The following is a 72,089-nucleotide window of genomic DNA, read 5'->3' on the forward strand; positions in this document are numbered from 1 at the left end:
TACTTTTTTCTTTTTCTTTTATGGTACTTTTGTTTTAAAAATAATAAAAGTAATTATGAAAATAAAAATAAGTAATTTAAAAATACGACAATTCAGAATATTTTTATTTATTAAAAATATTTTTTTTATTCTATATTTATTTTATTCTTTAAGTTTTATTTAAGTTGTTTTTTATTTATATTTTTAAAATTTTTTTTTGTTTTAATTAATCTTGTAACATATTTTTTTATAGTTATTTTTAGATTTTTATTATTTCTGTTTCTTTTTTTTGTTTTTTTTTGTTTTTAAACAAAAGTTTTCTTCGTAAGTTGCGAGTATTTTTTTGCTACTCTGAAAGAAAAAATTACGGCTAATATTATGTTTAAAGCGTTTAGTTTATTTCTGAATCTTAACACAAATCTAAACGAATATATTTAAATTGAACATTTTTAAAAAATGAATTTTATTAAATTTATTGATGTAGTAGTTATTATTACAACGTAAACGCATTAGTGCTTTTCATATCCGTATTCACGTTGCTTGAGGTTCTCTCGATATCTAGGAAACCTGCCAAGGTATATTATTTTTGGACATTTTAATGGTGCCAAAGTGCGTTAAGAACGCTCTTATAGGTATCCTATATGCAAATAATAGCGTATAAAATAACTAAATATTTTTGTAGAAAAAAAAATATCTCATAAATAAATTTTGAATAAAACCTCGTTCGTTCCTCATTCCTCGTTCCTCTCTAGGTTTCGCATATATTTGACGTCGTATTATATGTGAAATTTGCAACTGTTCAAATATTTATTATTTATGCAATCGCAAAAGGCTAATTTGTTACAGTGGAAGCTAATTTTTTTTGAATATGCAAAATATTAACTGAGGCGTAAGGAACGTGTGTGTGCAGACTCAACAAGGACATGCTCCCGCACGACCCGAATATCCTTTATTTCTGCTTTTCAATTGAGGAACTTTTAATTTTATGCTAATTTATTTATATTTTTTTTGGACTTTTTGACTCGAGTTTTAATTTTCCTTTTTGTTATTATAAACTTCACGTTATTTTTTGTTTTCCTTACTAAATTTTGTGGGTTGCTTAACAAAAAATTTAAAAAAAAATCATCGAAAACGTGCTAAAAAGTATTTGCATTGAAGTGGTCGTCAGGTTTTTTGTAAAAAATTATTATATAATATTTTTAGTATTTTTTTAATTTAATTTTTTATTAGCCTTTCGACTTCAGTAAATTGTCAGCAATTCTTTTTTTTTTAATTTGAATATTTAATTTTATTAAATGCTCCACATATTTTTTCCAACACTTTGTTTTATATTTTGCGCTCTTAACAACATTTTAATTACATTTTATACAATTTTTTTTATTTTTAGGTTTTAATTTATGCATAAACTTTTTATTTCAACTTTTAAAGTTATTTTTTCAATAAATTTTTTTATATTCGTACAAGTCGAAATAATTAAGTTATGTCAGTCAGCCCTGCCAGAAGAAAGGTTACGCAAAACCTCTTGAAAGTAAAAGTTTTCTAATTTAAATTGTTTAATTATTTACATTTTCATTTTTTTTACACAGTTAAATGGTCAATTTAAGTATGGGCAAAATTATATTAGAAATATAATAAAAACACTTAGATGAAAAACGTGTTCGCCACAGTTATGAATTAACACAAAAAAAAAAAAATTAAATAAATAATAAATAATAATAAGAACAGTGTATTTTGCTTTGGTTGCTTTAAAAGCATAGAAGTTTATTTTCATAAATAAGTTTATATAAAAGATAATTGTCTAATTATGTTTAAATTGAACTTATTCTGCTTCTGAGACCACGAAGCAGATGAATCTGTATTAATTATTGCGCGGTGGCTGATAAAAGCAGAACGAGAGGTCATGAGAGAGGTCTATGTATATTTTTTTTTATGAGGAATTAAAGCAAGTCGCTTTAAACCGCTTTGTTCAAATGGATATATGCTCCTAGTATACACGAAATATCAAATACTTCGTCGGTGGGACCGTCGTGAGCATTCGGTATTATAATGCTTCGAGTAAACCTATTGGCTGTATTCCATATACTTAGTTGCATTTGATTTGATAAACTTCATTATATTTATCCATTGTGTTTATATTAGATTTGTTATTTGTGTATAGTGTGTTCGTTGTATTATGTTTTATAAATATATATAAAACATATATATTTATATATATATATATATATATATATTTTTTTTTTTTTCTCCTATATAGTATGGGCGTTTTATTTAATCCTGTCAAGGATGGTTTTATATTTGCTAAGTGTCTCTGTTTTGTCTATCCTTATTTTCAAAATGTGATCTCGCCAAAGAGACCAGGTATACCTCCAATTTTTGAGTACTGCACTTAGTTACCCTTCTGGTTAAGCCTGTCCTGTCAGAGAATCATTTTCTTTTCTTCCTTCTTCATTTGTTTGTTCAATGTTTGTGTTCCTTTTTGTTTTGTAAGTCCCCACTTAGAACCGTTATCTCAGAGTGTGGTACAGTCACATTTAAATTATTATATGTGAAAATAATATTAATATTATTTTATTTTTTACTTTTAAAATTTTTTATATATTTTTTATTTTTTTCTTTTTTATATTATCTCTTATTTTTGATCATTTTCATATTTTCTTTTTTCATTTTCTTGAAATTTTTATTTCATATATTTTTAAAAATTTATTGTATTTTTTTTATTTTTTTTTTTTTCTTATAACATTTTTTTTATTACCTTTTTGTGTAATATTTTTTTTTATAATACTTTTTTCTTTTTTTAACTTCATTTATATTTTTTTAATATTTTTTATTTAGTTTTTATTTTATTAATTATTTTATTTTTGTGTTTTTGTTTAATATTTATTTTTTTTAATATATTTTATTTTATCTATTTTGTTTTTACTTGTTTTATTTAAATTTTTTTGTTTTTAATGGGTACATGTTATTTAGTTTTTATTTTACATATATATATATTTTTTTTTTTGAATCTTTTAGTTAAATTGCTTACACCTGTCAATTAGCAGTAAATTAGTATTAATTGTTATTAGGTTTTAACATAATCAACATCCAATACGTAATGTACGTACAGTGAAGATGTCATCCATAAGCAGTTTGAAGTTTATGGAACTAGTTGTCTTGTCTAAATGCTTCATTAAATTAGTTTTATTGATTTAGCCATTTTAGGACATTAACATTTGCCACCGTTTCTTCGAATACTTAGTTATCTTCTCGTTACGCTTTGTTAGGTCTATTTCGGGTAAGTCATTAGTCATAAGTCATTATAGTAGGTGATATGACTTTGCCCATGGACATACCAAACTTTTGTTGATACAATTGATTGTCATAATAAAGCAATTATTATCTTTTAGCCAAAGTTCAATCATTTTACTTACTCTATTTTTAGATATCTTTATGAGGACTACATAGAGATAAAATTTCAATTTTTTTTTTGATAATCTAACTCCCTATATTGATAGGTACATAGGTATATTTCCTTTTTATCAAAATCATTGATTATATTATAAGTTTATTTGTAATGATTTGTATGTGGTCATGTCATTTAGTAATAATGGTATTCTCTATTTTTCTTCTGACTTGTACATTATCACTGTTTTGTTTCCTTTAAATAAATTTTATATATTTATAGTATAATAATTTCTACATTGTAGACTTTAATATTGAATCGTTTCTATAATAAATCCAGATTAATTATTCCAATTTGTGTCATATATTGTATTTGCATACTCCGCATTTTCGTGTTTTTAATTCTCCCAAAAATTGATCCAAAAATGATCCAAAAATTTTGAGCTTTGCCAAAACTGTCCTAAAAACAATAAATAACTCATGTCTCTTTAGTTGCACAGTTCCCCTGAATATATTAGAAATTGACAAAACTTGTACTATTGGTTTAAATGTAGGTAATTTTATATTATGTAGTTGATATTCACTTAGATAGTAGTTATTAAAATTGCCTGATGTAGTGTTTACTGCTCTGATGAGCAACACAATAACAATCTTAATAAATAAAAAGAATGTTTTGTATAAATAATACAAAAAAGATATTTTTTGATAAACATAATTAGAAGTTTACCTTTTTACATGAAACTTTAAAAATTGGCCATCTTCCTATTATTTATTGTGTAATGTTTCTTATCATGGATTACGCCTACTGGGGAGACCATGTAAAAAAAAAACGCTCCCTGCATTCTACCTCAATGGTGGTGTGGAATTGAATGCACAACCACACTTCGGTTCGATTACGTTATTACGATGGTTGCAGGAACCCATTTAAATCTGATAACATTATGCTACCATATAAAAGTCGAAGGGTTTAGAATAATTACAAGCCTTTCATAAAATGTAGAATGTTCTTTATGATGGAAAATATAAAGCTAAGTAAGAATGTTTAGAAATTACTGCTATTACATGTTCCATCTACATTGTCTAACTTGATAATAACAAAGTAGGTACGAACTGAACTGCAGTTGAACTGTAGTAGCAATTCAACTGATATTCTTCTAGATATATACTTTATTATATATCCCACGCAAGAAACCATCCCATTGAATTAAGGTAATTTAACAATATCTAACCAATGAACAGTCCGACAAACTGCAAAAGAAGTACTTTCTGACAATCTACTTTTTTTTTGAAGCCAAATCTGAAAACCAACTCTTTTTTGTAAAGCTCATTTTTGTAAATGGTTTTTCAATGTCTTGCTATAAGGCGGCCTGGTCAACCGGGGAGTTACATATGACTTAAGTACCTTTTTCTTATTAAAATTTCAGAAAAAAGTAGAGGTAAGTACTTCTATTAATGATCATATTTGTATATATTAACAACTTGTTTTTAAATAATTAATTAATTAATTTGATTTAATTTCTATTTACGGTTCAAAATCGTTTTTGTTAAATTTCTAGTTCCATGAGTAAAAAGATTTTATTTATATCTTTTATCTTCGTTTCTATCTATTGAATATTTTAGTTTTGTTTTTTTTAAGAACTCTTACCTTATTTATTTTTTAAATTTATTTTATTTTATATTTTTTTTATTTTTTACTTTATTTTTTACTATATTTTTTATTTTATTTTTATTTAATTTTAGTTTTTTAATATTTTTATTTATTTATATTTAAATTTTATTTCATCTTATTAATTTTTTGATCCTATTTACTTTGTTTATTTTTTTTTTTTGATTTTTTTAATTCTATGTAATATTTTTTTATTTATTTATTATTTTGATTTAATATAACTTTTTATTATTTTTATTTTATATTTTATTTTTTTCTTAATATTTTCTAGCTTATTATGTTATTTCTTACCTACCTTTTTCATTTCTTTTATCTCATTTCATTGTATTTATATAATTTTTGTTTTAAATTTTTTTAAATTTTTATTATTTTTAAATTTTTATTTCATTTTTTATTTTATTCAATTTTTTTGATTTATTTATTTTTATATTTATGTAAGCTTTTTTTATTTAAATTTTAAATTTCATTGCATTAATTGCTTTTATTTATTTTCAATTTTTTATTTGATTTTTTTAATATTTTATTTTATTGTTTTAACTTATTTTGGTTATATTTTTATTGCATTTTATTTATCTTTATTTATTACATTTTGTTTAATTTTTTATTCATCGTTTTCATTTGATTTATTTTTTTTCAGTGTATTGTTTTCCTTTTTTAAATTTTTTTTTTTATTTTTAATTTTTTCTAATTTTTATTTTTTTCCTTAATTTTTATTTTACTTGCTCGTTCTTTTTTTATTCTTATTTTATTATTTTTTTAAATGTTTTTTTTAAATTAATTTTTTTTACCACGAATTTTTTAATTTTTATATATAGATTTTTTTTATTTTTAGTCTTTTCTTTTAGTCTTTTATCTTTTTTAGTCTTTTAATTTTTTAATTCTAATTTTACTTGTTAATTCTATTTTTGTTTATTTTATTGTGTACATTTTATATATTTATTCTAATCTTTTTATTCAATTTTTTTAGGGAATTAATATTTTTTTAATATTAATTTTTTAATTTAATTTTTTATATATCTTTTTTTTCACATTTTTTTTTTATACAATTTTTTTTCAACACAATTTTAAAAAAATTATTTTTATGTTATTATTTTATTATGTGTTAATATTAACGGCAATAATTTCAAAAATGATCTGTGTTTTAATAATATAAATTACAATATTTAGAATTAAATTTAATTTTATATATCGAATTTTTCCTTTTTATTTACTTACGATATATTGTTAATAAATTTTTTTTCTGCAGACTTTTTTATTGAGGGTGTTTCGTACTAACATGCCTTAATTTAAACAGATGATTCGGGGTCCAAGAAACGAAAATATAGAAATGACTCAGAGGAAGGGTGATTGTTCAATACTTACCGAAAAGCAGGTTATCACATAGTCGTTCATCCGAAAAATATCGTATATCTCAAAAACGTTTCGTTAAAAATGCTTGAAGTGTGTTAATAATAATAATTAAATTAATTTTTGTTAACAAATGTACTTAAAGTTAATTAAATAATATAATACTGTTGTTAATAAATAATAGCTAATATTTTTTATTTTTGTTTATTTGCTGATACAAATGTACGATCATTACTTTGATCACTTGGAATGCCGTCTGTACGTACGGAAGGTTGGTTAATTAATTATTTCTAATAAACTTAGTAATTTGAAGGAAAGTTATATATATTATATATATTATATTATTGGTTTTAAAAACAAATTTCAAATTTTATATTTTACGATATTTAAAAGAATATTGCAAAAATTATTTTAGTTTCCACACTTGTAAGTATTCTAGTTCTCCTATTTATTGTGTAATTACGTTTTAATAAGACCTCTAATTTTTCAGTAATTAAATTTACTAAACTTGTTTATAGCTTAAGGCAATAATTTCATCTAGTTCCAATACTCCATTTTATGAAGCTTTATCATTCCTAATCTGTGATGAATTCCTAATTTTCCTTTATTATCTATATGTGATTCGAAAAACAGTTCTATTAATTATAATATAATGTAGGAGAACCATTTTTTAAATCGTAATATTAAATTAGATATTATTTAAATAATTAAAAATTTCTATATATGTTTACAAAGCCTTACAAATGTTTTCAAAGTATAAAAATGTTTTTGTTTTATTGTAATTTTAACTAAATCACCCATATCTGATTGCGATAAAAAAAAATCTAAAAGATATGTATTCTATATATTTTTAATAGTCTAAGCTTATACACTACTAATTAAAGAATGTGCCCTTATAAATTACACGTAAATGAAACATACCTATGATTGAGATTTAAATTTATTGTTTGGAACTTGCGAATATAGCATTCCATATAGTATGTGAAATATAGCATTTAAATATCCTACACGAAACTTTTTATAGCACTGAATCCATTCGAAGTAATTTTTTAAAATATCTCAGCCATATCTTGACAGATGTTAATTTTTATAGCGTCATAATTATTGAGATTGTCCATATAAAAACGATACTTTGAGTAACCGCACTAAAAAGTCATCGTGACAAATCGAATAATCTTGGTGGTTAATTCATAACACCAAACTGTAAACGTAGACTTATAGACTTTTGATAGTTACTTGTGGATTTTAACTGCTCCCGATGAAACAATATTGTTTAATGACATATCCATGAAATGAAAATTGGACCTTATCTGTGATGAAAAATCGTATGACTTAAATGACATTTAAACGCTACTGTTTGAACATCTTATCAGCATATGTTCAAAACGTTACAAGGTTAGCTACCTTTCGTTCTTATATTACCTCAATTTTATAAGGATTGAGATCCAAATCCAAATGTAAAATATCCAGCATCTTAAGATAAGACCAAATCCTGTGTGCGTCATATGATGGAATAATTTGAATCTTTTCGACACTTTTAAATAGTGTCGTTACCTAAACAATCAATTGTGCTAGGGTCTTCTTTACTTCAAGTGTGGCAATTTTTTATGTTATAAAGCTACTAAGATAATTTCACCACAGACTGCACCAATTCTGAATAATATATAATTTTTAGTAAATATACTTAACCTAAATTAAATAACTTCTATAAAATTTATTTAACATAAATCCAATGGACAGTCAAGTTTTAGTGTTTTTCTGCATTATTTAATTAAGTTCTTTTATAATTGTTTATATAATTTAACATCTACATATGCTTTTTGTTGTTGTAGAGAAAAGGAGGAAAAAAACCTCAGTTTTCATTATTTTATTTTTTTTCTATACCTACATTTATATCTAGTTCACGTCTCCCTAGAACTAAAGCCAGTATATATATGTTATATTATTTTTCAATATTTCTTATCTATATGTTAGACACCAAGTCTAATCAAAATTATATTATTGATCTGTTTATATTTTTCTTACCTAATTCTAAAATATTTTATTAATTTATTGTTTTAATGGCCAACAAATTTTTTAATAATTTTTTGAAAAATTTTCTTTTGTTTTTAAAAGATTTTATTTTTACTGATATTTCGACTATAATCTATAGTCCTCATTTTATTAAAAATGTTAGGTGGTGTTGAAGTTATTGCTTTGTAAATAATTTTTTTTTACAGAAAAAAATATATGCTACCTCTTCTCACTCGATAATACATAAATGTCTATTATTATATAGCATTTGCTTTATATAAGATATATTTATGATATATTCTCTATCTCATACAATGCTCTAAACACCAAGGGAGTTTGAGATGCTTTGGGAATTATGTGTCTAGTTCTGATAACATTATTGCAAATATTTGGGAATTGAAAGTAGAGTTCCTTTAATTTTCTTCTATATTTACGCAATATATAAAGTGATTTATTATTTTTATTATAAACTTATCTATTCTACATAGTATGAATGAGCGTCTTTATAAATATGTTATAGGTACGTGCTCTTAAGCATTATCATTTTAATATATTTTTTTTTCCTTATATGATGGGCAAATATTGTACCATATCGGACGTGCATAAGTAACTATTATTATTAGTCTTTTAAAAACTATCATATTATTTTGACGTCTCCTTTTAAAGGGGGAACGGATTATTCTTCTAATTTTTGCATATTATATTACAAATAATATATTATATTTTTTTTATAAATATTTTACATTGATGTATAAATAATTTATATGTATTAGAATTCAACACTTAGAAGTCAAGGCAAGGCTTACATCTGAATCGAAAGAGAATTTTGGATTATATATAATAAAATTAATAAATGAACGTCATCAGTATAAGAATATACAACAGGATGCTCCTCCAGGAGTTAAAGGATTCAATATATATATATATATATTTATATTGGCAATTGAATAGAGACATCAGAAAAAAGATCCGTATAGCAAAAACCAGTTACGGTAAATAGTAAATGTATACACAAAGGGATTTGTCATAAAATTCCCCCTTCATTGCTTATCAATGATGACAACGAAATCGTTTTTGACATAAATGAGAAGAAACGCAATTGAAAAATATATATTGACAATGTTTTTTCGGATAACAGTAGCTTAAATAATGGTATTTATCTTACAAGTAATTGAATGTACATAGTACAACTAAAGACTAAGTTAAGAAAGATATACAATCGATAAAAAACAACAAGGCAACTAGACAAGACGAGGTTACATCTGAAATTTGTAAATTAATTGATGAAGAAAATACTACTCTCATATTAAAATTATTTTATCATGTAATTCGATCTTGGATAACATCACGATCACTGGGTGAGATGTACCTTCAGTGTCTAAGAAAAAAAATGCAAAGAGCTGTAGTGAGTACAGACTTATCAGCATTATATCATATGCATGAAATATATTTCTTGAAATCATGCACGACAGAATATACAAAAAATGAGAGGAAGTACATAATGGAAAAATCACAACTTGGGTTTAATATATATATTATATTTATATGGTATATATTAGTTATTTATTTATACTTGCATAATTTTAATTTTAAAATATATATAATTCCTAATAAATAAAATTATTGATATATAATTTATATGATATATTAATTTAAATTCGATTATGTCTCAACAGAAATTTCTTACTAATAAAAATGTATTAGTTCATTAACAATACTCTAGGTCTTACTTCAGTGAGGAAACCGGTCGCATACTATTGTAGGATTGACCTAACACATTATAGCCGTTCTACTGAATTAAATATTTTTTTTCTTTTTTAAAAACATCGTTTTTAATCCAATCTTAACTATGTGTTAATTTATTATTATTGTTAAAGAATACTTAATAGATATTAAGTGAGAAGTGTGTTAGTTTACTGAACCAGTGATCAGTTCCCATTAAAATAATTTATAATATAATATTATCTATATTAATTCATAAGGCTTTGTTCGCTTTAGTCTTCTCAGGTCATTGGTAAAATCCAGTAGTTAAAAAGCTTCTACGTTGATGTGATTGAGTAGTCATTTTTCATGCCTAACAGCTACTTCTTGCATGGTTTATTTGAGACCTATAACTTTCAAGTCTTTATGTATTTCTTGATTTAATACATATCAATATGCATTTGTTATAATCCGTAAACATTTGTTTCGACTTCGCTGTATGATGTCTCGGTTCGTTTGTTTCTTACACCCCATAGGCATTAAATGCCATACATCCAAATCGGTTTCATGACAGATAGATAAATGAGCCTTTTACAATATAGGATAACTTGAGAATGGTGTGTAGAGGATTTAGACTATATCTATGGAACTTCAGCTCTGATAGTATGTATGTTCGAATAATCTTCTTTATATATAATGCTGAATGTTCTTTTTAATAAGTATGACTCAAGTAGTTGACAAAAATGAGCCGGCAAAATATTACTGATCCTATATATAAGGGCTTGAAATCATACATTGTCAAATGCTTGGGATACGTCTATAAACACTGCAGGACAGTATTTCTTTCCTTCAATTGCTTTTGCAATCATCTTAGTTACTTGATGAACTTAATTAACAGTCGATTGCTTAATCCTAAATCCAAACTGAAAATCAGTTATGTTAATAATAAGCTTGAGGCGTCTAAATAATAGCTTCTCGAATGGTTTTGAAATTCTTGGTAGCAATGATATCGGTCGACATGAGTTAACTTATTTGTTTTTTTTATTATGATAATTTTTGTTTTTTTTAACATATCGGTATGTATTTTAAGTGAGGACAGATATTGAATACATAAGTCATCGCAATAAATGATTTGCGTGGTAGTTCCTTAAATAGATCAAGTGATATTTCATCTATTTCTGTTGCTTTTTTTGGATTGCGGTTATAATCCATTTCTTGTGCTATTTCTATAAGTGTTATCAACATGATTCGTATAGTTTATATATTTTAAATAATTGGATTTATTTAAATGCCGTATAAAGTTGGTTTTATTTTATGGCAGCAAAACCTAACCTTCAAACATTTGTTAATAGACTTTTGTTATAATTCTGATTGTAATCGCCTGAAGGGAAACTTATAAAGTTTCGACAGTAAATTACTGAAGGATCTACCAAGGCGATGCATATATAATATAATTGCTAATAGATTATCTTGCTATAAATACTTTGTTTTAAAAATTCTTGTTTACATTGGAATCCACTTTATGGATTCGACTTCATGATATTACGTATGTCATACGTAATATCATTTCTGGAGAATTGATTTTTCTCTTATTTAAATTTATTGAAAATATTAGTTTATTAGTTTGTTAATAGCTAGTTGAGATCATTAAAATTATGAGTGGCTGGTAATATTTCCTTATTATTGAAGTATTAAAATAGATAGTATATATGTATAACATATCGATATATTGGTTAGTATAATTACTTGTAGACAGTTCGAGTTAAAATAGATACTATATATGTATAACATATCGATATGTTGGTTAGTATAATTATTCGTAGCAGACAGTTGGAGAGTAAATTTTCTTGAAGTCATATTTTGAAGAAAGTAGTATTCAAACAATATATTGATTTGCCGTTAATGAACTATTATCTGAATTATTTACATGTGATGTAATATAGTAGTCTAGATACAATATAGTATCACTGACACAATAATATCATTTGTAGAAATGTGTGAAATAATATGCGGAAAACATTTCACAAAATTAAACTTAAGTTTTGTACAAACGAAATGTTGGTGAAATATCCACAGAAGTGCTCATGACTCTAAGACAGTTGGATAGACAAACTATACCAGCCGTATCATAATAAAATAATAACTACGGTCGGTCGAATACAAGAGTGAATAGACAAATTTTAATAATCGGAATCAATTAAAAAATGCTCAAAATACATAAGAAATTATACAAAAAATATGAAAGATTGTTTGCGATAAAAAATTTTTAACGCGTGCTCGTATAAAATTGCAGCGGAGTTGCAATCAAAACGTTTATGAGATAAGTAAGCCAACAGAAAAATTTAATGACAACATTTAAGCACTCAAATAACTTGACTTAAGTAAAGAAAAATCCAAATAACCCACAATCAAACCAAATGGAGAAAAGTTGAGGAGCATTACCTGGTCTGCCAAGGAAAATACGAAGAGAAAATAATAATAAAAGACATCGCAAAATATTTATGCAACACAAAATAACTAAGATAAGAAAGGCGAGGAAAGAGAAAACAACAACAGTGACAACAACTTTAACAGTGACGATTGGAGCAAGTCGGTCTAGCCAAGAGCTAGTGCTAACCATAATGGAGCTAACTTCAACAGTCAACCCAAAGTGCTTCTTGCGAGAATCATATATGAAAATTCAACTATTTTGTTTTAAGTCGGTCTAGTCAAGAGCTAGTGCTAACATTAATGGAGCTAACTTCAGCAGTCAACCTAAAGTGCTTCTTGCGAGAATCATATATGAAAATTCAACTATTTTGTTTTAAGTCGGTCTAGCCAAGAGCTAATGCTAACATTAGTGGAGCTAACTTCAGCAGTCAACCCAAAGTGCTTCTTGCGAGAATCATATATGAAAATTCAACTATTTTGTGTTAAGTCGGTCTAGCCAAGAGCTAGTGCTAACATAAATGGAGATAACTTCAACAGTCAACGCAAAGTGCTTCTTGCGAGGATCATATATGAAAATTCAACTATTTTGTTTTAAGTTGGTCTAGTCAAGAGCTAGTGCTAACATTAATGCAATATATTCAACCTTAGTTACTAATTTTACCGCTCAAAATAAAGTACCAGTAATTGCATAGAGTATTAGCCGCATGCGTTATAGTGAAAAAATATCTAAATGATTTAAATAGATATTGTAACACTTTAATTATACTTCATCTGAACATATTTATATTTACCTTAAAAAGATTCGCTGTTTATCAAAAGAGCATAGGGTTGAAATAAAGTTTATCCATTCTAATCTATCAAGAACCTTACGGTTAAACTTCCATCTCCACTTCAAAATTCCCATATTTTTTGTTAATGCAGTGCTAAGCGCTTGAAGTGTTACTTATTCAAGCGACCATATCTTTTTTGTGTGAAATTTTTTTTATTGATTCAAATTCTTCTAATTTGTGGAAATAATCAAAATTTCAAAATCCATTTACACTAGCTCGATATGGCCACCTTTTGTCTTGACTATGACCTTCAAACGGTTAATAAATTTCATACATGTTTTACGAATGTGATCTTACGGTATTATGGCCCAATTCTATTGGCTTGAACAATGACTTTCTTCAATGTATCTATACTGGCATATTTTTTAGTCCTCACCTTGCTCTTTAAAATGACTCAGATAAAATAGTCCAATAGGTCGATAGGTGATCGATAGGTGAACTGTGGTATATCGGTCGAAATATACAAAATTGGAAAACTTTTATAGAAACTATAGAACTAACTTTTCTTATAGAACTAACTAACTATTATACAGAACATGCCATTATAATAATGTAGCTTAAAAAAGATTATTACCCACAAATAATAAAAATAATCCTTGGATTAAATCAACTTACTTGAGCAGTGGATATGTTTTGTTTTGGGTCTGGATTTTCGTTAAATGTAGTCTTAAAAAATTTTTCATTTTTTTTCCCAAATAACATATAAACCTTGAAATTTTGCACAAAGACATTAGTGAAAACATAAAAAGACTGGTAATGATGGAGTGATATATTTTAATCTTTTGTAAAACTACAAATCTTTTGATTTGTACTAGAAGTATCATGGAAAGATTACAAAAGTACCATTGGTATGCTGACTGTTATACGCACATAAAATACAAGATACCGATTATATAGAATGCTGAAAGTGTAGAGAGTAGTGAATAAATGAGAAGAAAGAATATATTTTCTATTGATGTCATGCGTTGTTTTGGAGGTTCTGCAATTTGGGAACTTTAGAGCTACTTCAGGAGTGCAGCTCAAGACCTATATAAATTTGCAAAAAGTGTCGGTATCTCACGTTATATGTACTACAAATCTACATACTATAGAGATGTAGTTTTCTTTGATATTGCTAGGGATCAATAAGTAAATAAATGGTCTGGTCAGCTATATCAACCTTACCTAATATAGCATTTTATTTTTGAAATTGTCTGTTGCTAGTTACTTATATATAATGGTTTCTTTTCTTATTATTTAACACTTTTTAACGTTTCGAAGAGTTATTTACCTTCTCATATATTTGGTATATATAACGTTGATCATGCGTTATTCTATTCTGGTGAAGTTTTTGACTCATGACTTCTTTTTATTGAATACTTTAGTTTTATTGAGCTAAATTATCTTGAAATAAAATATTTTTATTTTATTTCGTTTTCTGTTACATATTCTGTTATAAAATTATTAAAAAAAAATTATACAAATAAATCTAGTAGCGGATTTCAGAATATGTTCTTCAGTACTTATATAGAATATCTTTATTATGTGTTAGAATATTTCATATTAATTTCCGTAATATAATTAATTCCTCTGACCAGTACTTCTAAATTTTTATAAATAATTTAATTTTTAAATAGAACCTTACGATGCCATATCACTTTTAATATTAAATCATTCTTATTTTGGACGCAGAAATATTCATAGTTTGTGTTTTTGAAGAAACTATGTAAACTATGTGTTGAATACATAATAAGATAATAAATTTAACGATAAAATTTTTCAACACTGCTACTCTTGTGAATTTTATATAATTTGGTAAATACGTCTTTGCCTGATAATTATTCAAATATGAATATAAAAAAATGAAAACATCGAACCTAAAACAATAAAATACTAAAATTTATCGTTAAATTCAGTAGTCCATTAAATATAGTTACCCATATCACAAAAAAATACATATATACGTAGGGTACGGTAGCAGTAAAAATGGAACAGATGTATTTATTAAGGAAATGAGTTTCCCATCAACTCATTCAGTAAAGCCATTAGATCTTGAGTACAACTAAAACGATATCAATATCTATCTTTATCTATATATCTATATATATATCTATATATATATACCTATATATCTATATATCTATATATCTATATATCTATACATCTATATATCTATATATCTATATATCTATATATCTATATATCTATTTATCTATATATCTATATATCTATATATCTATATATCTATATATCTATATATCTATATATCTATATATCTATATATCTATATATCTATATATCTATATCTATATATCTATATCATATCTATATATCTATATATCTAATATCTATATATCTATATATCTATATATCTATATATCTATATATCTATATATCTATATATCTATATATCTATATATCTATATATCTATATATCTATATATCTATATATCTATATCTATATCTATATCTATATCCATATCTATATCTATATCTATATCTATCTATATGTTGGACTCCATTTTTATTTCCTATGAAAGAGATTTGACAACGCTTTTGACAAATTCATACTAGCTAGATGGGCATCTAGTGAGAATAATGGGCTGAATCTGCCGGATTTGGTCTGTCTAGCATACCTAAACATATACAAAGCCTGTTTAGTTAGTTCTATGTGGCTATATAATATACCAACTACAGATCTTCTAAAGAAATAACCATCAAAATGACTGAGAATAATTTCATAAGCTCCACACCGATTTAGTTAACGATATACTTAGCAGTTACACGGGTATTATGTTTTGCATTTCTACTCCTAAAATAATTTAAAAAATAAATATATTTTTTTTAAACCCTTCTAAGAGTGTGTAATAAAGTAATTGGGTGAGCATTCTCCAGAGAAATAGTCTATACAACATTCTTTTTAATAACATAATATAACATTGACAGCCAATCAAAATTATTGAGATTGATTTCATTAAACTAATAAACAAATATATTTTATGAACCCTACTTGGAATGTTTAATAAAGTAATTTGGTGAAAGGAGGTGGATTGCTTTATACATTGCTCGATGTGGAAAAAAATGGCCACATCGAGCTAGAGTAAATGGATTTTGAAATTTTGATTATTTCTAAAAATTTTTGTAATATAAATTAATAAAAAATAATTTTACACAAAAAAGACATGGTCATTTGAATATTATTATTATTATTATTAAATAATAGGTTATGAATACATCCCGACTTAAAATATGTATTGTGCGTCTAAAGGCCCAACTAAAACAATTCTAGACTATTTATAAATCTCGTAATTGTAGTGGGCTTAATTTCACGTATTTGATTTGAGACTAAGATCCCGCTTCCAAGATAATCAAGTCTACGTGTTGCCACCGCTTGGCAGTTGCGTAGAATATGTTCTGATGTTTTCTTCTCCCCATGATAAAGTCGACAGGAATCACTTTCTACCGTATCTAAATTCTTGATGTGGTAACTGAGTCTACAGTGTTCTGTAAGAAGTTCAGTGTAGAGTTTAATATCGTTTCTGCTAAGGTTAAGGATAGCATCTACTTTGTTGTGTTTAGGATCAACGAATCTTCCTTGATCTTCGTCATTTGAATAAGTAGCACTTCAAGCGCCTAACCTGTATATTCATATTCAGTAGTCTTGCGTTGGTTGAGTTATAGGAGATTTTGCTCTATGTTTTTCCGGCTAAAAGTGCCAGACTTCAATTAAAGAAAATTGTTTCAATAAAGATAATTCAAATAAATTGTGAATAATAAAAATGAATAAGAAATTGGCATTTCGTAGATGTCAAAGCCCAGATTCAGAAATGTGTGACGTGATTGCGAACAACTTCATCACGAAGCTGAGTGCAAAGCAAAACGAAGCGCACATGCCTCACGCATTTGAAGATAAAAACAAAATAGTAGAAATACCAAAAGTGAAAAACAAAAAAAATAAATAAAATTGGAAAATAAAAATAATAATTATAAAAAAAAATTGCAAAAGAAAATAATGTGAAATGCACAAACGTAACGTGTGAGTGAGCAGAAAAACGTTTGGCCACATTACCGCATTCATGAATCACGACACGAACCTGCGGCAAGACTCGAAATATTAAAAAAAAAAAATATTATGAAAAAAAAAAAATAGCCAAGAGGAATAACAAATAGAGGAAAAATAAACGCTGGAAAATATAAAGATGAAAAAAAAAAATGGCTATGCATAAAAGGAAAACGTATGCCCAGAAGCACTAAAAAGCCATAAACGAAAATATGTAACAAACGGCGGAAAAATAAAATATGAAAATAAAGAGTAAAAGCAAGACAAGTGCAAATATCACATGACAAAAAAAAAAAAAAAAAATCAGCTGAAAAAGACAGAAAAAGGCAAACCAGAAAAATCGCAGAGTGGCTCCTGCTTAATAGACTTGTCTCTTCCAGTTCCCAGTTGCAAGTGGCGTGGATGGAAAAGCAAGTCAGCAGTAAGACGAAACAATTCAATGTGGTGGCCTCAGCTTGCTCAAGCGGTAGCAAGGCAAGTGCCAGCGCCACATTTTAGCACGAGCCAAATCACGTTCCCGCCAATTCGAGTGAAATATAAAAATCTATTAAAAATGCATAAATTCCGAAAGCAAATGAAAAATGAAAAATGAAAAACTGAAAACTTAAAAGTAAAAACACTTTTATTCGTGCGCTTACAAACCACTTTTGTATTCTGTGGTTTTAGGTTTGCTGAATGCTGAATACTGAATGCTGACTGCTGAATACTGAGTGCTGAATACTGCAAGCTGCATTTGTTCAGGCGCATTTGCTGCAATAATGTTAATTGCGCCTGCGCATTGCCGATTGCCGATTGCCGACTGTCAACTGGTATTGCTTGAGCGCTTCGAGTTGGCTAAATTACGTCTAAGCGATGCCTAGTCACTGGGTCAGACGTGTTTCTCTACTGTTGTTATTGTTTGTTGACTGGTGACTTGTGACTGGTGACTGTGTGGTTTGATAGTCAAGCCATGCTATAGTTAGTACTGACTCAAGAAATATGCCGATTTTCATGGCAGCGCCAATAGTTCCGGCATTTGAATTTTTATTTCGTTTTAAAAAATTGTTCCCGGTCGGATATCGCATATTATTCGATTAGCTTAAGTACAAAGAATTATTCAATTCATGGATTACAAAATTGTATAATAGTTACTAATTTTTATAAATTGGTCTCCTTAAAAATTTTTCATCGTCAATAAATTTTTTAATTGTAGATAAACTTTCTCATCATAGCTAAAATTATTCATCGTCGATAAATTTTCTCATCGTAGATAAAATTTTTCATTGTCGATAAATTTGCTCACCATAGATAAAATTTTTATCGTAGATAAAATTTTTTATCGAAGTGGTCAGCTTTAATCAACTAAAGTGAATAATATATAATATCTAAATAAATTTCATAATACTGTAATAACAACTTTTTTGTTGGAGATATATTACATAGTTGTAATTATATTACTAATGTTATTACTATAACATCCACTAGGGATCGCCGGTATAACCAATCGCTATTACAATATCACTATTGTATTACTATTGCTACTGTAATGTACATCTGCATATGCTAGGAAGATTGAAAGATGCATTTCTTTTTGAATGTATATCTTATGCTTTAATATAGTTCCCTTTTAGCTCAACACACCAAGTCTAATAATCTTTCAATATTTGGATTTGATATATCAAGTCCTCCAAAATATATCTCACTTTTCCATTCCACTTCATTATTTAATGCAAATCAAATGGAAAAGAAAAAAGGAAAAGTCCTGGAGCCACTTTTCAAGTATGGAAACAGATAATAGTAACTTGGAGCCAAATCTGGAGAGTACAGTGGGTGAGAAAGCAATTCATACCGTAATTCATTTAATTTTGGCATGGTTTTCATTAAAGTGTGAGCAGCTGCGTTATCTTGCAAAAACAAAACTTTTTTCTTTTTACAAATTTGGTCACTTTTTCTTGATTTCCTCATTCGATCGATCTAATAATATGCTATATCATGTTTGATACCTTATGCTCCACAAGGAGATAAAGAAATTAAGAAAAAGAAGTCTGATGTTATTGTATTTCCAGAAGAATCAAGAGTCCCAAAATACGGAAGCCATAACTTTTCCAGCCAATTGTTGAGTTCATGGTTGTTTGTTAGCACTATCACTAGGCTCCACCCATGCACTGGCTTTTGTTTTTCCTTCAGGTGTGAAGTAATGGATCTATATTTCACCAAATGCCACTATTCACTTCTGATTTTAATCTAATATATTGCAGTATACACATAGAAATATATATATATATATATTATATATATATATATATTAATAATATAATATATAATATATATATATTTCTATGTATAACTGTTTACTCGATCTATATAAAATATTGCCAATATATTAGATTAAAATCAAAAGTGAATAGTGGCATTTGATGAAATAATAGATCCATGACTTCATTATATATATATATATATATATATAAAGAATGTGTAGATAATTGATGGTATGTAGGCATAGATGCATCTTTACTCCTGATCTTAAACTAATATATTGCAATATTTTATAAATAGATCTAGTAAACAGTATATGCATAGAATATATATATATATATAAAGAATATGCAGATAATTGATGGTATGTAGGCATTAGATGCATCTTTATTCCTGACCTTAAACTAATATATTGAATATTTTATAAATAGATCTAGTAAACAGTATATACATAGAATGTACATATATATATATATATATATTATATATTATATACATACACATAGTAGAAAAAGTCTACGGATATTCACATAATTTTTCTAAAATTACGCATAACTTTTTTAATTTTTACTCAAATTCATTTTTATTTCCTGATTTATTTTAACCAAGGAAACAACAATAAAGTTCCAATATAAAAACTAAACAGTTATTCTTTAAAAAAAAATTAAACACAATTATATGCAAAAGTAGCAATTTTGGAAGCAGAAAAAGTCTACGGATATTTCTTAATATTTACATTAAAACAATAAAATTCACAAAAATCTTAAATTTAATAGCCTGTGGTGTAACCCCTGCATTTAATAACCTCTGTTAAGCGTCTTTGCATGGACTCAACTAGCTTTGCAGTATCCTGTGCGTTTATTTCTAGCCATTCTTCTTTGATGACGTTTCTTGCTATATCCTTGCTGGAAAACATATGCTGGTGAATCTTATTTTCCAAATAAACCCACAGATGTTCTATAGGACTAAGGTTTGGTGATTCTGGTAGTGTTTGAAGTTGCCTGAGAGCATAGTACAGCATCCAAATCCGTACTATGACTGCTGTATGCTTAGAGTCATTGCCCTGCTGAAACAAAAAGGTTGCCTCAAGTCCTAACATTCTGACATTTTCTTTCAAATTTGTTTTTAGAATATTTAGATAGCCATATTTCTCCATTGTATCTTGTATAAATTCAAGTCTGACAGCACCATTACTTGCTATACACCCTTAAATCATTACGCCTTCACCAACACGTTTTACTGTTTACTGTTTATCACAGGTTGTGCATAATTTTCTCCTTACAAGTTATCTAGCTTTGATTCAAAATATGTAAAATTAACTCTCATCGGAGAAAATAACTCATTTTCAGAACTTTATGGGTTTATTTATATGTTTTCTTGCAAAGCTTAATCATTTTATTCTATTATATCTGGATATGTATGGCTTCTTTCCTGCAATCAGGGTATAATACATGCATTTCTTCAAAATTTTCCGCAGAGTTTTAGGACATATTTTGTTTTCAAGTATTTCGGCAATATGTTCAGCTAGTTTGAAGGCTGTTACCCTTGCATTTACTTTCACCTGGTTGATTATGCTACGTCTTTCTCTATTTGACAGAATTTAGGGGCGGCGAGTGCGAGGTTTAGAAACGTAAGTACTGGTCTCTTTGAAGTTATTTGTAATTCTCTGCACAGATGAATATTGACGACCAATATCTTCAGCAATTTTTCTTTGGCTTACGTCATCTTTCTAAAATTTAACAGTTATTTGCCGCTCACTAAAACTAATTTCACGTCTTTTATTTTATATTGTAAAAATTTATTGCTTATATAAAAAAATATTATTAAATGATTAATTTTTAGACTCTTTAGGAAGTCAACTAATAATTAAATATCATTTAATGACACTTTTATGCGTGCAAGCGAATTTAAATTAGCGGTAAATGTAAATATTAAGAAATATCCGTAGACTTTTTCTACTTCAAAAATTGCTACTTTTGCACATAATTGTGTTTAATTTTTTTTTAAAGAATAACTGTTTAGTTTTTATATTGGAACTTTATTGTTGTTTCTTTGGTTAAAATAAATCAGGAAATAAAAATGAATTTGAGTAAAAATTAAAAAAGTTATGCATAATTTAAGAAAAATTCTGTGAATATCCGTAGAGTTTTTCTACTATGTGTATATATATATAAGGAATATATAGATAATTTATGGTATGTAGGTATTTGATGAATCTTTGTTCCTAATCTTGATCTAAAATGTTGCAGTATTTTATAAATAGATCTAATAAAGAGTTGTATATTAAACTTTTAATACATATTATAAATGACATTGAATCTTTGACAAAATCAAAGCTAATGGGTTTTTCTGCTTTAGCGATGTTGTTAAGAAAAATAATTTCAATGCAAATAATCTTGCTATTGTCAGCATTTACTGTGCTTATCAATTACCATATATACCATATATACGTATAGCACTTAAAGTAATTGCATAGATACGCCTAACTGCCGTTTGGGTAACCCATTTTCATACCAGTAATGCTACTACTATTAAATAATTGTAATATTAATTTCAATTTTTCATGCTATCGAACTGAGGCATTTATCTAATAATTTATCTGGATTTGATTGAGTTGCGCTATGCACACACACAGACACTGAGGATCATCTCGAACATATACGTTGCAACATGTTCGTTTGGTTTCGCTTGATGGCTGGGTGTTTGATGATGCAAGCGTAATCGTTGTTGTGAACAGCCGGCACTGTTTAGGTAGGTTAGTAAGATACGCGGTTGAAGCTCGCTTGAAGCCATTGAGCACAGTCGGTTGGAAACGTTCACGTTAAGCGGTGCTTGAATCTCGATCTCGATCTCATATCATGAAATACTCGTGAATACGAAACGGAATCTTCAAAATCGCAAACTTACACAAAACGATCACGTAAAAGTACGTAACAATCGTAGAAATAATTTCTCAGTTAGAAATTTTCTTGCTTCTATTTTTGTTGTCATTTGTTGTTTTTCGTTGTGTTTTGTTGTGTTTTGTTGTGATTTGTTGTGATTTTTGTTGTGTTTTGTTGTGATTTTTGTGTTGTTTTGAAGAATCACAAACACAAAACAAACAAAAGAAATTAAACAGTAAAAACTGAAACGGATCGCGATGCAGTGCTGATTTGATGAGCTGAGGTGCGTACATGGATCTGGAATCAGTACGTTCACGGCGTTCGTTTGGAGCATAGCATGAAAAGCGGAAGCGGGTGTGCAAGTGCATCGTTTGAAATAATTTAAGGAAATCCATTCAATTCATTTAATAATTGTTTAAAATTAATTGTTTTAATTAAAAATTAATTAAAGAAAAAATTTTTCATGCTTGTGGTTAAAAATTTACTTACACATAAAATTTTGTTTGAAAATTTAAATGGAAACATAATTAGTTTGAAACCTAAACATATTTGATTTAAACAAAATATTTGAAATTGAATCACCCAAAACGGATTTTTTCTAGTTTTCTAATTTTTTTTTGTGTTTAACGCGAAAAACCGTTAAGTTCCGTAGATTTGCGGTCTCGATCGGTGACATTACTTTTTAAAAAATATAAAAATCGATCATTGCATTTAAATAAGTGATATTGAATTCGTTTTTTGTTTATAAGTTTAAGTATAATTACAATTAATTTAAGAACTCAGTACAAAACACCATTTCTTGCAAATATGTACCACAGTGATAACGTCTATAGAATATCACGCACCTGGCCGATTGCTGCGTACCTCATATTTTTAGTTCTAATACAGTTACAGGGCCAGACAACGGCTTTCACGATTTTATCGCCCTTTAGTTATACATCATTAAGTTTTAAGAATTTACTCAATAGCGTTCTATTGTCAAGTAATGCTAATTTGGCGGGAGGTGGTCGGAATCTTAAGTCCGATGTATTGGAAGATGCTTCACTTATAACGGTAAGTGAAAGATAAAAAAGTATTGAACTTCTTTTTATTATTCATTTTAAAGTTCTTTTTTTCTATAAATGATCGTGTTTAAAAGATTTTATGCACTTTTCTATTCAACTAATGTGAAATGGCCTTTGTTTAATAGATTTTTTCTTCTTCTTCACAATTCCCATTAACAGTAAAAGCCATTTTACAATATTTATTGCTGCATTCAAGAATTAGAACGTAACTAATGTATGGAGCTTGGAAAACATTTCTTTAAGAGAACGTGATTTTCAGTTATTACAGATATTATCTTTTTATTGCTTATTTGTACAATAATAGAAAAGTGAAAACTCATCGTAAATTAAGATCTCAAAAAGTTTTCAAGTCTCTATGGGCTGTTGGCTTCTATTGACTTCATATAATGACAGTCACCGCTGACAATAGCGGTGACTGTCAACTTCCTAATTTTCTTCTTACTTCTACTTTCGAAAGATAATTGATGATGATGATGAAGAAGAAAAAACCATATTTCAAATTAACACTTTTCACAATCTATACAGTTGGAAGATAACAGAAATAACAATGAAAACAAAGATATATAACACAAAAAAAAGGTACAAAAAAAAACAAAAAAAATCATATTAGATATATAATACTAAAAGGTTTACGTGAAAAACAAAAAAAAAACCTAAAAAAATTAATAGATGTTTTAATAGAATTTTAAATAATGCTCTGTAATCGTGTGTAGACTGAAGAAACAGCTGAAAATCTGTTAATCTGTGATTAACAGTGAAATAGATATTATTTTTAGTATTTAGCTTTTTCATCGTTGTGTTGTTCATTATTTAAAATTAATTCATTAATTTTAAATTAATATGTTGATAAAATACTGAAAATACTGATTCGTTTAAAAACAAATAATGCCACTACAAACAGAATAGTATTGAAATTTAATAATTAAAAATTAAAATATAATTAATTAATACAATTACTCCAATTACAATTACAATTAAAGCAAGTAGATTTGTTAATAAAACTTTCACAGCAAATTAACAAAACTCCAGGAAAAAGATACAAACATACAAGTCAAGTACGGCTTTGGGTCAGCTGGCTAATGAACACTGACTCTGAGCTTCAAATTTGGCAGGGCACGAATTTAATCACTTGTACTTGCAGTCACAAAAAATTATTTACGAATAATTAAATAGAAGAATTATTTCCTAGACCACAGATGATGGGTATTTGGCAATACTCGAAACAGCTGTGTGGTCAGCCAAAAATGCAATTAATTAAATTAATAAAAAATGAATATTTATTCTTGTAGTTCACTACTGTACGAAAAACTGCTTTAAAAACCAATTCAAATTGATATTGGACTATAATTATAACTACAAGAAATCATAACCATTAGTTTAAAAGTGTGATCTTCGCGATCAAATTTATTCTATTGTTTTAACAACATATGATAATTATAATAATAAAAAAAAAGAAACAAACTTCCACACATTCTTAATAAGTAATTACTATTATCTTAACTCTGTCTAAATTTAACTGAGAATTTTGTATTTAGTATTTATTATACTCTTTATTGTTTTTCCCATAGCATGAAAAGCATGAAACTATCGAATAAGAGATATACATATATCGAGTATATATCATATATCGTGTATATAAGTTCAGGTTTTATGTAGTGTATATTAATTGGATTTCTCATATATATATTTATTTTCATATTTTGTTTTTTTTATTCGAAAAATATACTTCTAAGTTGAAACCTAAGTAAAATCACAACATATATATAAATATATGTTTATTCAGCAGAACTCAACTGCCGAAACATTACCACCAAAACTGTTACCTTGCAGTTTATTCTATGAGAATAAAAACTTCCAGTTTATATTGGGCGATGATGACTACATCGTCAGTTTAAACTGCAGTTTATTCTATGAGAATAAACTGTGGTGCTTTGAGTTATGCTATGAGCTGTGTTATATGGTTTTGCACGGTGCTACTTATGGAAGACGTGTAATACCTGCTCTACACTAGAAATCTTATAGTTTATTTATGATATTTTGATTTATTATTGATTTAACATTATGATGATTTCTGTTTTTGCCGATTGCATTAATAATATCACGAATAGATTGTACCATACTATTTATGTGGATAGTACTGTGGTAGGAACTATGTAATAAGGACATCTCAGACACTGCAGGGCTCTTCTGCCTGACATTTACTTTTCAGATATTTACTTTACTGTTCCATTTGCTACAGTTAAACTATAAATTAAACAAAAATACCTGAACATAGCCAATCCATACTGGGCGATGATGACTACATCGTCAGTTTAATCGCATATCTGCACTTATCTTACACTTAACATATTTCAAGCAAGGATTGCTTAGGAGCTTAACACGCCTCTTAGAGAAACACCCATATTATTTCTACTTCACAAAATAAAGGTCTTGAATTCTTGAACAGTATGAAGCTACTAGAATAGTTATATTTATTCTATTTAAAAGGTATCACTGTGTCGAATTTTTTTAAATTTCAACATTAATTTAATGTTCTAAATACCTCATTTATCCATTTTAAATCTTACTTATTCGCCTAATATATTAAGTTCATTGAGTCGTAATGTCGTAACAGATACTGTTTGAAAAGGATCGATAATTATTCAATGGTATGGTCTAATTTGGCCCATAGAATAACTTTCGACTCAGTTTCTGAATTTTCTGTAGTCTTTTAATTACTAATTTTGCACTTATAAACAGATAAGGAACGAAGTATTATTGTTTGGGTGCTACTCCATATATGGCTTTTGCGGTGAAAATATATTAATAAATTACTAATGAGGCAATTAAAAATGGCAACCATTATCTTTTTGGTAATTTTCTTTTCTAGTTCTGATTTAGGGACTATTTTAAGAGTCTCTATAAATCAGCAAGCTATAGAACTTTTCAGTGGTATGAAGATGCTTTACTTTTAAGATCAAGATTTCGATTAATGTTTTTAATGGAGTTTATTTTCCATTTTCGTTTCTCAGACCATGAAATCAAAACCCAAAAAATAATAATATTTGTTAAGAAATACTCTCTATATGCTATATTGAAAACTGTATTTTACCACCATATCATAAACTGTAAGTAAAACTAACTTCTTTTGTTAAAAATTATTACAAAAAAACGATAATTACAAAAAAAATCACTGTTATTCACGTCAGTAAATGATATACGAAAATAGATGTAAGCTATTGTTCCTTTTTCCTCTACAGCACTACAACTCATTGCAACCTTTGTTGCCTTTCACTATTTTGCCTTAGTGCACTTAGTTATTAGTGAATTATCTATAGTTCTTTATTGCCACACTTTTCAATTTATTTAATAGTATTTAAACAACTGCCACTTATAATGATAAATTAAATCCTACTCGCCTTTAAGTAGCTTATCTAATTCAGTATTAGAGCACATCCTATAAATTTGTATTCTATTATTACTCTATTTTTCTTGAAATCTTTTTTGTTCTCAAAGCACTTAGTCGCACTTGTAAGTCTGTATTTGGTACTAATATACCTCATCTGATTTTACTACTCTCATTCAGATTGTATGAGTACCTTCGAGTACCACTATAACCATGCATTCGCAACACAATGGGTCATTATTTGTGCCCATGTTGGGTTTTAGCGTGTAATGCCTTACTTTAATCTAACCTAACCCATAGATTGGTGGCATATTTTTGTTTAGCAGTAATTCTCTCCAAAGCAATTTAATTTTTGCTAAATAAAACTTATTTATATTATTTTACACTATTTAATTATAATCATACACATACATCTTTCCAGATTCTATGAAAAAGGTCACCTTTGTGTTAACCTAAACTTTCCAGTCTTTTAGATCTTTCGTCAAAATATGTAGTACAAAGCATGTGCAGACCTTTCATTTTTAATAATCTTTGGTACTCCAGCGCCCTCCGTGTTGAACCTTTTTTTCATATAAAATCCATACGAATATATCCTAAAGGGATTCATCAGGTCTAAGTGAATATATAGCATAAAATAATATATAATATTCGATAAATCTTTCATATTATTTTTTCGACCATACTCAAAGTGACATTTTATAAAAGTTAAGATATAGTTAATTAAGATATCGTAAATGTGGCGGGGCGCTAATAATGTTTTTGGATGTGTATAGACTTTATTAGCCGTACTGATGGATAATATTTTGTTATAATATATTTTGTTAGGAGTATAAGTATTTTGTTAGAATATTTTATTATAAATTTGTGGGAACGTTAATGCACGATTTATTTACAAACCTGATATCAACAAACTGAGGAAGAGACGGTAGTAAATATTGACAAAAAAAAACTCCTCAACAATGCTTCAATTTATGAAATATATCAATCTATTTAAAAGAGAATTCTAAATACTTTTTGTTCTGATATACAGTGTTGTTTTAATCTTGTGATTTAAGTAAGTGCGATTAAGTATCTGACTCTTTTATTTATAAATAGTTGTTTCGAGTAAATTTAATTAATGGTATTTATTAAATTTGTAATTTGAAGTATGGGTTTGTTTCAGTTGGTTAATGAACGCTGACTCTGTGCTTCAAATTTGGAAGGGCACGAGTTCAATCCATGGTACTTGCAGTCTCAAAAAACTATGTACTTATAAATAAAACAAAGAAATAGTTCCAAGACCACTGATGATGGATATTTGGCAATACTCGAAACAGCTGTAGGATCAGCCAAAAATTCAGTTAATTAAAAATAATTAAAAAATTCTGTTGTTGCAATTCGCTACTGTTCGTTAAAGTTTATATATATCAAGAATTTAATTTCTTTTGTCAAAAAGGAAGTTTGGTAATCAATTTAAAAGAATTTTCGAAAAGTAGTGGACTACAATAACAAAATTTCTTTTATAATATTTTAATTAATTGAAATTTACTATTGAAATTTAGAAACTTTTTGTTGAGGTATGGCTATATTAAAAGCAGAATGCTTTGAAAGCTTCTCAATTTAAGTGAGGAGATCGAAAACATAATTGTATTCATAAAGTTGAAAACACATTCCTAAAGACTCTTCATGATCTTTTTCACTATCTTCGTCGCCCATTTCTTTAAGTCAGTCAGACCTCAACCATTGCAAATCCAGATTGGTTAGGCTTAAAGACGCAATTACTTCGTTAAACTCAAACTCTTTCAGGTATCGAATCGTACGCGAAAACTGCATTTCAGTTATTAAAAGATCGCAGTTGGCATGAGTTTTGCAAAGGTTCACTTTACCGTAAGTATGCGGAATTAATGCTTTGTTATTCCAAATTGCAAATTACAAATTCCAAAAAAATTGTGCCAAACCAGAAAGAAGAGGACAAAATATACACAAATAAAAAAATATTATTGTAATAAAATAAAAAAAATTATTATAATAAATGTAGAAAACAAGAAAAATAAATAAAATTAAAACAGATATTTTCTTTTTGCTATTTTATCTATGAACGACCGTTTATTTCCGTGTTCGGTCTTCCAAACACCTTTAATTCAGATGCAATTTATTAAATTAGTAGGCAATAAACTCCGCAATAAATATTCATAAAGTTTTAAACTTGTAACCCATATATTTTAGCAAAAAAAAAAAAAAAATTAATTAGTATCTTTTATAATTTATTTGCGAGTATACATTTTTGCACGATATTGACATAAAAGTTTTAACTGCTTCAATGCAATTAAATAAAGAAATTATGAGCATTGAATAAGTCCACTAAAATTAGAGATGACCAATTCACCTGCTGACCATCAAGACAAGACAATCAAATAATGCTCATGGAAGAGAAACCTACATCAGTCATAAAACGAGTAATTTTGTAAGCTAGACTAATAAGTCAAAGCAGTGACTAACTTGAATGGGATGGATCGTCTAATAACAGTCTAACATAAAGTAGTGTATAAGTTATAAAAAACATCCATTACTGCATCTCCAAGTCATTTCCTCCAATTTCAATGCACAACCAATTTATTGACTATTTTAATGGTTTCCAAAATAGCAGCTTTATTGGAGGAGACCTAACTGTTTGGTTCTTGTACGTTAACACAATGGCGCTCTTTTATCAAATATATCCTGTACTACTTGAAAGTTTGACTATTTATTTGATTTATTTATTTAATAAGTTTTAATGTTGTAAGGAGTTGTACTTACATTGCTATCGGACTTACACTTAATTTGCGTTATTCAGTTACACTTGCCGTGCTATTGTACGAACTAGCGCATAAACAACAGCTATATAAATATACAACCATTAAATATTGCTGTATTCCACGATTGACACACTGTTATTTGGTCTGTTGATTCTGTTAATTATTAATATCTGTTAATTGCTATATTATTGTTTTAGCTCATTTTAAACAAACCTGCAGAATATGAGTTATTTAAAGCAGGTCTCCATTGTTTATTATTCTGCTTTGTAAAAGGATAAACTTAAATTATTTCTAAATAGTTTATATTCCACATCGTGGTCATTCAAGGTAGGTAGATAAGTAGGTTATAACGGCGATCCACTTAAGCCTATTAGCCCACTGTGTTACCATATATATAGGAAAACTCAGGGCTTAAAACCACCTGAAACCTTTGGCGTAGCCTTAAATGCTATTTAGTGTCAGGTCTTGTAATTGAACAAGATTCTCAAGAAAGAGGAAAGAGGGCTCTTGCATGAGCTGGGCAAAAACATAATAGATGAGAGGCACTCTCATCGTCTTACCCACAGCTGCCATAGATTTGATTAAGTGAGAGATCTAATCTTCTAGCATGGTTTTCTAGTTTACAGTAACCTATTAGTAAACCTATATAATAATATATTGTCTGTTAAGTCCTTAGGATTAAACACAATAGTGACTAAGGAATATTGTAAAGACAGAAATTTGAATTATTTTAACCAATTTTATACAATTTCATATCGTGATCAAACAAGGTAAGTCAATATTAAATATATAATATGTTGACTGACAAATCCGTTGCATGAAACACAATAGTGATATGAGAACTTTGTAAAAACGGAAACTTAAATTACTTCTTGTTATTTTGCATATAACATACATATTGTGGACCAATATGTATATACTTCTCTATATGTATTGTATTTTGTGTGAAGTTATATCCACGGATTAACTTATACCAACAGGTGTCGAGACTGTATTTTCTTATATGTAAGTCTTAAACTTGTCTATACTAAATTTGTACTTCAATTTTAGTATCTTACTATTTATATATCCTTGAAAATATTGGACTTTAAGACATATACTCGTATATATATAGATATAGATATATTTAATGTGCTTGATTTGTTGATGTCAATGTAACTTGATTACTTGATTACAACATGGTAAATATTTCCAAGTTTTTACAAGTAAATATTAGAACCGATATGGAGTGTCGAATTGTCGAATGGATCCCTCAAAGCTTAATATTAAAATTTTATGGATTACGTGAATTATTTTACGAATATGAATCTTCAGGTTACGAATGCGTTAAAATTTCAAACATGTCCAAATAAATGTTTGCAATGCAAATAATCGCTTCGTTAATATTTTTCTATGCTTTGTTTGCTTAGTTTTTGGTTATTTTGTTCGAAAACTTCTTGTAATTCATAGATAGCCCCGTATCTGTTTGTGTATCTTTCGCTGTACGATTATTTACTTTTGTTACCATGCGTTTGAGGTTGTTTGCTTGATTGACAGTTTGTCCATTTGCCCATTTGTCCAATGAGCTACTTACTAGCTTCGCTTATTTAATGTGGCTGTCAAGTACACACAGCAATTCAGTTTTATTAGTTTTATCAATTACAATTTATATTATTTATTTGAATATGTAAGTTACCGCGCCCTAGCACAATAGTTGCCCCTCCCGGCTCGGCTCGGCCCGTCCCGTCCCGCCTGGTCCCTTACCGGAGTTGATAGCAGCCATAAAAATGTATCTTTTGCCAAGCAAGTGTTATAAATGTTAATATTTGGTAATTTTACGTAAAACTTTTTTATCTGCGATTTGGCAATAAACGCGAATTAACTTTACCTCTGCACTATGTACTGTGTAGTGTGTGTAATGTGTGTAATTTGTGTGATGTGTGTAATCATAACGCGTTACGAGTATTGAGTTATATGCAATGCAATATGTACTTGTACTTGTACTTGTACTTCAAAGACTCGTATTTTTCGGGGTTTTGAGGGTTAATGTGTTTTTCAGTGAAATTTTGTGCAACATTTATAGAAAACGAGAAATTATTTAAAAAAATAAAATAAATTAAATAAAAACACAAATTGTCAATTTTGTTTTTTATACTTTTGTTTGGTAATGGTTTCATGTTATGCATCATAATTAAATTGTTTTATTATTTTGGCATTTTTACTTTACATAATTTTTGTGTGCCTCGACGATAAAAAAACTAAAAATTCATTTAAGCGACATGTACACTTCCGACTTGAAGCATTTTCACTATTTCGAATTACATAATTTGTTTTAATTTTATTATTTAAATCCGTACGTGCCTATGTATGACCTGGCCGCCCCATTGCCTGGCACTACGGTTTCTTGACAACTCTGCAACGCAGTCTGTCATTATCAAGTCAACGCTTCATGGCTGTAAATAAGGCGATCCGGAGCAGGTAGGCTTGCACATCTCGAACGTGGGTTGTGCAATCGTACCATTTAATAGGTTTCGCTATATAAACTTAGTATTGCTTTCTATTAGGATGATATTCTGCAAATTGCCCAATGACGAGATAGTTGAGCAGTTCAACTTTTCAAATAAACAATGAAGTAAACTAATTACGTAAAACATATATGCCAGAGAAAAATTTACTTTATAGTTAATAACCCTTTTATAATACAAGTTAACTATTTGAAATGTTCCGCCAGTAAAACATAAGATCTATAATTTTATAAAGATAAATCATGACCAATAACTTAACATAGTCCCATAAAAAGTAATCGAAAAGCACACGAATGAGGGGGCCAGTTAATAGGAGCAGGACCACTTCTAGACATAAAGTTGCTACCAAAATGATTTTGCAATAAATCTATTGCAAAATAAGTAAGCTCAAAAAGTACCTGGATTTTGTAAATAAAACACACAAATTTGAATTTTACTCCAAATTTATTTTATTTCTCTCAAAATATGCTACTTCTGAAGCGATACATATATGCCAACGCTTAACCCAATCTTCCATACACTTTTCGTATGCCCGTGCAGGTATGGCTTTTAGTTCCTTCAGCGAATTCTCTTTTACCGATTCAATTGACTCAAAACGCTTATCACTAAAAGGCAATTTGAGTTTCGGGGACAGGAAAAAGTCGCATGGATCCAGATCTGGCGTATATGGTGCTTGAGCGATGACAGTGGTGCCATGTTTGGTAAAAAAGTCGCGTACAACAAGAACTTTCCATAGTAAAAATCGCTAAATGCACTTGAGGTTGTCTCACATTAACAGCTGCTGTAAACAAATTAATTGACAGATGGCGCTCAAATTTGTACCACATATCAAGAAAGAGTTTACTAACATAATAAAAAATTTTTGAAAATGGTCTATTACTTAAGAAGTAGTTAACAAACAACAAAATCCGGAAGGTATATGGCAAATTGCGCCATACAGTAATTTTTGGAAATTACTGAAAAAAATTCAGTCAGCTAAAAATAATGCCAAATCTGATATAAACTGCCGATTTAAACATATGTATATATATATATATATACAAAGAGTATTCAAAATTTGCTTTATATCAGTTCCGCTTTAGATACAGCTGTTAGATAAAATGTCGATTTAGACATATATACCTTTTTTGGAAAAAAATTTTTTTCTAATGAATAACTGAACTATAGTTCATGTAAATAAAAAATTCAAACGAAAAATAGTTGGCAAATGGTGATCAAAATAATTTTCTAAGCTTGCAAAACATTTCTAGAAAACAAAGTATTTATTTGTCAACCCTTTCTTCCATTGTGGAGACTGAACTATATTGGATGTAAATGATATCTGTTACTGAAAAAGAATTGAAAAATCTTTCATTTTAAATGTTAAGTTTTTTCCCGAAAGTGACGGAGACACGTTGGAAGATTTCGAATAGCTATAAAACGACAACAACAAAAATTTTAGTTAGTTTATTGAAGTTTGGTGGACCATACAACGCTGTTTCGAGTATTGCTAAGTAATCATCATCAGTGGTCTTAGGAAATAAAGTGTGGAGAATTTTTTTAAGCAACAAAATATAGACTAGTGGAATTACAGTTGATATAACCGAGACTTGTAAACGAAAAACAGTTGATGAATTTTTCATTATTTTAGACGAAATCATTTTTTGAGTGTACTCTTGAAGGTCTTTCTCAGCAGTTCAATGAACTGAAGTTATTTCTCATTCTTAATGTCATATAATTATTTATGGATTGAAAAATGTTCAATGCCTGGTAGGTGTTAGTTTTCCTGCAATTTAAGATATTAAAAACATTTACTTGAAAAGACCTTTTACTTGAATATATGTATTTCTTATTGCTTATATCCACAATTATAAAAATTATATTTTTACATTATATTATTATAATGCCAAAACTGTAGAAACATTAATTGGTGTATTACAAGTCACTTGTAAAGAAAACTCTGGAGCATCTGTTGTGTAACTGCCCGGCTCTCTCGAGAACTCGACAACTTAGGGGCTGTCACTTTTCTCGAACTGAACCACATACCTTAGGTTTCTGTTGATATTCTAATAGAAACCGCATTCTAAGTAATGCACTCAATCGCTAAAATAAGACTATGATCTGGTATCGCAATAGATCAGCATAACCTAATACCTAATGCTATCATAAGTCTTAATTTATAAAAAAAGTAGTTCTACACAGGGTGAATTACCTAAATTGTGAATTATTATGACTTAAGTTTTATTTCTCAAAAAAATGTTAAAAGTCACAATATAATTTGACAGAATATGTATATATAAAATTTTTATATTATTAAAAAATTTGGCAGGACCCAAATTCGATTCCTGGTACTTGTAGTCTCAAAAATAATTATTTACGAATAATTAAATACAAGAATTATTTCCAAGACCACTGATGATGGGTATTTGGCAATACTCGAAACAGCTGTATAGCCAGCCAAAAATGCTATTAATTAAAATAATATAAAATTAATTTTTGTTGTTGTAGTTCAGAACTGTTCGAAAAAACCTCTTTATGAAATATAATAGTTTCTATTAAAATATAATAGTCGCTTTCGTCAAGAAAATTTGACGTTATATTACAACTTATATTCATAAAAAAAAATATATATATGTATATATGTGCCGAAAGCAATTTTTGAAGAACATTTTTTAATGGGTCCCTTCAAATTGGTATATTTTGGATTTCTTAAGTCTTTGAAACTTGCAACATGGCGATTTCATAGTAGATTTTGTAGATATCATAGTGCATACCGAACTCTTTTGCAATTTCTTTACTGCAAAATGATCAATTGGCTTGGCTAAATTGTCAGTTTCGCAATCGCTAATTTAAAGAAACAAGTGATTTAAGTTATTTTGGTAAATTAAGATTTTTTACGATATTCAATCAACCTCTGCTCCTATGTAGTAACAATATTTCGCCTTGTTGGCTGCAAATCGTCGTTGGCTAGAAAAACGTATAAAAAGTCGAAAATCAGTTAGCAAGCAATTTTCATGGTTTGCTGGCGCAACATTTCATCGACCAACAAATCATGACCTATCCCAATCTACCTGCTTTTGCGCTCATTTATTTATGTATCTTTTTCTTCATGCTTTTTATTCAGACTCTTGTATCTAGTTTTTATTTAGATACTTTTTAATTTTATTTGGGTTGCCACTTTTTCTTTATTTTTTTTTTTTATTTTTTTGAATTTTTTTTTATTTTTATTAGTGGCTACAGCGGACCCAGTAGCGAACTCAGCTTCGCGTCATGTGCTAATTAAGATTTTATTTTTTGCTATTAACTTAATGATCTGTATTTGCAACTACAAACGTCCGACTATTCATCCATAACATTCATCAACAGCGTCGAACAGACAATCAACAGTTTAACGTTCCATCAGCGGCCCTACAGCGACAACAATTTGACCCACTAAAATGTCTTCGATTTTCGCTTTTTTTTTTCTTTTTGACAAAAAAAAAAAATAAGCTGAGCTCAAAATTTGTGAATCACGTTTAATCGTATTTGTCATTTAAGCTTTTTTATGATTTCTATGATTCCTATGATACGAGTATCTCTGATTTTTTTATTATTTTAATCTTTTCCTAATAAATTATTTATCTGTCTTAAAGGTGTGCATTAACCGTTCCGTCTTTCACAAGTTGTGTTAGCGAATTTGTGCTCGAACTTATCTCAACACCTGCAATCAGACCAGATGAAAGACACATTTTTTGATTATTTTTTGCCTTAAACGAATTTGCATAAAATTTTTGCTATTTTGTCCAAAAAAATTTCTGTTATTTAATTTATTTCCAATGAATTTGGATGGTTCATCTCTGAACGCACAAATGAATCCATTATCGATTATGGATATTTTTGAAGACATCGATTTTGTAACTGGCCTTGATATTGACAATGCAGACCATTATTAATAGTTTATAGTGGAACGAATCGGTAAAACGTTTTTAATTTCAATTTTTCTTTTTCTTCGCAGTTTATTTACATTTGAACTTTGCTACATACTCAGTAGTATCTGTTTGTATCTATATATGTCTATATATGTGCCGAGTATGTATGAGCATCGAAATGAAGTTTTCTCATAAATAAAAATTTTCAATGCAAAATATTTTACTAGGTTAATCGGTTTGTGTTGTTTTTACAGCGCAGTAATCATCATTAAGGCATCATTATTGTTTTCAAGTTCAAGATTTTAATTTACAGATTTTCAGCTCATTTACAAATTAAGCGCGAAAATGACTTTAAGTTTTATTGTGCAGTTGCAAGGGTACCAGGGCCGGCCACAATATATCATGATACGAGTATGCGCTTCATTAAGTACGTTTAATTAATGAATTCGTTTCAAGGAAGTCATGTTCGCGTTTTTTCGCTTTTCAACATCAAATTATGGAACGCTTAAGCCTCATAACTTCAGCTTGGAAAATATTATAACTTTAGGTTGAAAGAAACTTTAGAAAAAAAAATAGAAAAATAAATAGAAAAAAAAAACTAAAAAATAGAAGAAGAAATAGAAACTTATGCTTCTTAGGTCACATTATAACTATTGGTTTAAAGAAACTTTAGAAATAAAAATAGAAAAATAAATAGAAAAAGAAATAGAAAAAAAAAAATAAAAAAAAAATAGAAAAAAAAATAGAAGAAAAAATAGAAACATAGGATTGGTTATATTATAACTATAGGTTAAAAGAAACTTTAGAAATAAAACTAGAAGAAAAAAAAAATTTCAGAAAAAAAAATAAAAGAGAAAAAAAAATAAATACAAGAAAAACTAAGAACTTGAGCTTGGTAACATTATAACTATTGCTTTAAAGAAATTTTAGAAATAAAAAAAAAAATAAAAATAAAAATAGAAAAAAAAAATATATATATGACACCGCCCTGGTGTCATATACCGGTTTATATTAATCTAGAGACCATTAAGAGAACTACCTTCCTCTACCTTCTGCAACTTGCAAATAGCAGTTGGAAAGCACTTAAGTCATGTACAACTTTCAGCTTAACATGGCCCATCTATAATAAAAATAGATCCCCGGAACTTATCTAAAGAGACCGCGTAAATACTGCAAAACTTACTGGAGTTTTTTCTGGTCATGGGTGTGTAGGAATCCACGCAGAGCAATTGTGCATTCTCCATAATCCTTACTGCAGAAGTTGTGAAACCCGCAGGAGAAAGAGATCATACAACATTTTTTCTGTGAATACCCAGCTTTGGCGTCCAGAAGATATAGAATCTTAGGAAGAAACTTATTTGATAGTTTATCAGACTCTTCATCGGTGAAAACAAAAGACTTATCAAATTATCTCAGTTTGGCGGGATGGACTTAGTCTTCTTGCGAGGAATGTGGTAACAAAATGGCGAAAAATCTCTAATTGAGTTACATAGAAGTTACCTAATGGTCTGCCACTACAACCAACCAATCAACCATATAGAAAAAAATAGAAGATTAATAGATAGAAAACAATATAGAAAAAGAATATAGAAATATGTGTATCAAAATAACAAAACATAGATAGCTTTGACTTTGTTGAAATACGAGTAACCACAACATAGAGTAATGCAGAGTCAACTGTGACCTTTCAGACTGATTTCGTAAAACTATAAATCCACGTACATGAAGTAATTGTGAGTTAACTAAGACATTTTAGAACCAAATGGATTGTTAAAATTTTAACTTACTACTATATATGGTGGGACGTTGGGACAGCGCACTGTCCAACAAGTGGCCCCACTGAAGTGAAGGATTAGTCGAAGTAGACCACGAAACGACTTGGGTCCTTTTTCGTCCTTCGATTCTCGGATGTTGTTATTGAGTTAAAGCTGGAGTGGCTTCCGTTCGCATAACTACATCTTTTGTTAATGCAAGCATCTCATTTAGCTTGAGGTTTCCTGCCAAGTCGTCACCAACCCAATGGTGTCCCAAGACAGTCTTCCTCCTACTTGCCAGTGCTGGACATTGGCACAATATATGCACCGCTGTCTCCTTTTCTTCTAGACATAGTCTGCAAGTGTCTTCCTCAGCAAGAGTTATCTTTTTGAGGTGATACTTGAAGTTGAGGTGATACTTACTACTAAACAGAATATTTAAACATGCGTAAAAAATGAGAAAGTGGAAGTGAGTAGATCATACGCTTAGACAATCAAGAGGTTACATAGCAAGGCAAGCGTTGACATGGAATCTAGAAGGTAGGAGAAGACCTGGTGCGCCAGCGAAAATGTGGAAAAGAACGGTTAAAATTGAGCTGACTGAACCACAATATATATGGAGTGACATCTACAGAGGAGCACCAAATAGAGTCAGATTTTGAAGAATTATTGAAACCCTATGCTGCACTGGGTTAAGTGGACAATAGTATTAGTACTAGTAACATATGATTGTTTCTATTCTTTGATCAATATAAATTCAAACAAACAAATGTAAGCAAGGGAAATGTTTCTTACTTTAAAGAGTATACATCTGAACTAGTTAACGGTATTAAGTAGACGCAAAAACTTTTTGAAGTTGAAAGAAATCAAGTTGAAAGAATCAAGCCCTTTCAAAATACCCACATACAAAATATGTGTCAACTTTTCATTTCCAATCATTACGCTGTGTAAACTAGTTATGGCGAACCTATAGCATATTCACCACTATCCTTATTAGATGTTTTTTAAATGTTTTTCTATTTAATGATTTTACAGATTATTATATTTATTTAAAATTATAAACTAATATATATAGATATTTATAAATTTTTTATTTTATATAAATATTTACTGTTCAACGTTTTAGGGACTTACCACTTCTTCTTATTAATATAGTACATGAAGTCTTTAGTTGACGTCATCCTAAAGTTTTAACAAGTATGGCAATTGAGAAATAAAGCCCACTCTCGACAAACAAAAATCACACTTCACAAATCTCTTATCATGCCTGTCCTGCTGTATGGTGCAAAAGCTTAGGCAATTACTAACAGTGATGAGAACGCGTTAGGAGCGTTCGAGAAAAAAATTATTCGATAGATCTATAGTTCCTTACGCGTTTGCGACTAATATCGAATTAGACGGAATGAGCTATATAAGTAACTATATGATATAGTTAAGTGCATAAAAATTCAGCGGCTTCGCTGGCTTGGTCATGTTGTGCGAATGGAGGAAGTGCTCCGGCTAGAAAGGTATTTGATTTGGTATTCGCAGGTGAAAAACACGGTAGAGGACTGTAAAGGTCAAGTAATAACAATAACAACCATAAAACACTTGTGATGATGTATGTGCATAAATAAATACTAATTTCCAATGAGATGATAACTATAGTATCATGTTATGCTTATTGTAGGTACGTGTTATTGCTTGAATAACATGGTTGCCTTTTCTCGAGAATATTCTTACACCTATTCAGAGGGTGTCAGTTTTTAATGCTCATCTGAAGTTGGTACAAAAATTCTTATGTCCATGGCGAAGGCCAACAAGAAATTCGAAAATAATTCCGCAAGTTGAAAAGATTTCGTTTTCTCAATAGAAGTGGATCTTGAGCTATAACTCAATGACTTAAATATATGTGTTATTTGACTTATATGTGATAATGTCATAATGGAGATGATTGGTTGTTATTAGATGGAATGGCGATCGAACGGTCTAATTTTAAAATGTTTGGGGGCATTTGTTTTGTATGGCGTTGGGCATTTTCATTTAAGTTAGTGGGGTCTATGATTTTATTAGGCTTTTCGTTAAATTTGGAATTATGAAAGATAAACTTATGCTATTATTATTATTCTGCATAAAAGTTGAAATTAATTTTTTTTGTTGTGAAGTCTTAATATATTTTAAATTACCCAATTCGGTAAGCGCTTCAGTTTCTTTGTCAAGGTTAATTAAAATAATTTTTGGTGTACGCAAATGTGTTTAAACTACGTAATTGCGGTACGTAAAATTATCTTCAAAGAATTTAATTTTATTTTATTTCACTTCAAACTATTTTTATTTATTTTGTTTACTATTTGCCTTATTTTTCGTTGTTTTCTGCGAGTATCGGACTTCATGCTAAATGCGATATTTTATTTTAATTGCTAGCTCGGTTTGATGGTACGACGTTGAGGTGTTCTGGTACTCTGGTGCTCCGACGATGTGACGGCATGACGGTGTGACGGTGTGACGGTATAACGTAGTGACTTTCTGACTATTCGTAGTGGCGTTCGGGCGTTCGGGCATTGGGGCCACAGTGCTAACATATAGTAAATAGTAATTGAAATGCAGGCATGTAACCCGTATCCGCCAAAATCCGCCCGTACCTTGTGCCGCCATAAAATTCAATTTGCTCACATGCAACGTGCTCGCTCGTTTACGGTTTAGCTTAATTGTTAAGAGCCGCTGACGCAGTGCGTCCAAATGGTGTTGCCTTATGCGATTTGAGGCCTTTCAATTGTTATATAATCCCATTATTTATTTTGTTGTTTTGCCGTGCCGTATGTTCGCTAGCTGCTTCGCTTTGTTTTTGTATATTCACCAGCTAACCGAGCTGGCATTTATTTTTGCAATGCAGACCGAGCTGCATGCATAGGCGGCTCACCGCACTGCGATTTGATATGGTTCAATGCTATCGACGCGGTAGTATCTTGTATCTTGCGTTCATTTCATGTACCACAACAAAACAATTTATATTGAAATTATGCTGATTGTTTGCAGTTTTATTTACATTATTAGCATTTTTGTTTATTTGTTATTAAAATATTTTTTTTGTTTTCATTTCGATTTTCATTTTAATTTTTTATTATTATTTTTTTTATATTTAAATTTTTTTAGAGGTTTTTGCACAAGTTTTGTTTATGTTTTTTGTGTTATTTAATATTGAAAATGTGTATCAGGTTTAATTATAAAAATATGTCAAATTATTGCAACTGTTATCATATTGGCATATATTTACATACGAAGTGGGTTTGTGTAGGTACTGTGGTATTGTTGGACTTGCAGGAAACCACACCGACGAATACTGAAGACAAGTGAAATGTGAAGTTGCATATGAAGTGCTTGTATGAAATTGTTTGGTCATTTAGGCGGAAATACATTTGGAATTAGCCCACATGTTATTCGTAATATCTCATGTAATATCTTAATTTATGTTAGATATTTAACTAGGGCCAAAATAATTAAAATTAAATTGCAACGATATATTGCAATATCTCATTATCTTTTAAAAATTAACTAGATGGTTTTATGATAAAATATTCAATTTTTAATAATGAATTATTCGTATACATTACCCAAATATAGCTTTTGTTAGAGTGAAATAAGAAATCGTATTTAAATAAATTAAATTTAGATAAAAATAATGCAAATATTTCTTAATCGATAAATAATTTCAACACATTAAACACTGAAATAAGTTTTTAATCAGCTTTTAATAAATCAACTTTGAACAGAATACTTACTGACTTACTTACTTACTTACTTACTTACTTACTTATTTACGTGCTTGCTTACTTACTTACTTACTTACTTGCTTGCTTACTTACTTACTTACTTACTTACATACTTACTTACTTACATAAAATATTTTAATATATTATTAATATCACTATTAATACTATATATATTTTAATTATTAGTATTATTGGCAATTCTTCACTAAAATCTAGAGATCTTTTATCTGAGTTCAAGTTTCTCTATTGAATGTAGCATTAAATATATTTTACCGAATTTTATTTATTTATTCTATATAATATGCCCACTTAGGCTTTTTTTCCGGGGTTATAAATAGGGAGGTTGCCTCTATTATGACAATTTTCAGTAATTTTGTTTCTCGAAACTTTAACGAGAACCAATATGATCCATATCTGTTGATTTTGACCAAAGATATTTAATTTTTCAAAAAATTTCGTCGTCGTCTGTCTTAATATCACCTAACGTGTGTTGATTGCTTTCATTGCTACCTAGCTGTCAATAGAATGTATATTCTAGGGTTTTTATAGTTTTATAGTTGGAGGATTGAAATAAGCACGTCTGTCTATCTTTTGAATTTCTGTTTGGAAGATAATTGTGTTACACAAAACTTTAGTACGACCTCCTTTCCAGTGATGTAACGGTCATACTGATATATTATGGTTTATATTATAAGTTTTAAATATGTTATACTATTCTACTACTTCTTATCTCTATAAATAATTTTGAATCGTCCTACTAATCCATACAGAGTACATTTTTTTTTGTTGCGAAGCTAGCTACGGTAACAATTTTACTAATTATTAACTTTAGATATGTAATCGTACGTAAACACTTCTCCGATTTAAGTGTTTGCATAATGGTTTAGAAAATAGTTCTTAATAAAACAATGAAGTTGGTTAAGAGATTAGTAATCAGTCGGTTGAATGCCTTTGTGTTGAAAAATACATCTACTAAAAAATGATTATGTGCTAGAAGTATATAATTTTTTTCAGATACATGTATTGAAATAATTACATGTATATATGTCAGAAAAAAGAAATCCTGTAGCTCGTATAATCCTGAAAATGGATTACATTTGCCTTCTATCTGATTTTTTTGTTTTCGCAGATTCTGCAATAATCTCCAAAACTAACGCTACGTAGTTAGAAAACATTGTGTGGGTATATAATATATGTATCCAAATTAGCTTTAAATCATACATGTATTTAGTACAATAGTAAGCACTTTGTTTTGAAATAATTTCTATAACTTTTTTTATAGAACTGACTTATCATAAATTCGTGAGAAAAGCAAGGTTTTAAATTTTTTAATACAAATTTAGAATAGTATGGGTTGAACTTGAATAGCATTGCTGAGTGGTCAGTATATATAAGATTAATTGGAAAGTTATGATATGTATTTTTAGAAATTTCAAAAGAAAGCACAAATATTTGCTTTACTGAAGTAAGCTTTACATTTACATAGCAACTATGTTGCAGAATAAGGTTATTATCATTGATTCAATTATTCTTATTTATGACAGATATTGCTCCAAATAATTATTTTGCTACCTCTAAGTTTGACAGTGTCAGAGCAATTGTCTTTTGTCATTACAGTAGACTAGAAGTATCTAGGTAACTGATACTGGGCAACAAAACTAGCATTTACATCTCAGAGAAAAATTTTATTATACCTAGCAATAGTAGGAATATTGTAAAAATAACTTTGATATAGAAAAAATATATGTGTTCTTAATGGGTTTAACTTCTGATTAAATCGGAATTCAGCAAAATCAAAGAAATGGTTTACTAACCGAAATATTTTCTTTCAGAGTAACAAAAAAATAATCGCAACTTACGAAAAAAAAACATGTAAAGCATTAGCAATGCTCTTAGAATCTACAAGTCTTTTTCTAGTCTTTCAATCTCTAACTGTCTATTCTGAACGTACATTTATATTCATGTAATAAATCCGTGAAAACTCCAAAGAACATATCAACTTCTGAAAAAGTCACAGTATTATGTGTTACATTACTGTATACGTCATATTAAAGAATTTATTAATTGATATATGTATTTTGCCGGGCTACATAGAACGTGCCTATGCCATTAAACCATTAATAATCTTTGAGTCATTACGTCATTGAACCATAGGTCGGTTTTGGGTATTGTACTTAAACACAATACTCGTGTGATGTTCCGAAGACTATGATTGAGAAAATCTTGCAAAATTTGGGAGCTGTTGGAAATCCAAATCCAGCTCTCAATGCTAAACAGCAGTGAGGACTTAACGTTGGTTTTGAGAACAGTACCGCAAAACAAGAGAATCTGCTGTACTTGATCTGTTAAATAATAAGTTGGTTGAGTCTTTGTTGTAGATTCAATATATAACATATTTTGCACAAACCAGTATGGTAGACTAATGAATCTGTATGGATGTGCATTTGAAATAAATCTCTTCAATATTTACGAAATCACTTTAATTGTTATCAAGTGGATGTCTTTGATATATATGATCTGACGGATGAGGCTGAAATAATCTGTTACATAGAGGTATCAGTGTACATAGTATTAGATTATTCTGTAAGTAATATTTAATAGATCTGTAAGTTAAAACTTCTTCTGTAAGATTTTTAATTGGTGAAGTGAAGTGCATAAATTTTAATTAAAGCTATTGATAACTATAAATGTTAAAAAAAGTTAGAATTCTTAATGAGTTAAATCGAAAATTTATATAATAATGAAAATAGAAAATGTTACGAAATTGATTTGAATGTTAATAAATAACTACGTACGCCATTCTCATGGAAAAATATACTCACATGGGGAATAAATTTTTCTACATATATGACAATACGCCTCGTTGTATGTTAATTTTTATAATACTAATCTAAAATGTCTTTATTATTACTAAATTTAATTTTTTAAAAACTATTATAATAGAAGGAAACTCTTACTAATAGAAGAGCTTTTGAATAGTATTCAATTACAATACAATATTTATTTTTAATTACTTGAATTTTTTGGCTGATCTCACAGCTGTTTTGAGTAATGCAAAATACTTACAATCAGTGATTTTTTGGAAATAGTTCTTCATTTCATGAGTCTCTACCTAATTGTAAGAGCCTTAGAAGTTTTTGTACCTGTCAAATTAAAAGGAAAGATGTATATAATCTTTTATATAATCTATAATAATATATAATCTATAATCTTTTCTGGTTTTTTAAACCAACGAGCCAAAACTGGACGAAATGTTCATTGCTCAAATTTAAAATTTTTTATTACTTCTTTTGATTTAAAAAACAAAATTACAACCAAAACAATTTTTACAAACAAACCCTAACCCCAAAGCTTTCTCTTACTCTTTCAGAGTAGCAAAAGAATACTCGCATCTTACGAAAGAAAACCTGTAAAGCAACAACAATGCACTTAAAATCTTCAGAGTTCGAGACTTTACTCGCAAACATTTTTACGTCTTAAGTTTCAGTGCAGCCAAATTCAAAAATCAGTCTATTTTGAGTGTTCACTGAAAATATTCCAGTCATCTGTTAAAATAATATGAGCATTTCATCCACTAATAAATTCAAATACATAAATAAATAAATTAATTTAATTAATTAAATATTAAGGGGAAGCTCATTCTAAGCGACTCCAATGACATGTGAAAAAACAACTTCCTAATATTATAAGCCTCCGCCAACGACTTTATCAAGAGAAGCCCGTTTTTATTTAACTTAAAGTAGTGGTTTCAAAGCTCTCTTAATAAATATATATGATATCATTAAAGGCGAACTACTCGTTAGATTTTTTGCAACAAGTTGTAACATTAACTAATATTTTTATGTACATATGAATATTTATTTTGCCAACTATTTCAACTCCAACGAATCATTTATATATTGTAACCTTATATTTATATTGTATATATATTATGCATATATTGTACGATTTTCAATTCTTTTAAATTTTTCTTTTGAACTTTTGAACTCGAAGTAGTAATTGAAGATTCGAACAAAAAAAATGTCACAGGTGCGTAGTCAATCACATTCGTTTTCCATTTGTTTCGTGCCATTGCAGAAAAGGAATAGTGCAGTGCGATCTAAAAGATCTACATATTGTACCCCTCAGTCGGATTAGAGTATTTCTTCAAGTCCGATTTCTTTAATGAAAGACAGTATAGAGCCTGTCTTTCCTAGTCTTGAATCCTTATGATCCAAGACATACCCTCCTAAGTCTTTCTATCGTTTGTGCATCAGTGCCGGGCATTTCCCAAGCAGTGGTATGAAGTTTCTCTCTTTTCCCTACAGTAACTGCAGTCTCAGTTGGATTGAATTCCTAACTTTGTTAAGTGATTATTCAATCTACAGTGACCGGTTAATAATCCCATAATAACTCTTGGATTATTTTTTGATTGTTCTATGCAAACTTTAAACCGCGTTAGGTTGCAAGCTCCTAAAAGCATTTTAAATTGTAATAGTCTTGGTAGTCTTTCCCAATTGAGTTTTCTTTTCTTTCCTCAGCGCCGTTCATAAGAATGCATAGAGTTTCTTTGCCTAGACCGCAAAAGGGTTCTGGGCCTTTCATTGTTTAAGCCACACCTTTTCTTGCAAGTTTGTCTGCCATTTCATTGTCTTCGATACCAGCATGCTCCAGAATCCATATTAAGTGCACCTGATTATTCCAGCCACAGAAAGGTTATGAGCCTATCATTATTGCAACCGCACCTCTTCTTGCAAGTTTGTTTACCATTTCATTGCTTTGGATACCAGCATGTCCCAGAATCCGTATTAAGTGGACTTGGTTATTTCAGTCAAGTCTGTTCAACTTATCAATGCACTCCCGTACCAGTTTGTATATTACCTGGTAGGATAGGAGTGCCATTATAGTTGCCTGCCGAAACTGGCGCTTGAAGGATTGTTACATTTTCCCCAGTGTTTCCCAGTATCTTTTAATGCAAAAGTATGATTGCAAAAAGGTTTTCTTAAAAATATCCCAGAAAACTGATTATAATCAAATTTCGTATGGTAACACATCACAGTGTTACCAACTTACAAAGAAATATTTGCGGTGATAGTACATTTAAACGTTTATGAATTTCCAATACAGTCTGTTTCACATATTTCATATAATTTTAAAATTAAAATATTTCAACAAATTATTTATATTATTTTTTTAGTCCATAAAACATTTTTTATTATTTTGCTAAATACCTTCATACTCCCATCAATATTCTTCTACAGATAACTTGATTCGGACACAAAAGTCTGCAAAACCGAGTTTGTCCCTCTAGGTCAGTCTGTTCAAGTGATGTATTGTAGTGCGCGCTGCCTATATAATGTTTATATTTTATAGTTTTTTTTATTGTCAAGTATTTTAATGTTGTCGTTTCTTCATGGCTTTGTTGTCACTTCGCTTGACACACTTTTCGCATATCCGTCCATTCTTCTGCACAGAAATGGCATAATGTGTCTTGCCACTCAACGGTAAACTTCTTTGCAATACGGCGAGGCTTGCGTACTGGGTAACTTTATCAACAGCACGAAAAAAAAGAGAAGCAGGTACTGCCCGGCTAACCGGTATTCCAACAGGTCACCTATTTTTCATTTTGTCTTTTCTTTTCCTTCTATTGCTTGTTTACAATTTCATGATGACATAACTGCAGTACAATGTGTTTATTTGTAGTCAAATTGCTGATGAAAATCCATAGATTAACATCGGAAAATTTTTTAAATTATGAGGTTTCCATATCTTCAATCTCGAAATGTTCGTACTTGTTTATTAAAGACAAATATCGTTATTAATAAATTTTTTGTTGATTCAATTCATTCGATTCAAATTCAAATTTATTTTTATTTGATTGATGTGTGATTTATTTACGAGTATCTTTGACTTAATCATATTAAGTTAATCGTGCTAATTTGTTTTTCATCACATCATTTTATTTTTGGGTTGCAATAAATTAATGCATTTGGGTCACACATAACATTTCATATATGTTATGCTATATTATCATAGATGCCATGGAAATAAAAAAACCCAATGTTTTTAAATGAGAATGGGGTTTCACGTAAAAAAGACATTTCATATTTTGTACTGTTATTAGTAAAGAGTAGAATACATTTGTGGAATAATCTAATTTAAATTTCACACTAATTAATATCAAGTGACTTTGTCTTGCGATTGATGGAAAAGATTTCAAAGAAGTCAAAGTGATTGCCATATGCATAACATACTTTATGCAAGTTAAGTTCTTTTAATTCAAGTATTTCACTTCTTTCTAATTATTCAAAAGTCTTTCTTTAACCGCTGTGTCCAGCTCAGGATGAAAAAAGTTGTTCATCTCCTAATCATCATTCAACTAGAATGTATGTGTTGCGTAGAGTAGAGTCACCAATTTGCATATATTGCAGAACTAAGGATGAAACCGCAGAACACATATTCTCTGAATCCAATAAGGGACCGCCCGAAAGAGAAGTGCTAGCGTAAGTTGGTGTTTTCTCCAAAAGGACGGTGACAGAAAACAAAACAAACTGGGACCCCAAAGCTATGTCTGCCTCAATCCTGTGTTTGAAAAAATTGTATCTCGACAGAAGACAGCTGTAGTAAGCAGATGCATTATACTAAGATGAAGGACAAGATTAAACATCTAAAGCAGTAGCGGAGATTGGATGCAGTTCACACCAATGACTTATAGGGATCCTACCTCGAAGTAATACTTACGTAGTCCTGGGATTAGACAAGGTCTTCGGAAATGAGGGGGAGTGGTTTCAGTTCATGCACATCGGGCACTCACTTTTCGGAGCGCAGGATTGTGGTCAGTGCATAAGGATTAAGAGGGGATATAAAGCGGACAATTACTTCCAATTGTTCATTGTATTACCATAAAAGTTTATGAGTTTAGAGCTATCTGAAGCATTTGTTGCAGTTTACAATGTTCTTTGAGAAAAGGTAATTGACAAAGATCCGCACGATGATTGATAAACTTACTTAATAATAGGGACTATAATATGGATGTACAATTTTCATATAAGCTTTCTTTTAGTATTTATATTCTGTTCCAAATAAAGTGAGCTGTTCTATGAATGACTGGAGATCAATTTGATTCATATAGTGATATAAATCTAAAGGAGCTTAAAATTCTCATGATATTATGATATATGAATGCATCTAATATCTCAGAATTGCTTTAAAATAGTTTCATATACAATATAAAAGTACTTTTAATACATTTTATGTTACCTACTTTATTATTGTATTAACCCATCCATCTGTTTTGCACATTTATCTAATATAATTCATAGGTTACCTCACTGAATAAGGCAACGAAATTTCTTCCTAAATTAAAAAAATAAGTAAAAATTTATATTGTCACCACGTCTGCAAATTGTAAAATTATAACAAATTTAGAGCTTTTCCAAGCGTTTATCTCTGTTGACATAACCTATGCCAACTACGCTTTTAATAGTGCATCACTTGAAATGAAAAAATACAGTGGAACAAATATGCAAATACTTACATGTTTTATATGAATATTGAGATATATTAACCAAGACTCTTGGATGGTTGATTGTAAATACCGACCTCGTAAATGACGCCTCTTAGAGTTAGAATTAGACAGAGTAGCAGCTTCCAATGGAGCGGAGCACCGACACCATAGTTGTTCTTTTGTACTGCAACTGACCCTAACCAAACAGAAGACAATTCGCCTTACGAATGAAAGTCAAAATGTCAGCCGCTGAGGACCTCCGAATGTCAAAAGAGGATAGTAGTTCTCAACCCAGTGACCTCCTACTGGCTCAGATCAAGTCTGAGCACAATCACAGAGAATGTGACTGCTCAGTCACATTATGCACAATCTAGCTGACTAGCTGAATGTGAGCGAGTAGATTCGAGTAGTGACAATTGATAAAGCATTGATTCATTACTTCACATTTGAGGGAAAACAACAAGGCGGTAGCGTTTCCAAACGTACACAAACTCAACAATCGGAATTCAAGGGGAATAATTTTCATAGACTATTTGGAAAAAGGAAAAGCATTAACATAAGACTAATATTGCATATGAAATCTGCAAGCAAGCATTAACATGGAATCCTTAAGGAAGCAGAAGACCTGGTAGGCCCAAGCAAACGTGGAAGCGCAAACTAGAGAAAGAAACCTTTGGTGAAATTAAAACTGTGACAAGAAATCGTGACAGTTGGAAAAATTTCGTTATGGCCCAATGTTCCCCCGGGAAACGTACTGGAATGAATGAATATTGCATATTATTGGATTGATCGAATGAGAAAATCAAGAAAATGCGACTACAATTGTTGAAGGAGAAAATGTTGTTTTAGCAGGTTAACGCACCCGCTCTCAAGTCAATGAGAACCATGGCAAAATTAGATGAATTACGGTACTAATTCTTTCTTCACCCTCCGTATGCTTCAGATATGGCTCTCAGTGGCTATTACTTGTTTCGAAACTTAAAACGTTGGCTGCAAGGAAAAAGATTTGCATTAAATATTGAAATGGAATGGGAAAGTGACGTGTTTTTTGGAGGACTTGATAAATCGTATTATTTAAAAGGTTTCCAAATATTGAATGATCGTTGGTTGATCGGTGTGTTGAGCTAAAAGGGATCTATATGGAAGTATAAAATATAATTTTCCAAAAAAAAAAATGCGTTTTTATTGCTTAGTTTGGGTATTTGTCACTCCAAGTAGTGTAAGCGAAAATGATCACCTTGTCCCACTGTGCTCATTTGGGACTTTGGGGTTTTCAATATTTGCAGCTGAACTCATAAAAGCGAAGCTCCACACGTTAAATTAATGACTTGTTGCATTTGCTCAACATGAGCAGAATTAATTTATCGCAAATACTTTGTTTTATTGTTGAGTTTATAAGCAAATGATTTGCTTTAAAAACGAAAATTAAAATTCAATTTAGCGAAATGAAACTAACAAACACTGGCGTGTGCACGTAATTGAAGATTTTTAAATGCTCGTACATTTTCCATTTTATTTTTTTTTTATGTTTTCTTTCCTTAGCAAATTTATGTGCTATTAATTATATAATGAAATGTGGTTTAATGCATTTTCCATTTTCCATTTTCCGTATTTTAATTTGAACGAAAAATTCCTCAAGCAAAATTGGGTCAACTTTGGTATGCTTGGACTGAAATGTGTTAAGACATTTTTAATAAAAAATTGTAAGATTAGCTTTTGCATACAGTCAAGTAAAACTTTCACTTAATTATTTAAATGTGTTAATTTTTCATAATTTTAAAATATAATTCGCAATTTTCCAACCTAAGCGTAATTAATATAAAGTCATTCCAAGCCATATTTTCTTCTTCTTTATTTTGTACTTAATTGTAATTTAAATGTTAATTAGCTAAATTATTCAAAAAAGTAAAACAGTTTCGATTACATTTTGCTTTGATTTTGTTAGAAATTTGAATATATTATATTAGCAAAAAGCTATATAACGTCAATGGGCCTATTTTAAATCTGCATAAGTCAACATCTATGCCTGGCATCGCATCATGACTTGATGTAAGGCTCAGTACATGCAGGGCTCAGTATTGGGAAAAGGAATTTCATTAATTTTGTTTTTAATATCAAAAGGTCAAATTATGCCACAAAGTTTATTTACAAAATGAAAAATGAGCACAACATTTTTATTAAAAAAAAATAAAATAGAAAAGACAAAATATTTATAAATTCATTTTCTTACTTAATTTCATGAAATTTCATCACGCCCATCGACGAATCATCCAAACCGTCAATGCTCATAAAATTTGGCATACGCAGCCTAAATTAATACGAAAGTATGGCTACCCTTCGGAGACGCACACCGTTGTCACGAAGGATGGCTACATACTGGAAATGCATCGCATACCGAAGCGTGGTGCCCAGCCGGTCTTATTGATGCATGGCATACTAGATACATCAGCGACATGGGTGCTAATGGGGCCAAAATCAGGATTGGGTAAGTTTGCGTAGTTTTAATTTATGTGCGCTATTGTAATCTTAAATTCAGAAATTCTTTCAAATTAGGACGACGTTGGTGTTATTGATAAAAAGAGATTTCCGATACCCTACACACAGTGTGTGGTTAACAAAATAATAGCTTGATTTAGTAAAAACGTCATGAATACATTAAATGAATAATAATGAATATTAAATATAGCATATAGTGATATTATAATTTACAATAATAGATATATATATAAGTGATAGCGGATACTTTTTATATCTGATAACTACTCTATTTAGTAGTTAACGGTCGATTTTTTTTCATTTAAAAATGAAAATGAAGAGATACGAACGATACTGTAATAAAACTGATTGTGAGTCATAATTTTGCATATTTTAATTATATATAATATATATATATTATAAATATATATATATATATATATATATATATATATATATATATATATATATATATATATAAAACATCGACCGGTAACTACTACTAAATAGAGTAGTTATACTAGAGAATATATACTAGAGATATATACTACTAGAGAGAAGTTATATCCGCCTTATAAAAAGTATTCATTATCATTTGGCACATTTTTAAATAAAAATTTTCGTCACTGAAAATTATTTTTAATCAAATATATGTTGGACCTTTATTATTTATGACCTATTGTCATTTTCGGGTAGTTTCATAATTCCATCGGTGTACAACTCTTTTGCTTTATCAGCGAAAAGTTTGGCCAACAAATTTTGAGTGGCTCTTGAAACGTCCAATTTTTTTTCCATAAAAAGAATTTTACAGAGCCTAAGACAAATGGATTTAAAACGATGCAGGATTTGAGGTATACGGTGGATGCTTAACTTTCCAAACAAGTTCTGTCAATTTACTTTTAACAAAGGAGTGCGTGGCTTGTCGTTGTCATGATAGAACTTAACCCTTTCTCTGTTAACCAATTCTGTTCAATTTTTCTTAATTGTTTCATTTAAGTGGTGGAGTTGTTAGTATTAGAGATCCAAATTAATCGTTGTACTAGCTCCTAATAGACAATTGCGTTATAGACCAACCAAACAGTAAAACTAATGTTTTTCTTATCAATCCAAGGTTTGTAGTCGTTTGTGGAGGGTCACCGATTTTTGAACATGATCACTTGCGTTAAATGTTCTCGTATTGGATCTATTTTTGTTCGATTGTAATGATTTGGTGCAAAACTTGTTATCCTTCATCGCAACCCAACAGCGTTAATTCATATGTCTTTTCTAAAAGTTTCTAAAAGTGATGTAGGATTAGGATTAGGATTAGGATTTGTAGTATTTTGAAAAATATTTTACTAATGTATATTTTATATATATATTTATATATATAATATATGTAAGGGTATAAAAATACTTTAATTAAAAAATTAAACACTCTTTGGAGAGTGCCATATCTTAACATATATATTAATATATATGATGTAAACAATTACCGTTTACAAAATAACGGTTTCGACCCCCTGACAATCCATGTAAAGTCTATCGCAAATTCTCTTTTGAACTTAGCGTAACCTACCGATTACAATAGTTTATTCACAATCTCTCTGCATATTATAAATAAAAAAAATTTTTAAAGATGAAAGGGATCCTATAAGTAAATGTAATCAGTATTTTCTTATGCATGCAGAGGGTATTCAAAGAACTTAATAGATTAATAAATTTTACTAGTTGTTATTTTCTACTTGTTTCTTTTAATGTCATGAATTTTAATTAAGTTTATATGGTTGTGAATTTTCTGAATAATATTCATTATGAAATAACTTTTTCAATACCACCTAGGCTATGTGCTCTCAGATTTGGGTTATGATGTTTGGATGGGAAATTCGCGTGGCAATCGTTATTCTAAAAATCATACTAGTCTTAATAGTGATTATCAAGAATTTTGGGATTTCACATTTCATGAAATGGGCAAATATGATTTACCAGCAAATATTGATTACATTCTCAGCAAAACAGGCTATGAGCAACTACACTATATCGGACATTCGCAGGTGAGTTGAGTTGGGTTTAAAACGTGCCCAGCTTACCTTATGGCACATTAAAATTTTTTAATTATCTATTTTAATTGAATATTTCTAATCTCGTTTTCTACAATCGATAGGGTACCGCTATATTTTGGGTCCTTTGCTCCGAACAACCTTCATACACACAAAAAATTACCTCAATGCATGCGCTTGCCCCAATTGCTTTCATCTCCGACATGAAGAGTCCACTCTTCCGCACGTTAGTATTATTTTTGGACTTCCTTACCGTAAGTATTCCTTCCCTAAAACCAAATAGAACCAAAATACTAAAAAAAAAAGAATTCATACATTCAGCAAGAAATATGTAAAACTTTTTTTTTAAATAAAATTAAATATGCCAAAAATTCACAAACGTCACGAGGTGTTGACTGAAAAAATATTTGTTTGCAAACAATCCATTTGTAGTTCGCATAACACTAACACCCACAGTCACAGTTACAGTCACATTTATAGTCACATTCACAGTCACAGTCACAGTCACACTCCCCATCAACGACTACGGTTCCATGTTTCGCAGTTTTCTATTTTGTTTAATGAATTTTCAGGCCGCAACACGTATGCTTCGCATTACAGAATTCATGCCAAACACCAAATTCCTCGTCGACCACAGCCAAGTTGTTTGCCATGACAATGCCATGACGCAGGATGTGTGCTCTAATATACTGTTCCTGGTCGCCGGTTACAATTCGGAACAGTTGAATAAGGTATGTATCTATGTGTGAATTTGTCTACTCTTATACATATGAATAGGTATCAGGAAGGTTATAAGCCTCGCACTCATATGTCTATAACTAAAAACAGTGGTGCCAACTAGAGGAAACTTGACCGAGTTTTCTATTTCTATTTTCTATTTATCTATTTATCTAACAAAGAACAGAATATAATTCTGATACTAAAAATATAAAGAAACAGTTATAGATAATAAAGAATCAATTATATTACTTTTAATATAATTATTTCATTATTAATTAGTACGCATCTATAAAATAACATGTATACCATAAGTTGAATCTGAAGTTGGAACTATTTTTAGTAGTAAAGAACTGGTGTCTGCTTTATTGATAGACTCAATTATGCTATGTTATATTTGTAATCAAGTTAAGTAGAGACAGATCATTATATAGAAATAAGATGATCAAATTTGGACTACATTTCTTAAACATCATAGTGATCAACTAGTATATTGATTCTAATTCTTAAAGTTGTAAGACGCATCACTATGTTTACTTACCTAACGATGTATATAAAGCTCAAACACCGTAATCATAATTTAATTAAATCTTAGTTTCGCTCTCACAGTCAATATAAAATTTTTAATTTACTTTGAAAACAATAACAATGTAACATTGAATGTGACCATGAGTGTCTGCATAACATAGCCTTAATGTAATACTTTGTAAATAATATGTTAATAATGATGATGTTCTCTTCAACAAATCTTCTAAATATATGATGTTGCATACAACATTGCTAATCAGTAATCACTAATACTAATCACTAATGAAAACTTAGAGACAAATTCTCAAAAATCAAAGAGTCCGTCATCAAAGCCAGACTACACGTCAAAAAAGAGAAGACTAAATACATGCTGTAATTAACATAATTCTAATTTGTCTAACCCTTTAATATCGGAAATACTTAGTTTAAACTTAAACTTAAATACTTAAATATATTTGTACTAAATAAAATATATAAAATAAATAAATAAATAAAATAAAGAAAATTAATATTATTAATTAGAATTAGAGAACTGAATACATAGGAATGGTAAACACTTATTTTTTTCAAAGTCTCTATTCTTCCGGAAACTTATTTCTAACATTTAGTAATCTTCTGTGAAATTCAGCAAAAATTATATTTGGGCAGATCTTTAAAGGAGACCTATACAAAAGATAATACGATATAAAAACTGGTCAACTTTAAGATATTATGTGTATTTTGAAAAATCGCCTTTAAGAGATCTTGGGTCTCTTATGCATATAAATGACTACAATAAATTTAAATAAATTTAAAGGATAGGAATATGAGTACCAAATAAGGGCTCAACTGAAATTATTGATTACATACAGTCAAAAATTACTTAAAAATAATACAAATTTGAAACTACGATATACAATCTTTGTTGAACAGATAATATGGAAAGAAAACCTGAAGGAAACTTTGACCCACTGAGAACTATGACTTTGTGAAGTATTGGAATAACAACAAATACATTCTTTTTATTTTTGAAATGAGATGGCATAGGAAGGACTTCGAGTACTCTCACTAATATCGAAGCAATTCTAAATAGAATCGAACTGTAAGGACTAGTGAAACCAAGTTATTAAGTTACAGGGTAATGAAACTCTAGACCATGCTCTAGACCTAGACCATCTTAATTAATGGTAAAAATCAACCTCTATTATGAATAGTAATAAATTGAGCATTAAAATTAAATTTATGATTCCCTGTAAGAGGCGCCCCTTCAATGATAAGTAATTGCTACGCCTCTGGTGTGTAACGCATTTGTGTAGCGTTGAATTGAAAACTTTTGTGGTCGAGACAATTACGCGAATTGTGCGTTCCGTACTTGACTTTTTCCGCGAATTGCGAATAGCGCAGCTTAATTAAGTTACTGCCCGTTAATGGACCACGTTCCGAGTGTTTCGAATTCATTTAATTTTTTGGAGCTTTACCAAATTGTGGTTTGTGCTGAAAACCTAACGAATTTTTTTAAAACTTTAATAGTCGTAAAGTGTGAAAAAATTATTTCTGAAATGTTTTAAATTCGAAGGTAGGAATTTGAATTTTCTCAATTTTTTTACAAAACACTCTTGTCTGTTGAAAAACATTTTTAATTTGCACTTTGATGAGAACACTTGTCTTCCCTGAAGTGTTCCATAAAGCACTCGGCTAGTTTAAAGTTAGCTTTCACTCTAATATGTACAGAAAAACGTTTGTAGAGTGTTGATAAATTAATATAATTTCCACATCCTATATATACACTTCCACTTCATCCACTTCAAACACTGGCCTACATGTTTGATAGAAGCAATTTCTAAGGATGTTAAAAATGTCTAAGTAAATCATCGTGTCCAATACGTAACAACATTAAAATTCACTCATATGAGTAGAATAGACAGGATCTGATTTTAAAGATATCATTGACACAGCGGGCACGGCTGACACGGCTGAAAAATGAATAGTAAAATTTATTGGGAAAGTATTGCCAAATTCCCAAATTCAGTTGTCTTGAAATTATTTTTTATATTTAATTATTCATAAATAATTTTTTAACACTGCAAGTATACCAATGATTAAACTCGTCTCCATCCATATGTTTAAATCAAATCATCATCAAATTTAACATGAAATAATGATTTTATTTCATATCATCAAGATATCACGTTTGACATTGTTTATTTATATCTAGTCAAAATATTATCAACTCATTTTTTTTGACAAAGTTCAGTCTTATTCATCATATATTCTCTTTTAACTATGAAACAAGTCCAAGCTTGTCCAGAACCAAGCTTAAGTTTTTGGAACCTTTTTTAGCACACTCAGCGATATCTCCAGTGTTAGCATTGATCAAACTCTAGCCTTAATAAATGCTTCTGGCTGACTGTAGCTTGACTCTTTCTTCTACCCCTTACTGCGAGAAATTGTGGAATCAAAACGACTTTCTTAGCTTATTGAAGAGGATGTATTTATCCATCGATTTCATCTAGCGTAACCTATAAAACAATTATTTCAGTGCTCTTCTAACATTTCTATAACCTCTCCGAATGACTACTGGATTTTTAAACACTTTGGTTGATATTTGCAGTTAGTTAGTAGTTCCCTTAGTTAACAAATCTCTAGACTACGTCGAGTCCAGTTAATGGTTACATATCGTAGAAAAAGAACCTTTATATTAAGTATAAATAATAATAATAAATAAAGTGCTCAAATCATCAAGACGTTGCCTTTTTTTGATCAGCTATATCGAAACCTAATATCCATTTTGATGACATATTATTTTTTTATAAATTTTTTTTATTAATGTTTTGATTAATAAATTATTAATTCTTACTTTTAATTGTTATTTTTCTTATCATTACTCGCTAATTTTTATTTATTACAATTCGTTATTATTTATAACTTTTAATTGTTATTATATTTAATTAATATATTATTTAATTTATATTTTTTAATTCTAAATGTAATTAATTTACTTATTTGAAATTTTTAATTATAATTTTAAGTTGGTGTAATATATTACCATTTTTGTTGTTGTTGTTTTTATCTATTTTTAATTTCAAATAAATATTAATGTAATGCTTTCCTATATTTTTATAGACTATGCTGCCAGTAATGCTTAGCCATACTCCATCTGGTGCTTCCATTAAACAATTAGAACATTTCGGTCAATTAATGAAATCTGGACATTTTCGTAAATTTGATCGTGGCTATTTACGCAATCAGCTCGAATACAACCGTGTGAGTCCACCAGATTACGATTTATCCAAGGTGAAGGTGCCGGTGGCCTTATATTACTCCATAAATGATATGCTTGTCTCCACGACGGGTGTGGATCATTTGGCACGCGAACTACCAAATGTGATTGATAAATATCTCGTGCCAATGGAAAAATTCAATCATTTGGACTTTTTATGGGCGATCGATGTTAAGTCATTGGTCTATAATCGTCTCATACGAAACATAAGACGTGTCGAGAATTACAAACAAAAACATAATGCCAATATGCAAATCATACATTCAAATCCAAATTTGAATGTAAATTCAAACACAAATCCAAACACAAATGCAAATACAAATGCAAATACAAATTTAAGCCAAAACCAAAATCAAACTCCAAATATGAATCCGCAGCAAAAGACAAATACGCATGCGGAAAGTGCTAAGCCGAGTGCGTGAGGTTAATTAAAAAATTTGTTACCGCATAAAAAATTAATTTTTTTTTGTCAAAATTGCAATTTTATTAAATTAAAAATACATATGTATTTTTTTTTTATTTTGTTATCAATTCATATTTGATTTTATTACGATTTTTTTAATATTTTTTAAACGTAATTATTGACTGTGATGATATATATACAAAATGTCTAGAAGCGTTTCAGCTGTTTTAAGCCTCATGAACTCATCACCTAATCTTTTATATAATATACTTAAATATAATATAAATATAAATAGTTAAAAAATTTTTAAAAATATACAAAAAAAAAGAAACAAAATTGCCTATAATATAAAGATTTTTATAATAATAAAAATATATAATAATTATCCTTTTCTATCCTGACTAAATATACATTTTAATTATTATTTTTTATTATTATAATTTTTTTTTTATATTGAGTACAGAAAACACTTTTATTTTAAGCATTTAAAAATTAAAATTCTTAATTTTAATTATATTTTTTAATTATTTATTTTAAATATAATTTACCAAAGTTAGTTTGAAGCAATGTGGTTACAAAATTTTTCTTGAGAGTATAAATAAATCACAATATATAAATCACAAATCTAAAACTATTTGTAATAAACTATCTAAAAATTTAATGTATATGGTATATAGTATATAATTATTATGGAAGTCGTTTAAATTTAAAACCAGAATAAATTGTTTTTTATTGTATAAAAAAAAAAATTGAATTAAAAATTAATAGAAATGATTAATTATATTACAAAAATTGTATAGAAAAAATCCTTAATGTGTTTAATTCGATATTCGATATTTTGTAAACAAAATAAAGTCATATATTTAATATATTAAATATATGTTTATATTTTTGGTAGCAACAAAAATTATAAAAAATGAAATATTATTTCAGATATATTAACAAGAAATATGTTTAAAATAATAAAAAGATATATATATGGCATTAATGTTAAGTTATTCAGTTCAAAATATAATAACAAAATTATTATCAGAATATGGTTGAAGACACTTTAATTCTTATTTTAAAAAAAAATTTTTTTTTCAAATCGCTTGATGAATAATTAATACTTAATAAAAAAAGCATTTAAAATATAAATAAAAATACAAATAATTTTAAAAATTTTAATACAATATTATATATTAAAATTGTTATAATTATTAGAATTATTATTATTATAATTATTAATTATTATTATTATGATTTTTAATTATTATCATTTGTATTTGTTTTTTATAAGTCTTTTTCTAAAATTTTGAATTAATAAGTAATTATATATAGTTATTCACTATTTATACAAACAATATTATTACATATATACTTCGAAAGCATATACACTCGTTTACATATATCTTCTATATATATATCGTTTCACGAGTTTTATTACGAATTTGAAGATTTAACTTTTTAACTTAAAGTCTTGTGAAAATATATTAAAACAGCAAAGATCCAAAATTTTTCTTAAAATTAATTCAATTTTAAAAATTTTAATAAACTAATTTTTTGTATTAAATGTAAAGAAAATTTTTCTAATATAAATATATATATAGCCCTCACATATATAGTCGATTTATTCATCTTTTATATATTTAATTTGAATTGTTTGTTAAAAAAAATAAATACTTAAGAATTCGATTGTACTTATTAATTAAAAATAAATATTATAAAAAAAATTAGTTACTAAAAACACATAACAATATGTAAAATATTATTAATTTTTATTACAAATAATTATTAAGGAGCAATTTAAACACATTCAGCGGTTGTTAAGTGATCATTGTTATAAAATGGCAAACGTTAAAGTAAATAATATTGTTATCTCAGAACCATAAAATAGATAGCCTTATATGTACATATGTATGCTTATTGATCAATTTAATAAAACAGAAATAGAGTTGCTCCGAAGACAACTTACGACGATTGTCGTTTATATATTAATATAAAAAATAATATATTATTATAAATAATAATATTTTTTTTAAAATAAGTTGACCATGTAAGCCATTTACAAATAAAACGCTATATCTAATTATAAGCATCTTCACGATTTTTATTTAGCATGCTAAACTCATGCTAAATTGTTTTCATCAAACTACAAAATTGTTAAATAGCATTATTAAAGTCGAACACTGTACTGTTGAGTAGAATTGAACGTAATAATACAAAGAAAATTTTTTTATAAACGCTTTATTTCTCTATTCAACAGTTCCAACAGTTATAGTCAATAGCTGATACAACATTTCTAATTTAAGTCTTATCAAATAATTTACTAGTGTCATATTTTGACACTTCGTACAAAATATCTTAAATAATGTTTTCACTTCTCTCATTTAGGCAGTTTGCTCATAAAGGCCGCTAATAAAGATAATATAAAACACAAAGCGCTTCATTATAAATGAGCTCATTATAAATAAATCAACTTATTTAAGGCAATTACAACCCTTAAAAATAAATTTTCTCTTGTAGGAAACTAAGAAAATTTTAAATACTTATTGTATGTTTAATATGTAAAATGTAAACCAGCAAGCTATTTCACATGCATAAATCAGCTTATGCTAATGGAAACGACCAAATCTTAAATTCGTTAACATAAGCAGTGTTAGTTGCAGTGGAAATATGATATAAAAAACATTTTAACACTTTAAGAATTTAGCTATTTAGCACGAATTTACCATACTCAATAAAAATCGTGAAGGAGCTTATTTAAAATATACCTTAATGCACTTCTTTCTTTAATGTTTTATACAATTGCTATATAAAAAAACAATAATAAATATTTTATAATATTTTGTTTTAAGAGATAACTCGTTTAAAATTTAAATAATTATATATAACAGAAGAAAACCGTAGCAATGCAATTAAATTTTCGGAATATAAGAATTACAATTAAAGCCTTCGAAATTAAGATTAATTGCCATATTTGTATCGAAATATTGCATATGCAACAGGTTCAACTATAAACAAAAAAGAAAAAAAGAAATTAAATATAATTATAAAAATTTTTATCTAAAAGTAATATAAATATACTTTTGTAAATATATCTATGTATATACATATATATTATATAGTGACTATTTTGAATACTCTTTATATTTTTTTTGCCCACTGTAAGCTTTTTACTTAAGCATATAATGTAATTTTTTTATATATAAGTTTACTATTTTTTACTATATAATAAATAAATAACAGTATAAAGCCAACAACGTAAAATTTTTATTTCTATTCTCCAATAAAACATTGGGTGGCTTGACTACCAGCATATTATTTTAAGTTCAAGGAAGAGCTAAGTTAACTATAGACTATATAGATAGTCTGATTTAATTGAATTATAATTTTTAAAACTATTATATCTTTTTCCTTTAAATTAAATATTATTTAATTAAAAACAAAAATCAATTAAGAATTTATCAATATGGCCGCATATATCACGAACTACGGTCCCGAGTAGAACTAATAGGTTGTGTGAAACTGAACTTGCGGGATCTGCATTAATTCACGAAGACGAAGAATTTCCCTAAGCATATTAACACTCTGCTATTTATAAGAGAAGAGAAGACCACGGTACGGTTGAAAATAATTATAGAATGATATATTTTAGCAATTATCAATTGTCGCATCCTTTTTGAGAACACGCAGAATATTGTCAAAGTATCTAAATTTTGTCACCAAAAGGTCCCTAAAACTTGAGTATCGTTAAAAAATACCAAAAATTTTATCTCTTACGAGTACAAGTTCCAAATATTTATGTGTAAGAGCGTATAAAGAAAGACTTTGTTTCTAGAATATCGGTAAATGTTTTTTCTCTTAGTCTTATGAAGGTATTCGTAAGTATCAAAAAGTTTATCTGTGCCATAAAGCAAAATTCTATAAATGGGTCATTCTTTTACAAACCGTACAATACAAATAATTTTGTATTTTGGATTTTGGCAAAAAATCACCAAATGAGTTCCTTTCATGAAATAAGAATACCCGTATTTAGGAAAAAATTTTTTTAATATTTTTTCTAAGAGATATGGACACATGAGGTTTTGAGAATTGACATTGTAAACACATTTTTAAATGGCTATAGCTCAGGCTCTATAAATGGTAGAAACTTGAAATTTGCTCCGTGGTAAAGAAAATTTATTGAACTTTTATAAAATTATTTGAACAATTAAGATTGTTTATATTAGTATTAGAAGTTAACATTAATCGTTAAATTCAAAAACAAAATTTTTTAAATATATCTCCAGAATTTTCATTTTTTATATTTTATTTAGATTCAGTTTTAAATTTTACTGCGAAAAAAAATATTCAAGACGATATTATATTTTAAAATCTTTAAAATTTTTTTTTTCTTCCGCAAAACACATCAAGCCCATGCAAACTATATTTCCATTTAATGAATTTTCAAAAAATATACTACAAATATTCTAATATAATGTTTTTGATTTCGATTAGTAATAAGATTATACATAAAACTCAAAAATTTCAGGACGATATTGTAATTAGAAGTACTTTTAAAAAATCTGATTTATCTAACACATACACACGATTTTTCAGTAAAAAAAAAGAGTAATATGACACACAAATTTTCTTTCTATTCAGATTAAGCAACAAATTCTACTTTAGAAATAAATATTTCCAGTGTGATATTGCTTTTAGAAGTAATTAAAAAAAATTAATTTATCTGGCGTACTTCACGTCACTCATACGCACCATAGTACCATAAAATCAATTTTCGAAGGAAAACGATACAAAAATTTTTACTTTTTTTTTTCTGAAGTGACTTTATCATTACAATCTACTTAAAATTAAAACCTTTTAGGACGTTAGTCTTCTCACAAGTATTTTTATTGAATAGCATAAATTATTTTCACGTCATCTCTATTTTTAAATCACGAACATAAAATTTTCAATATTCCTTACGATAACTTCAACAATAGCGATGAAGAAGATGACCTACATCAATTAGAGAATCTACACGAAAAATTTAATCGCACAACATATAGAACTATGAAAATAAAAGTATTGGGTGTGATACACCTTTCCGAAAGGTGTATTGCTAAAAAACGTGCTTCAGGAAAATGAATCTAAGAAAATAACCTTTAAAGCCTTTTAGTAAATTTATGAGTTTTTGATCAAATGTGTTATAAATCTAAACTAAGTCTCTTAAGTAAAATACGCTTAAACTGATTGAATGTCAACTGAAACGGTACGGGGTAGTCCAGTAAATTCAGGGAGAAAATCTAACTAACATGAAAAATAATCCATCATCATCTGGAATTAATTTAAGACAGCCTTTAATTTCAGTTTAGAAGTAACTCTAACAAAAGCTATTCTAAAAGTGCTATAAAAAAGATTAGTAATCTTATAAATACTTATAATTCTCAGAAACTTCTCAGTTTTATTTCTATAACTGATTTTAAAAATATTCTATTAATTGTATTTGAAGATTTCCTATTAATATAAACCATAATAATTTTTTTACAAAGTGCAATGTCAGTATATGCACTCGGGAATTTTGTAATTGTGATTGAAATAATAAGTTTATAAGCCTTTAATACAAAACTATATACTTTTAAAATGTAACAAATGGTATATATAAATTTCTGTCAAAATTATTAGTTGGGTTAAAATTATTCTATAATGTCCCCATACGTGTGTAAATCATAGATCATGTAGAGATAGGTTAAAATTGCATATTTTCATATAACACTTTATATCAGTAACATGAAGTATACCATCTCAGAAATCATCAAAGCAATAACCATCCACTTACGACTGCCTTCATAAGACTAAGAGAAAAAATATTTAGCGATATTCTTGAAACAAAGTCTTTTTAAACGCTCTTACACATGAATATGTGTAGGCCTATGGCACAACGATATCCAGGGCTATGTTACTGAATAGATTTACAAAATATTGCAAGTTACTTACTTGAACTAGATAGAATGAATAGTTTGTGAATGAATGACCCATATGCAATATACAATCAATCAAAGAATATGCCTTACCTTACCATATATACATAAGATTTCTATTGTCTTAAAGCGTAACAATTTCACATCAGGGTCTTCACTTCTTTGCTTTCTAATGAACCTTTTTTATTTATATGTGTTTGATAAAGTAACTAATAATTTCATAAAAAAAATCCTTAAGCTTAGGGTTATATATAAAAAGTAGAACTGTTCCGCAAACACCGATTAGAGACGCTTTGGGTCATAGATTTCTCATTATAGATTTCAGACATTTACGCTTCGAATATAGTACTTTCTTTTACAGCTCTTTATGCAGATTTCAAAATCGATTAAAATATTATCTGAAAACGGAACAATTCTATATTCCTTGAAATTAGCGGGTCAGAAAGGTTACAAACAGTACTTATGGTTACATTTCATATACATATTATAATGCTATATTTTCTATTAAAGTTAAACAGACCAATAACTTTCAAAGTGTTAAGAGTATTACAAAAATTACAAAAAAAAAAGCATGACTTTAGGCTAAAAATATTGTTACTATATGCTTCAAAATTAAACACCCATAGAGCTACATATAATACAAAGTTCCAATAATTGAAAACATACAATAAATATATCACATATTCTAGTTAGGATTAGGTTTAATATCATTTCTGACAATATAACGAATTTTAACAAAGCCCTATTAAGAGAGTTGAGAACATTATATACGTTATGCAATATTATGGTCTACAGAAATGTATATAGACTTTGTCTTTTTAAGTCAAGGGCTATTTTTAAGCCCTTGTGCGATTCCTTAACAATAATAAAAAATCATTATTACAATAGGTTTCCCGATTCAAATCAAATCTTACAATAAAAAGGTTAATAAAATAATATTGGGGTGTTTTGGGTTTTTTATTGGCGTTTCATCATATAAATTCATATATAATATAATATAATAAATTACAATATGTTAGACATAATACTTTTGAAGTTCTCTCTGTCTCTAGTAGTATGTAGCAAGTCTCCAATCGTTTTTAACCCAGTCCAGTGTCGGATATTTCTCAACCAAGACATTTGTTTTCTTTCCATTTCGCATTGGCCTTCGATTCTGCCTTCCACAATCAGTTGCAGGAATTCATATTTTGGATCTCGGATGATATCTCCTTTTTCCTATTTTTATAGTTTTTAGGAGTTGTCTATCTCTTCTTAATCTTGTTAGAACTTATTTATTTGAAACTTTGTCCGTCAAAGGAATCTTCAGAATACGTCGGTAGCACTATATTTTAAACGCTTTAATTTTGTTCTTTGTTAGAATTTTTAAAGTCCACGACTCCAAGCCAAAGAGTAAAATGGACTCTATGATGCTGATATTGCTATTGCATATCAATATCCATATATATTCCATATATATTTATGGAAAGAGTTTCTAACCATCTCTATTCGACTTTTAATTTTTTGATTTGATATGCACTCTTCATTTAGCCAACAACGAAGACATTTAAACTTAGCTACTCTTTCAATAACTTCAGTTCCAATCTTAATGATAGCATCGTTGTATGGTAGTCATTTTTTACTGATAATCATGTACTTGCATTTTTGTTATTCATAGATAGGTCAAAATCTCTACTCTTCTTATTAACTTCATCAAGAACAAGTCTTTCTGAACATCATCACAATTTTGTAATGATGTTCACTAAGAATTGGTGGCTGAAGAGGGTCTCTCGTGTTCCCATTGCTTCTTTAAATCCAAACTGTCCCATCGTTTTATCACATTTCTTGAATAATCGGATGTGTATTATTTTCAAGAGTATTTTTTTAGCATATGACTCATTAAACTTAACATATAAGTCTATATTCACTGCATTTTCTAGCGTTGTTGGATTTGGGTATTGCAATGAATGTGGATTTCAGTCAATTTTTAGGATATACACCACTGTCGTAAATACCATTAAACATTTTTTCTAGCACAACTAGACTGTATTTGTCCAAAAGTTTGATAATTTCTATTGGTATTTCATTTGAACCAACTGAATTTTTGCTTTTAGATAATTTAATGGCTTTTTGTATCTCATCTTTGGTTTTTAAAGAACCTGACAAAGTTCTTGATTGAGATTGTTAATCGTGGTGCGGTTGGTGTTATCGTCAAATACTTATTGATTTATTTTTTAATAACTTATTGACCAAATTGATTTTTTAGTGTAAATTGAAGTAACCGCGTAAGTTTTGGAGTCTTTTAAGACCTGTAAATTAAACTAATAGCGTCGATGTGACCAAAGAACTAATTTACATTACTGGATATTGCAGTGTTTTCACTAAAGCAAATAACTTATGGCTCCTTTTAGAAATATACTTTATACTATAAAATAGTATCTTTTAAATATACTTATATCAGAATACTTATGAGAAGATACGTAATTCAGATAAGTTAGTAGAGTTTTCTTATGATATGGTTAATATCTATAAATCCATAGGCAACTAAATTGGAAGAATATGAATGATGTATTTTCGCATAAGCTACTTTTTTTTAACCAATTACTTCAATCTCACTCTTCAGACATAACTTACTTGTTAGTATTATATTAAAAAATTACAGAAATCCTATGTGTCAACTCAAGTGGTGATTCATAGGAAAATGCGTTATTTTATAGAAAAAATGATAAGATAGACCTATTAATTTTATTAATGTTTATATTTATTTTACAATTTTATGTGAAAAATGCACGATATTAATTTTTTTTAATTACAAACAAACAATTGTTTACTTGCAGTCCAAGTTATATTTTTTATGCATTTTATTTGTTTTTCTAGAAAACACGTGGTATTAGGTTCTGGTTTTAAAGCAACTGTTTTCAATCCGACTCATCCATAACTATTTAGTTTTCTGATTAATCGACTAGTTCAAGTTGACTTCATACCCAAATCTGTTTGGACTTCAGCTTTTAAATTGCAAATGTATTTCATCACTGGAAATATTTGACAAATCTGAAAATTGAAGACACAGAAAAATGTTTTTAATAAGTACACATAGTTATATTTATGAATAAAATTGTCTTATAAAAATTCAACTTATTCATATTAATATTCATAATAAATAAATAACTCAAATATTAAGTTATAATATATTATATAGAAAAATACAAAATTTATTTTGTTCATATAAACTTTTAAATGTTATCAAATACATCATTAGATCCAGAAACAGAATCACCTAACAAAAAAAAAATAAGAAACGAAAATAGGAAAATTTTCTGGATAGCTTCGAACCTGGAAAGTAATCATTCTGATTTAAAAGCAGACAATGCAGGCCAAAAAACTATAATCCCACCAATAGACAAGGCATACTGAATAAACTTTTCGTATGAGAATACGAATCATTTGTAGGTTTTTTAAAACTACGATTAAAAGATAATTTTGATCCAGAAATTGATAACAAACGGGAGACATCATGACCCATGAAACAAATACATAGCTCAAAGTAAAAAGGAAGGTAGCTCGAAGTCAAAATGGAGTGTTTAATCGTTGTATTCAAAATCTATTGGTTCATAGTTATTGTATCCTAAAAATGACTGTAGATATAATCAAAATATCGGTGCAAATAAAATATGTTTTTTAAAACCAATTCCAAAAATTCTATATTATTTAACATTAACCAATTAGATCGTACGAATATATATTAATAATATCTGAAAAAATGCAAAAAACATCACACTCCCGCACCCGAATAAAAATTATATGGAGAGAATATGCTCTTAATATTCGCTAAATTAGTGATAAAAATAAAAAAATTCCCGAAAGATCATAAGAATATAATAAACTATTCAATTAGACACCGTAATCAAACCAGACAACTTTAAGGAACTAGAGATTAACACGTCATTAAATCTTCGTCATTTCAAGACCTTTGACAGAATTTTGCATGTGGGACTGATTGTTAAAATGTAAAACCTAAATATATCGGTTTAACTGGTTGAAATAATCATTAACTTTCTGCAATATATGTGAAAAATTTCATATTAAATTTCATAAGAACGCCAGCCTTATAAATATGAGGCAGTACTTATATGTTATTATAGGTTAAGTTGTAGCGGTGATCCAAAAGAATCCACTTAAGTCTATTATTCCATTGTGTTACACTTATATTATTCATATTATATATATATTATATTATTATATTAAACACTTATATTAGTATATTATTACATTATATGATGTATACAAAAGGATATGATGTTTAGAGATTCACGTTTGTCGGTAACAAAGATTCATGTTTATATTAATATAACACATATGCGAAGTAGGGTCTTGAATATGAATCTGAAATTTGGATCGTAAAGAACAACAAGAAACAGAAACCATAACCTGTTATTAACAGATGCCTTTGGAATATGGTTGAGTATATGGTTGAGCATATAGTAGTAAAAACGAGAAAGCTAATAGGATTACTCCTAATAAAAGAAAATATTGAAAATTAAATATACGGTTAGGATAGATACACCTCACAAAATTGTTATGTCATAAAAAATTAAAGTGAAATGCAGAATATATTACTACAAAACAGGGGTCAAATATGTTAATTTAATTCACTAATTCGATGGTACCTTATAAATAATATATTTATAATCATCTATAATAACATCTATAATAATATTCATAATTATAATAAAATCATTATATTTATTTATAATATCAATATGATTGTATATTAGTTATTTGTACCTGCAATGTATATCAAATCGTGGAGAACATTTGAATCTGTAATTGCATTCGGCATCAGTTATTCCGCAGAATCGTGGTGAACCTTTGAAGCTGTGATTGCATTCGACATCAGTTTTCCCGCAGAATCGTGGTGAACCTTTGAAGTTGGAATTGCATTCGACATCAGTTTTTTCGCAGACTTGTGGTGAACCTTTGAATCTGCAACCGTATTCGCCATCAGTTTTCCCGCAGAAGAAACAGAAGATTTTGCCTAGAAGAAAGTAAATATAAGTACTAAAATAATATTAACAATGATAATCAATTTTCACCTTTTTAGAATTTTCATGAGCAATATGTAAAATTTTTTTCAAAAGTAGCAAACATATTTTATTTTCTATATTATTCAATTGTTTAGGACTCATCCTTTTTTTTGAGGTTATGGTTTTCTGATTTAAAGTACATCGTTTCTTAGTTGAGTGGTTACCGCAGGATTTAAGTTTTCTAGAAAAATCATCTGCATGTTTTTCACAAGTCCCATGGCCGGTCTTGTGTAGCACAGTGGACTTGATTTGCCATTTCTTCAGGTCTGACAAATTACACCATGCATCACGTGCTGCCTTAATTTTGCTACTAACACGAGACTCTTTACTTTGGCATTGGCTTGGTGGGATCAATTTTTTACGACTCTTTTTATGGATAAATCGCTTTTTACGTGTGGAGAGAACATCTTTACTGTTACGCTTGGAACAGACTTTTTGTGAAGCACTAGGAGAAGCTTCTTTACTATTACCCGGAGGTGAATTACTAGCAGACAAAATAGACTTAACCGGACGCTGTTTGGGCAAAGGTTTCTTACAACACAGATCGTAAGCGTAGTTATTTAGCCTAAATTTACCCATTGCTACTTTTGATACTACTGCAAAATTTAGCGAATAAAATAATTTAGATATATACTCATATATAAAACTATATCGAAAGTCTTAATCCTCGAATATTTGGAAAATTCTTGTAACAAAAGAAAAAATTTATTTTTAAAATGTTTTGCTTTTCGAATACAAATATTTGAAAAATTTCAATAGAAAACTCGATTAAAAAAAAAATAATAATAATGAAGTACTTAAAATAACTAACGCTGAGTTATGTCTTATTCCAATATACTTCATATTATGATATAAAAAATAATATAAACTACAATTTCAATTTGTAAAACAAGTATTTCCAAATCTGAATCGATTGATATCAATTTTACCACGAATATTTCATTCGATATTAGATGCTAAAATTATAAACTGGAAGCAAATGCATTCAAAAATTAAAAAGAGTTTATAAGCATAACACATTCCCAATTCATTGGTTTATAAATCGAACTATATTTTAATCGAAACCGAACAATCTGTCTGGACACCGTTCACACCGATAGAAGTCTTAAATGACTAATATGGACCCTGCCTCAAAGTAATGCTAACGTAGTCCTGGGATAGGATAAGGTCTCTTGGAATGAGTCGTGCGATTGCGAGTCCATTCGAGTTGGGAACTCACTTTTTGAGGCACCGCATCGTAGCCAGTGCGTAGGCATTTTCCTCTTATCCGCTTCGGTAAACAAAAATAGTTAACACTTATATCCAAGTTCTAAATTTAAAGTACTTACATTAGTATTTTATACAGCTAGCAGTTTATATGCCAGCTTTATTTAAATCTGAACTAATAAAAATTAAATTTTGTAAATTCTTTCATATAAATAATACATAATAATAATAATATATAATAATAATAATAATACATAATAATATATTTAAAATTTTATTTCATATAATGCCAAATATCTTTATTCAAAAGGAAGGATACATATATACAACAGCTATAAGATATAGTGATTTGATTAGAAGTATCTGTACAAAGTTCCATTTGAATAGCTTAACAACTAAGAGCCCTGTTTCAACTACACCAGGCAGACACACAGGGCGAAGTAAATTTAATTCGGGACGCTTATCAGAAATATACATATTTAATGGGGTCGAAGATATGTCTTGCGGCACATAAATTTTGACAAACCTAATATACTGTTATTGTATTATTTTTTGTGAAGGTAACATATAAAGAAGTATTGATAGTTTTACTTCTTTCACGGCTGAAATATGTAACTCGATGATTTAGGTCATTTTACCAAATGTCTTCCAAATATTGCCGGAGTCACTGTACACAAAATTTTTTTTTTATTTTATATCAAAAATTAAGTTTGCGGGAAAATAAATAAGCATATAAAAATTGACGGATGCTATAGAGATAAATAGGTATAATCGTATTCTGTACAGTTTTCCCAATGTCATCTAATCAGCGTTTGAGTTAATATCTTGTCTTATAAACAAATACCTAGTTCTTACCACTATGACACTAGATCTAGGCCACTGTTTTGATAACTGTTTCAAAGGCACATATTTCGAAACCGATAGTAGTGATGCGATCATCAAATCAAGAATTTTGTACCTTAAATTTCTAACTGTTTATAAGGTCGCTTTAAGGATTATTACCTATTCGATAACTTTAAAAGTATATTTTGCTTTATTTCTCACTTCCTATTTCATTTATCTCTCTCTATTGTTAAATATATAACTTCTTGATTTTTCTTCTTGAGTTAGTGCTATTACGCACTTTTACTCTATAATGGATGAGGGGCTTATATCTACCACACACTAGGCTTTAACTAAAAAAAGAAAAATTTAATCTGTAATTTATTAAAGTTCAAGTTTAGATAATCTAGTATGTATGATATTTTTATAAAAAACTAATAGTAAGTTTTAATTTTTAATTTGTTTTATGTGTTAAAATTATATAGTAAATGTGAACGTATTTACCTTTTAAATTATTTATCTAATATTAAAA

The 72,089-nt window shown here is 28.6% G+C and overlaps 2 protein-coding genes and 1 long non-coding RNA gene across 3 annotated transcripts in view; 2 read left to right on the forward strand and 1 right to left on the reverse strand.

Annotated features, from left to right (window-relative positions):
• Window positions 1-6,463, forward strand: part of LOC119689564 — a 9,378-nt gene extending 2,915 nt beyond the window's left edge. The window contains exon 4 of the long non-coding RNA XR_005253455.1: window positions 6,273-6,463. This is a non-coding gene — a long non-coding RNA (uncharacterized LOC119689564). The remainder of the gene's footprint in view (window positions 1-6,272) is intronic.
• Window positions 6,464-23,039: 16,576 nt separating this feature from the next.
• Window positions 23,040-58,565, forward strand: LOC119689371 (lipase 3-like). Its single transcript, XM_038104194.1, has 6 exons — window positions 23,040-23,556; window positions 51,414-51,591; window positions 53,403-53,614; window positions 53,725-53,874; window positions 54,193-54,351; window positions 57,968-58,565. Exons 1-6 carry the CDS (start codon window positions 23,311-23,313, stop codon window positions 58,544-58,546), a joined length of 1,524 nt encoding a protein of 507 aa, XP_037960122.1. The 5' UTR covers window positions 23,040-23,310; the 3' UTR covers window positions 58,547-58,565.
• An 8,646-nt stretch (window positions 58,566-67,211) lies between these two features.
• LOC119689502 lies at window positions 67,212-70,220 on the reverse strand. Its single transcript, XM_038104334.1, has 3 exons — window positions 69,539-70,220; window positions 69,231-69,480; window positions 67,212-67,496 (listed from the first exon to the last, which is right to left on the reverse strand). The coding sequence occupies exons 1-2, from the start codon at window positions 70,106-70,108 to the stop codon at window positions 69,289-69,291; spliced, it is 762 nt and encodes a 253-aa protein (XP_037960262.1). The 5' UTR covers window positions 70,109-70,220; the 3' UTR covers window positions 67,212-67,496; window positions 69,231-69,288.
• Between the last annotated feature and the right edge of the window lie 1,869 nt (window positions 70,221-72,089).

The sequence above is a fragment of the Teleopsis dalmanni genome, chromosome X (assembly GCF_002237135.1).
Source record: "Teleopsis dalmanni isolate 2A chromosome X, ASM223713v2, whole genome shotgun sequence".
Lineage (NCBI taxonomy): Eukaryota > Metazoa > Arthropoda > Insecta > Diptera > Diopsidae > Teleopsis > Teleopsis dalmanni.

What these genes read in the sequence shown, in the direction of transcription:
- LOC119689371 (XM_038104194.1), top strand. Translation starts at nt 23,311, where the DNA reads ATGTACCACAGTGATAACGTCTATAGAATATCACGCACCTGGCCGATT. An exon ending in GGGGCCAAAATCAGGATTGG is followed by an intron (nt 51,592 to 53,402) that starts GTAAGTTTGCGT and finishes AATACCACCTAG; the next exon opens with GCTATGTGCTCTCAGATTTG. An exon ending in ATTCGGAACAGTTGAATAAG is followed by an intron (nt 54,352 to 57,967) that starts GTATGTATCTAT and finishes ATATTTTTATAG; the next exon opens with ACTATGCTGCCAGTAATGCT.
- LOC119689502 (XM_038104334.1), bottom strand. Translation starts at nt 70,108, where the DNA reads ATGGGTAAATTTAGGCTAAATAACTACGCTTACGATCTGTGTTGTAAG. An exon ending in CTCATGAAAATTCTAAAAAG is followed by an intron (nt 69,481 to 69,538) that starts GTGAAAATTGAT and finishes ACTTTCTTCTAG; the next exon opens with GCAAAATCTTCTGTTTCTTC.